Here is a 71,747-nt window from a genome sequence, read left to right as displayed (position 1 = left end):
TAACTCTTGAGACTTGGCTTGCAGTGCAGGAAAAACTTGGGCAACCCTGCAAAATCCTTAACCACACCTTTGAACATGCATGGGAGTCTTTTTTAAAGATTGATTGAAATTCTGTTGAATTAAAACCAATCTTCCTTGCTCATTTCATGCCTATATTTCATTGATATAGCATGATGTACAGTCACTTGTTCAGAGGTCTACCTGCTGAACAAATAATTTTGGCAAACCTGCCTAACAGATCCTCCAGTGTTGTAATCTGGACAGGGCCTTTGAAGTACCCCAAACAACATTTGGGTTGTTATTGGCTTCCCGCGCCAAAGGGTCTACTAAGTTCAAATACTTAAAAACAGTGTAAGGCCAGGGATTAAAGGAAGCCAAAAACACCACACGCTTTGACTGAATTCCAAAATATCGTTTATCAGTTTTCAGAGCCACACAACTGATAAAGTTCTGTTGCAATTTACAGACTCAAAAGCATAACCATTTCTCATGTAATTTTGTTTTTGTTTTCAGTCACAGAAGAGATGGGTTTCATATAAAAGGATGCATCTGACCAGCTGGGTGTATTGGCTGATAGGACGAATTTTCTGAGCGACTCTGCGACAAGGTCGTATCGGAGCTGTTCCTGTGCCAATAGCTACTCGCTCTGCTGCCAGAATCAGATCCGCCTCCAGCCTGATGAAATGGTCTCCACCAATTTGATTCTCTATCTACCGGGATCAATGGGAACGGAGCAAATTGATCATGTTCCCATGCATAGAAATGGTTCCTTAACAAATTATCCGATTCTTGGAGGTTTCTACCAGATGACCCTGAAGAAGGAAATATATAAAAGCCACTGGACTGATCAGATGATGAAGCAAGTGGTCCAAGAGGAGCCCTAGGACCGGTAGATCTTCTGACACTAGAAAATATGGGTGAGCGCATACTAGATGAACTGGGATGTTGCTGTTGATGGTATGCGCGGACACCGTGGGCCCGATCATGGGCTCGAGAGTTGCTGCCTGGATACGTTGGAGCCATGGGGGAGACAACTGAGCTCCCGGCTCTAGGACCAGACCTGTACATAAGATGATGGATGCAAAGTTAATAATTTAAGAATACAATAGTAGAAAACAGTATAGTCGCGGAATATGGGTTTAAAAAGGCAAGGGAAAACTTCGGAAAAAGACGAGATAAAAGGAAAAAAAAAGAGTTTTTTGTTACCATGAAGTCACAATGCTGTAAGGGAAATTATTAGACAAGATCATCAACACTTACCCGTGACCAAGAAGAAAAGGATGCAATCTTGGTAGACCATCAGAATCACCCCTTGTAGACCTTAGTGAGATGGATGAAATAGAAGCCTGATCAGCAGCACTGATATGGTTACTAGTTGGAGAGAAAGGAGATGACGGGTGGTCCCAAGTTTGGTAATGGAGATCAACAGCAGTAAAAGTATGGGCATTGGAAATGTCACTAGGTCCAGACAGGCCATTCCAGTGATGATTGAAGCCAGGTCCATCAGCAATACCCTCGTTGGAATTTGACGACGAAGGTTGGAGTGGCTGGAAATAGGCAAAATATGGGCATGAATGTGCAGCAGCTGTATGTTCGGCGAAGATAGTATGGTGTCCCACTAGATCATGATCTTCATTAAATGAAATTCCATTATGACCGATTTACATAAAGCCATAATCATAAACAGAATAAGGTTTAGTAAAAGATAAAAGAACTTACATGCAGTTGATGCTAAATCCCCTTCCCTGCATGATTTAGAACACCAAAATATCAGAACAGCAAGCAGTGATTAACTTTATAATTGAGGAAATGTATACTTGATTTGCATCAGTTCAAGGATAGCGTCTAAAATTGAGTGTTACAAATAGGCAATTAGGTGAAGGATATTAAGGTCATACTTGGAAAGACTTCTCAGAGCTTGTATCGATGTTGCCATTCCATGACTGGTTTGTTGTGATGATGTGAAAATCTGAAGTAATACTTCAATTTAAAGGGGTTTGGGCTTGTAGCTTTATTGGGTTCCATTTAAAGGCAACTAGATGCATTTAACATTTTTAATGGATCTTTGATTATTTCCATTTACTTGCTCCCCTAAAAGAAAACCTCCACATAAAGGAGCTTTCCTGATCCCAAAAAAACGAAGATTGAGGGAGCTGAGATGAGACACAACAATATATCATGAGCATCCTGCACCATGATGTGCTATGTGACAGACACATCAATCAAATTACAAGGAAACTTTTATAAGATGGCAATCAGACCAACTATGTTTTGTGGAGCTAAAGGGCTGTCAAGAAGCATCATGTTAATAGAATGAGTTCAGCAGCTGAGGATGTTGAATCGAATGAATGGAAAGCATACAAAAGATAAATTTAAAGCAATCAAGAAAATGTAGGAGTAGCTTCAACAGATGATAAACTGAGAGAAACTCCATTGAGATGGTTTGGACACAATCAATGTAGGAGTAGGATCGTATAGGTCACGGGTTTGAGTCTCCTCGAAGGAATTTTCCACTTTTATGAGTGAGGGGGAGTGTTGAGTGTTGTGTTATCCACCGCCGTTCCTGGGTGTCACATGCTCACGTATCGTGCCCCAGTTCGACCTATGACCCTTTTATATTCATAGTTGTGCCTTCCCCATCAGATCGGTCTTTTTGGGTAAATGGTTGTCAACATGGTAGCAGAGCGCTAGGTTCGTATAGGTCACAGGTTCGATTCTGTCCACCCTCATGGGGGAAGGGGAGGGGGAGTGTTGAGTGCACACTCAGTGAGGATATGGCCCTAGATAGAATGGAACAGAAGAAGCCGCAGAACAAGATTCATGCAGCCACAGATTGTAAAAATAATTAAATAAACAAGATGGTCTGGACATGCCCATTGAAGGAATAGATGGCAGTTATAAGATTAAGTGCACTGGTAAAGTCAAAAAGGGAAACGGGAAAAGATGTGAACCGGAGGTTTACACAACAGCACAGGAGATGGCCCTAGATATTTGGAATGGCATAAGGCAGGATTCATGCAGCCAACCACAAATAGGTGAGATTGAGGCTTAGATGAAGATGAAGCTTTTAGTAATATAAAGGAGTAAAATCTTACATAATGCACTTAACCGTTCAATCACAGAGTTTAAGCTAAGAAAAACAAGAGAAAAAATGAAATCAAATGGAATCTCATAATTGAGAGATCATACTCACTCAAATGATGAAGAAAGCCGAGTCAATCCACCAAAAGGGCACCAATGAACTCCAAATGGCTACAAAAGAGGTTAAAACCCAACAAAATAAAATTAGAAACATGTAAAAGTGGTTGCAGAATTTTTTCCAAGCCTTAATGTACAAAGAACATTAAACAAGACCGAGAAGCCAAGCATGACACTCTTTCAGATATGTAGCTGCAAAGCAAGCACCATTTATGAATAAGAATAACCTTCCAATCATTATTAGGACAATGCAAATTACGACTTTCAAACATCCAACATTTCACTTTGCACACGTAGTAAGTCTTGGCCATCAACTCATCCATATGAGCGAATAAAAGACCTACTCAACCAGCTGAAATAAAAAAAGCATTCCTTTACAAAATGTCCAGCTGATTAGCATACTTTCTTGTATATTCCCATTTTTTATTGACATCAAACAAATTATCTTCCCAATCATTATTTGGTTAGATATCATTACATTTGGTGTCTTTGCAAATTCATGGTAACAAAACCAACAACAATTCACAAGGTATGTAGACACTAAATAATGGTAAACAATTTGTCTCTAATCAATTGCGTTTGTTCAAAATAATAATGGTCCAATTGACTAGTTGCATATGGAAAAAACAATTTTAGAAGGTGAAACAATCCTCTTGGACAAGCACAACAAAGTAAAGTAACCAAAGATGTGGGTCTTATAATTTTTTATCAACATGAGTCAATCCATGAAGATTCTCTTTTTTACCATTTCGGAATAGTTTAGATCTTGAGGATCATCATCATGTGTCCAGTCATCCATGCTAAGCTCAGGAAGTGAGCGACAACCATTTGCATAAAGCCATTGACCTTTCTCAATTTTTCGACAATTAGGGCACTGCATCACTCCCTTTACATTGAATGCTGAACCAATACAGTCTGAAGGAAATCAAGACAGAAAATAATAAGAAAGAAAATACAGGATTATGTACAAGCAATGATCATAAAATACAGAAGACCATTCATCTATTAAAAATTACAAAAGATATAACACTAAAGTCTTAAGTGGACACTACAATTGTAAGGAGGATATAATTGCAACACATTCCCCAATCAAGGTATGCAGAGTACAAATGAAAATTGGCATTTAAGAGTATATAAAGCAGGAAACATCAAGCACAAACATGAAAAGAAAGAAAAAAATAGAAAAAAAGACAGTATGCTACCCTAGAATTTATTCTTACCAGTAACATCAATTGAACACTCAAAAATGAATACTGAAACCTTATGTGGACCACAAGTCCGGGATCATAGGTAAAGCCAAGGCAACTGAAATGAACCATTTTTCTAAGACAATTGACAGATGAGACGTGGCTTAAAATAGCTGCCCAAGATCAAGTAAACTATACATCCAGCCAACTTTCTACATGAAAGAATAAAATGAAAAAGTAATTATTAATCCATAGTAAGCTATATGTCTCCCTATTGTAAAATAAGATCCCTCAACCCCCGCCCTCCTTTTTTTCGTCCTCTAATACAATTGTTACTAGGCAAGAACAGCTTTTATATTTATGCATCAAAAGGATCACTAGACCAGTTTGTTTCCTATGAATGTGGAAATGCATACAATATAAAACAAATGTTACCAAAACCACTTGCCACCCCTCCATAAGCTTTCTAGTTGAGAGGATTAACAATTCACTAAGCTATCTTCCACGATAGTAGTCAATTAGCTAAAGGACTTTGGGAGGAAAAAATGGGGAAGTTTTTTTTTTTATATAAGAAGAAATTTATTTAAGAAAAAAAAAAAAAGTTACAACAACATTCTGGTGGTCGAGATTGCCAGCCCAAAGAAATGAAAACAGCAGCCCCATTAGGTTACTCCACCACCAAATTACAAACCCTATCCCATCTTACAATAAAATCTTCGAAGAACACACCCTAAACACAGTAAAGACTTTGCCCCAGTAAAAAATAAAAACTACAATTGAGATCACAATGCCATGAAGAGGAAGCTCTTTCCCTATAAAAATCCTTCTATTACGTTCATTCCAAATGCCCCAACAAATAGCGAAAGGAGTGATGCTTCTCAAAATCCACTTAGCCTCACTAAAAGAAGTGCCCCAGTGAAGCCAAGACTCGAACAATGACAGTACAGTACAAGGTAAGCAGCCCAAAATACCGAACAAGGAAAGGAAGTGATCCCAAATCTGTTTTGCAACTCAACAGTGTAGAAGAACATGGCTAGACGAGTCCCCGTTCTCTTTACACAAACAACTAAAGTTTTGCGCCACCACACCTCTCCTGATGGGAAGAGATATTTTCATACAGCATTTATCCACTTCTCAGCCCCTTGTGTCTTGTGATAATGTTGTATTATACCCTTCATAAGAATGATATCGCCATTATCATTATATATAAATATAGAATTGCACAAACCCTAACAGAGCCTCCGCAGTTTCATGATTAGCTTTAGGATTCTGAAAAATATTCCTTCTGTTTTCAAATAACTAGATAGGAATTGATTCCCCTCCACTCCCTCACTTACATAAATAGAATTGCACAAACCCTAGCGTGGTCACCACACTTTCACAATTAGCTTAGGGATTTTGACAGGTATTCCTCCAGTATTGAAATAACTGTACAGGAATTGATTCCCCTCCACCCCCCCCCCCCCCTCCCCACACACTCCCCAAAAAGAATATCCTATTGCCACACATAATTCAAATTTTCACGATTAATGAGTTACGTGACACTATGCCATCCTTAGGCAATCATGTGAGAATGTGCCAATTCATTATTTCCATTAAAGGAATTGTTGTGGCTGTCAAGCATCCTAATCAAAGTCGTAATCTTGGTAAGAGTGAATGCTGAATGATGAACTACCAATCGGAAAATGACCTAAGAAGCTTTGAGACGATAACACATTCATTTTTCACCTTCGCAAAGGATTTCAAATAACTGGTTGGCTTCATCAACCAGCCTTGGTGTCCAATGGCAACCAGATAATAAATTTGCAAAACACCCCCAATTACATAACACATATTCAACAATATACAAAATTTCTAACAAGATTAAATTTTTCTGTTAAAATTTACGAGCCACAACAACTACAATCTACCTTAAGTTTCCCGCACAAACATCATTAACAACAGATTTCCACAATTCATCAATTTCAGTAAAATTTTATAAACAAAAACAAAAACATGAACTTTTTCAGATTAAATAGGGGAAAAAAGGATTTTTCACCGACCGAGATGAAATTCGTGTCCACATTGCAGCTTCGCCCTCGATCTGCTCCTATTATCCGCCACAATTTCGAGACAAATCGAACATGAAATCGATGAGGAACCAAACAACATCCCACCTCCACCGCCTTCTTCCAAAAGATCTTTATCTTCCGAACCCATAACTCCCAACAAAAACCCCAAATTTAACTAAAATTTCAGAAAATCTTCCCCTTAATCCCTTTGAAACTCTTAAAAATTCATAGTTTCGACATTAGAAGTAACATTTGCAGGAGAATTAAAGCCAGTAAATAGTCGAAATCGTAAAAATGGATCGAAGGTTTCGCGGAATCGAAGAGAAATGAGAGACAGAAATCGTTCTTCACAAGGGGAAATCTGAAACTCTCTCTCTCCCCCCTATGTTTCGCTCTTCGACCGGTCAGATTGCGGCCTTAAGAACATGGTCCGAAAATTTAATAGTTTGGTGATGTCAAAAGTAAACTCGGTCGTCGGATGAAGTTCATTTGACGTTCGAGATTGATTTGTTTTTCGATATATTTTTATTAAAAAACGAGTCGCACTGGTCTAACCTCAAAAGTCACTTGAGCTTCGCAATGTGCTGACGTGGACATGCTACAGAACCATAGGTGATTGTCATTCGTATCTCGATGAGAAGTATATATGGTTCCGTACACACAACCATGCCAGCGCAGTGTGAAACACAGTGAAGTTTCCTTTAAAAAAAATTAGTCTATTTTGACATACCCTCCGGGTTTTGGTTAATATTTGATATAGCCCTAGACCAAGGTCTTCTATGACAGTAATTATAAAATGACTTAACTACCCTTATATTTGATCTCTTTGACAAACATATAATTTTTCCTCTTTGAAACCCTCCAATACTCAATAACAAGCATGGTTTTATCGAAATAGGCCTAAGCAAAAAGAAGTTCGTAAGGGAAATGGGACAATTTGTTCTTCTCATTTCTCTTATTCACAAATGATGTCGAGGTGATTTAGATTGATCATCTCAATCTTTAATTATCTGAAAAATCATGTAATATATGATATATTTTTTAATTTATTTTCAATCCAGGGCTACTTGGGACCGCACGTACCATCCATCCTAATCACATGTTATGTCGGGTAAGTAGTCATATTTTTGTGGAGGAGCATATAAAGACTTGAAGTCACAACTTGGAGAGCACATCCACCCGCGTCTTACAATCTCGACAAACGCGCTTAGTGCATTTTATGATAGTCACTTAGTGAAGACTGTGGTCAAGGGGTGGGTTGTTAATTTTAAAATATATGTAGTATTTCAAATATTTACCAAAACCCGGAGGTGGTGTGCCAAATTCAACTAAAAATTTATAATTGTCACCAAAGCGTAGCTGTCTGCTTTGACTAAGGATGAGTGCGGAGTCGGCAATCTCTGTCACGTGAACTGGACGTCAAGTACCTTAATGTAAGAAAGTTTTTAGAATCTCGCACCGTATCGGAAATCTGGACAAGCTTTTAACTGGGAGGTCAAAGTTTATACAGAACATGTTCCAAGAAAAATGTTTGTTGTGTTTGTTTGAATCTAAGAAAATTTCAAGAGAGCTGTTATTGACACCCCAATTTTTACTTACTACAACCTAATTTCTTAAATTATTTATCACCCAATTGAAGATTAAAGCACAGCATTGTACATTACAAAGGTTTGACTCAAATTAATCACACTCGTTCAAACAATTTCACTAGTTGTTTACAGTTATGATTAGACTCCTATAAAATATTAAAACTGAAAAATAGAAATCTATAGTTTCTATTGGCACTTCAATTTTTACTTATTCCACACCATTTACTTAATTTTTTATTTTTATTTTTTTGTAATTGGGGTGTTATGAGTAAAAAATGGGGTACCAATAGCAACTCTCGATTTTAAAGAGAGATAGCTTTTAGTTTAGGAGGTGGCGATTATGATTTTCCAACATCAATCTAAAAGTATTTTCTTAGAGTTTGGTTAGAGGAATTTTATTTTTTTTCTTACTACAATGAGAATAATTCTTTTGGGTATCGATGTACGACTATAAATTACCCAATTACGTAAAGTTGGATTTACTGCTCGATCTAGACGAGGAAAAAGGAAGGGCACTGGGCAATATGCTTATTTCGAACTAGGGCAATAAGTCGTTGGGATGGATGTTGTTGGGATATCAAAGGTCACGAAATTGATCTCGAAAAGGTTTTATAGGCCATGCTGTTGGAGACGAATAAGGATCTCAATTTTTTTTTCTTAAAAACGTATCCAATCACCATTGAAATGGAAATTTCATTTTATATATATAATCATGCACGAACCTCTAAGTCATATTTTTCTTCTGAAATTTTCATTTTTTTTCTTCTTCTCATAACAAACAACATATTTTGATATATTTGATGGGTACAAATCAATTTTATTAAGAAAATAAATCAAGTACAGAATTAAATGACAAGTTAAGTTAGATCAAAATTAAATATTAAGAGAGAAAAATATATATAAAATTAAAAGAACTCATCAGCTTGTAGATATAAATTGAGATCAAGGCTTCATTGTTGAACATGATGTCATTAAGACAGATTATGCACCTGTTCTGGTGCCAACAGTTCGTATATGTCTATCTCCCAAGATACAATGATCTATAATATAGAGGGTAGCACTAGGGGTGCAACTTAATTCAATTAAACCGAGACCCGAACCAATCCATGACTTTTGGATTGGGTTGGTTCGGTTTTAACTAAATAACGGTTCGGTTTTGGGTTAAAAAATTAAAAACCAATAGATTCGGTTCGGTTTTCGGTTCAGGATATGTAAATAACCGAACCAAACCGAGAACCGAACCAAAATTTTATAAATATTTTAAACCTTAACCCTCTCTACTCTCTCTCTCTCGTCTCTGGTTCTCTCCGGCTGTAGCAGCGGCTGTGACCTTTGACGGTCCGAGCACCAAAAGGTGCGATCGGTCGGTCCCTCTCTCTCTCTGGTTATCTCCAGCTGTGGCTTAGGTTGTGACCCTTCGACGGTGCGATCGGTTGGTCCCTCCCCTCCTCTCTCTCTCACTCTCTAGTTATCTCCGGTTATGGCTGCGGCTACGACCCTTCAACGGTGTGATCGATCGGTCCCTCCCCCTCTCTCTCACACTCTTTCTCTCTCTCTGGTTCTCTCTCTTTACTGGTTCTCTCCGGCTGTGGTTGCGGCTGCGATCTTGACCTTCAACGGTGCGAGCTCCGACGGTGCAATCGGTTGATCCCTATTTTTCTTTCTCTCTCTCTGCAACATACGGCTGCAGACCATGCCTCTTCTCTCTCGTTCGTCTATGTGACCTACGGCTGCCGACCGGTGTGTGTGTGTGTGTCTCTCTCTCTCTCTCGTCTTTATCGTCTCTACGACTTACTATTGTCGACCGTGCCCCTCTCTCTCTGTTAAGCTGCAAAACAAATTCAGAGTTCGATCGAAAAAATGAGTGAATCTCTCGACAATCCGTGAAATCGAACCGAACCAAACCGAGTTAAGATCGGTTTGGGCTGGTTCGGTATTAGACCAATTTGGTTCGATTCTGGTTATCATATAATAGAACCGATGTTGGTCGGTTCGGTTTTGATTTTGCTCTAAACCGAACCAAGTTGCACCCCTAGGTAACACTCCAATTTCTGTTTATGGCGTACCAAAAAGTATTTGGTACTTTATTTTAATATATCTCACAAATAATAAATAATGAGAATAATTTAAGCGTAATTGATTGGATGTTTTTAGACTAAAGAATCCGATAATATTTACTTGTGAATAAATCAGTAATGAAGTACTTTTATCTTCTTGGATTAACTCCAATAAATAAACAACGATGAGTTCCTATTATTTCAATGAAGTGTTAAAAAATAGGGTGCCAATAGGCAAAATTGAACTAATGTCTTAAAGGCAGTAATTTGAAAATGACATTCCAAGGAAGATGTTGGTTAGAGTTAAAAAAATTTATTACTTCTTAGGGAATTATCCCATGGTTGGGAATGTAACATATTAAGTTACTCTCATCTAATAAAAAATAAAAAACTTTGATTTTCTAATTTATTTTTATTTTTATTTTGCAAAAAATTCAACAATCCTCCGCATGAATGCGAAAAATAAAACAAAGATTAACAAAATTAAAAAGTATATTTATATAAAGATTACAAGATGAAAATCCTTTGCATCAAAATAAGTGTATTTTGAACTTGAACTTTCCCTAATGAAAACTAATCATATTTACTTAGCTATCCAGTGAACATGATGTCTGGATCTAACTAACCATTCTTGTAAATCAAGACAATAGATGTCACACAAAGTTTTTTTGATACAACGGGTTCTTACAGTTGGGTTCACTACGATTCTAAACAACTCATGGATTCATACGTGATATAGATAACTTAGCCTTTAAGAAATAATTGTTTTCATTCACAATGTTTACTTCTGAAATAATTGTTGCAAAATTCTCCATTTGACTACATTAACTTGAACATGTTTGTTAGTTTTGAAAGAATCATGTCACTTGCGTTTTCGGTAATCTTTTACTCAATGTCCGGGTTTCCCACACATTAAATATTTGCTTACAATTTTCTTGAAATTTTTGTTTTAGGGACTATTATTCTTCCACTCTTTATTTTTATGGGAATTTGATTTGGATTTGGATGAATCTTCTTCCACAACATTTGCTTTGGATTTCATGGATGAAACCACAACTTTCTTTTCATTATTTTTGTTATCTTCTTCGAGTCTTAACCTCACAAACAAATTCTCCATAGACATTTCTTTTATTTTCTGCTTAATGTAATTTTTAAAATATTTTCAAATCTGTTAAAGTTTTTCAATTATAGATGCAACTTGGAAAAATCCACTGATTGACATACCTTCAGCACGAATCTCATGAATTAAAATTTAGAGATCTTAGATTTGATTTTCGACTATTTTGGAATCTACCATTTTAAAATTTAGGAATCTATCAACAACAAATTTCTTTGTTCTGACATCTTCCATTTTGTATTTTTTGTTTGGGATTCCCAAAGTAATTTCGTGATTTGAATCTGTGAGTACATTTTGTACAACACATTATCTAGTTTATTCAAAATATAGTTTCTACAAAGAAGTCTGAACGGTTCCAAGCTTCTAACGCAATAATTGTAGTCTCATATCCCTCGTTCTAATTAAGAACATGAGATTTTTTTTTTATTTTATTTTTAAGATGGGTAAAATTCAAGGTAGTAAGATAGAACACCATTTTTTTATTGCCATCTTTTGAAGTCACTACCATCAAATTTTTTTGGTATTTCTTGATGATTCATTTATCAAATAAACTAATTTACACATAAACAAAACTTTGTCTTAAGATTGACGAGTGCAAATCAGTTTTATTAAGAAATAAATAAAGTGTAGAATTAAATGAAAAAGTTAAGTTGAATCCAAATTAAATATTATGAGAGAAAAAAAAAAACACATAGAAATGAAAGAACTTCTCATTTTGTAGAAACAAATTAAGATCAAGGCTTCATGTCAAACGCAATGTCCTTAAGACAACTTTCACCCCTGCTCTGGTGCCAACAGTTCGTAAATGCATGTCTCCTAAGATACAATAATGTATAACATAGAGGGTAGCACTCCAATCTCTATTTATGGATAACCCGAAAATATTTGATATTTTTTTTTAATATATCTCACAAATAATAAATAATGAGAATAATTTAAGCATAATTAATTGAATATTTTTAAACTCAAGAATCTAACAATATTTACTTGAGAATAAATCAGAAGTGAAATACTTTTATCGTCTTGGATTAACTCCAATAAATAAACAATGAGGAGTTCCCATTATTTCAAAGAAGAATAAAAAAAATAGAGTGCCAATAGGCAAAATTGAACCAATGACTCAAAGGCATTGGTTTGAAAATTACGTTCCAAAGAAGATGTTGGTTAGAATTAAAAGAAGTTATAACTTTTTAGAGAATTATTCCATGATTGGTAATGTAACCTATTAAGTTACTCCCATCCAATAAAAAATAAAAAATTTTGATTTTCTAATTCATTTTTATTTTTTTACCAAAAATTCGACACTATCATGGTAGGACTGCAAGTTGGTAAGCCGAAATCTACTTCAAACCTTTAAGGGGCTTGAGAATTGTGGACATTACACGCATGCTCAATTTCATGGCACGGTCCTTGTTTTATTTTATTTTTTTCAAATTGAACAAGTCAACTTGATCAATTGACAACCCTAATTGACTAACTCATGTTATGTCTTGAGCCGTATGGAAGTCAACTGTTTTGTAAGGCATTGAAATGGATCCTAAGACCTTGCTCAATTCAAGGAGACGGTTTTTCAAGGATTTTTGTACTTGTGAAGGGGAAAGGTAGAGGTGTCAAAGGGTGATGTCGAGGTCGATTTCATAAATACCCATAACCAAAACCTAACTAAAACCTCGATTCCGATTTGTATTGATTTTGATTCTGGGTATGAGATCCTTGGAATTGGAATCGACCCTTCAAATATTCGATATCCCTTAGATACCCACCAAGCTAGATAATGTTTTCCTTGAATGAGAAAAAAGAAGAAGATAAGTATTCGACAAAATAGAGAAATATTTGTAAATGATATTATTTAACTTGTAACTCCTCCATCGAAAGTCAAAAACAACAATGAATTCTTTAAGCAAATCAAACTTTTTGAGAATAAAATCGTAAAAAATTATGATACATGTAATTTATTTGTTATCGAAATTGTATAATATGTCAAAAATTAGTGGACGTTAACTTAGAGAAATAATAAAAATTAAACACTTCACATTTACTTCAATATATTTCTTTTTTAGTATTTAATCAGACTACTACTTTTATTATAAATAAAATAAATTTACTAGTCGTGTACCCATTGACTACCTGAATGAGATTCAATTCTTGTAAGGTCCTCAAAATAGCTACCTAGGATTGGACCGAGTAATTGGATACCCATTTACACCCTTAAAAAGAAAAAAGGACAGATGATGATGAATTCCTCAACCTAAAAATAACAATATAAGTAGAGAGAGAGAGAGAGAATATCCCACGCGAAGGAGTGGGAAAATGATCCATCCCCATGGGATATTTTTAGGTAAGTAGGTGTGAAAGGATTGACATGACCCATTCACTTCCGTTATTACTTGCAATGCGATGAATATTATTGATAAAATGCACTAAACGCGTGATGGGCCTCCAAATCTACATCATATTTCCCCATCCCACATTAATAAACTACTATTTTCCTACTTCGCACATTACTAACTCATAATATAAGAAAGGGAGGAAAAGAAAATGACTATCTCAAATTTGGGTCCCGTTATTTGGCCAACGGTTTGGCAAACATTTTGGCAAACACTTTTTCAAAACATGGGCTAGAGGTCTTGGAATGGGCTGATTTTTGGTGAGGATGATTTCTACGGTGAGGAGATCATCCTCACAAAAAATCAGCTCATTCCAAAACTTCTAGCCCCAGTTTACAAGTTGAAAAATCATGAACCGTCCATTTTTTTTAAATCATTTTTGATGGGGTTAGAAGTTTTGGAATGGGCTGATTTTTGGTAATGATGATCTCCTCACCGTAAAGATCATCCTCACCAAAAATCAGCCCATTCTAAGACCTCTAACCCATGTTTTGAAAAATGTGTTTGCCAAAATGTTTGCCAAACTGTTGGCCAAATAACGCTACCCCTCAAATTTACTTTGTGTGTTGAAAGTGAGTGCGGTAATTAATGATTAGTACCATCATTCATGCCAAGGTGGAACCACGTGTAGACTAGACAGGAAGGTGACCACCACAAATTTTATTTTTTATTTTTTCAAAAGTTATGCTTTTATACTATGTTATCACGAGGAGGATTAGAGTTGCAATTCCCACGGTCAAGTATTTGAGGAGCCATGGAGCTAAAGTCATCCTAGCTAGCCATCTCATAAGTAGATTAACTACCCCTTTTAGGGTTCTTCGGCCCCGTTTGGTTGGTTACTAGTTTTAAGGTGTGCATGGATTGCTGTAGAAATGGTGATTCAATCACATCTTTAAGTTTTGGGTTCATTTTTGGATTTTTAGTCGTATTTTGAACATTTTTTGTTTTGATATATCATATATGATTAGTTGGATTACAAAAGTGTTGATTATTATTATTATTATTATTAATTCCTGATCATGTTGAACGTTAATATTGAATTTCGTATAAGTGACCCTAAAAAATCTAGACAATGAAATTTCTCTATAGTAAAATAGTGTATAAAGGAAAGTATCTAAGCTTAGGGCTTAGTATGAAAATAAAATTACAATAGTATAGTGGTCTTAAAATAATGCGATAATAATTATTATAATGGGGACAATGGATAACGTCTGACATGTCTGAGATTTAATTTTCATGTAATATTATGCTTTTAATTTCAAAAATTATGATTTTATACTATGCTATCTTCTATTGGTAAGTACGGGTTGAGAGTTAATCCCTTTGTGGGAGGATCTTTACTATCTATAAGTCCATAACTATTTTCTTTTAATATATTATTCATCTCATCATCATCAACATGTATTATAAATATCATAAAATGGTAAGGGTGGTTAGAGAGTCCATAATAAATTCCTTAAGGAACACGAGCATACATCATGTATTGCAAGCATCTTCAATTGCAAGGATGTTTAGAGAATAATTCTTCCATGCGAGATAATCTTCCTTTTTCGTGCATGCAAGGTAATTTCCCCTTCTAAGTCTATAATAAGTTCCTTAAGGAACATTTGCATGCATTCACCTTTGCACACACTCACTCATGTATACAAGATAAAGATTCCAAAAGATACTTTCCAATTGATAAAATTTTTCTTAGAGCCTCACCAATAAAAAAACAAACTTGCTTTGAGCGCATATCTTTCATTTAAAAATACAAGAGTCAAAATAATGTTATCCTTATGGATTAACACTCCTACCTCAATGCAAATAAAAACAATTCATTAATGGGTATATTTCATAACACACACACGCACACATTCATCTCATCATGCACACGTTCATTATCATTAGCATATTGACTCAAAAACCTTTAAAAAAAAAAGCAGTTTTAGTTTTCACTTTTAACCAATATCATAATAACTACTAACTTGATAGGTAAGATGAGATGCCTAACACATTTTTCGTTTGCAACCGAACATTTTATTCGAACCTCTAGATTAAGACCATATTTGAGTCACTAACTCTTTGAAAATTTGATTTTCAAAATTGTTTTTAAGATATTCATTCATACATTAAATTCATTGAATGGTGTCGACTCCCAAATCCAAGTAGAATAAGTTTAATTAGACTACTAAGCTCTCGCATATTCTACAAAGATCACAGTAAAAGAATATGACAAATGATTTTAAAGTATTTAGGTATCTCAAATATTAACCAAAATCCACCTCTCATGCATGCAAGAAGTAAACCCCCGACTAGAGAGGGGGGGACTCTAAGGTTGTTCTACTAAAGGCTTTGTAAGTGAAATGTAATCATGTGTTAGTATATGTGCGTAGGAGCACACTTACCTTTTAAATGGAGATTTCTTTAGTTGAAGGGAGTGGGAAGGTCAAGTTGCACTCAATTTTTAATGACATTACACGTGTAGAAGGTAAAATAGGTACTTCATCGGGATCCAGCATGTGTCATGATGATGACATGGATTACAGAGTAGAGAAGCAATTGCTAGAGGCATGTGTTACTTAGATCAAGACAATAGTCTAGGTTTGCCTAACAGGAGGGCATGACAAAGATGGACGTCTACCCTGATAGGCAGGGCAGAGTAAATCGATACATGCGTACGGATTTCATTTTGTGCGTACTAGGCGTCAAGATTATGAGAATCCCAATAACCCAGGGACACGATAAGGATATTTCTAATTCGGTTAGAATCCTTGTGGTCAAATCTATTCATTAGAGAATCCTATAAAAAGGAGGAAGGATCAAGAACGGAAGATCTTTTTGGGCTCCCCTCTGACTGGAGTTATAACTTAAACAATCTCTTCTTCTTCTATAATTCTAATTTGATCATCGGTGGATTATTGGTAGCTATTACACCGGTGCCATCATGGAGGAGCAAGGAGCATCTTGACGGAACAATAGAGGTGAGTAACTTGAGGTTAACTTGGATTTACCTCTACAATATGAATTGGGGACAGAGCACGTGATGAAATTCATCACGTTCGTTTCCAACGGAAGAATGTGGATGTCTAAATCATTGTAAGAGTTTTAACCTAAATTATAAAACTTAGACTCAATAAGATTTGGATGCTCATTGTCTAGTCAATTTGTTCAAGCAAAATAAATACATGTTAAATTTATCATACATGAAAATATTCCTATATTACAAAATTTAAATTTAAATTTGATTATTTGCTTTCTAAAAATATCATTACAACACATAAATTGGGCAAGTTTTTAATCTGACATGATGAGTTTCCAAGTTGACTCAGTTTCATTAGTCAAAATTAAACCCAAGACCAACTTCTGAGTCGACTCAGATATTTTAAAAACATATAGGTTTCAATTATATTAGGCTTTGATGATGGGACGGAGGATGGCCGATGGCCACTGCGTCTATGAGCAATGTATCAAGACGAGAAAAGTGGTGGTCGACATTCCTTTTCCTTTATTCCCCGTCAAGGCATCAACCAAGCTATTAGCTTTGAAAGGTATATTTGGTTTTGTATTCGCACCTTAGTGGCTATAGTGAGGCTGTAGTTCCTCTTAGCTGGACGAATTAGATCCAGCTGTGAATTTAGAAAACGCCACCTATGCAATAGTCACGTGTTCTACTCGAATAAACATGGGTCCTACAAGTAAACGGTCCAGATCAATATTACCTTACTAATTTAGCCTAAGTTAATTGCCGTAGAGCACTACATATTTGACTTACACACGTCTTTATACAAAAGGACTAAGTTTTGGTATTTTTAAAAAGAAAGGTCTTTTACTGTAATTAGACCGACAAACCCTCGTCTATAAATATTCTTCTTTCCTATTCTTGCAAACCCTCTCCCGCTCTCTCTCGCTCGTAGCTCTCTCCTTCTTTGGCGATCGGCGCGAACAGAGGGAGTCTACAAACATGTTGGTTTATCAGGATCTCCTCAGTGGTAATTTTCATTCAAAATTTTCGATTTTTAGGGTTTTCTAGTTATATTTTGGGGGTATTTGATGTCGATTTGATTTCTCTGTCTTATCCTGTTTTTATTATTTTTAATTTTTTTTAAGGGTTTATTTACGATGCTTCGTGATATTATAGTTATTCAACTATTTGTTATGTTGTTTTTGATTTGTTCGTAGATCTTCTTGGTTTTTATTTGATGCCCACTGATCAGAGGGTTATAGGGATCTTAGAATCCAGGGTTGGAACTGTATTTGATATATTTTTTTTTTATCTTTTATTTTGAATTGATTTAAGCTTAAACTGTTGGATCTAAACGGATTTTCTTTTCAATCAGATCTAGATGCTCTTGTCTCGCTTTGAATTATCTTATTATGGTTTGTTATCGGGCTGAAATCTATGTTTTTCTGGTTGTTAAATTTCTGTCTTTTATACTCCCTTTTTACTTGCGATCGATAATCTTTACATTACATCTGTTTATTTGATTCTGAACTTTTGTGTAGATCATTTTTCTGTCTAGATCTGTTTATCCTTGCAATAGGGTCTATATTTGTTTGTAGAAAATCTTGAACAGAATAGACGATTTTTTTAAATATAAAAATTAGAAATTTAATACTAATCTGTGTATGATATCCTCACCAAGTTTTTGTCTTTTTTAATCTATGAACCCCAGTCCATGAAAACTGAAAACAAAGTATTATTTGTGTTGTAGTGAGTGGTGTTTAGATATTTTCTTTCTTTCTTTATTCTGTCTTAGAAACCGGGGTGGCTGAATCTGAACCCGTCCTATTTAAATTGGAGCATGATATTTTCAATAGAGTAGTGCTGGGGTGACATTGGGATTTACTGCGATTCTCACGCTTCTGATGTGGAACTTTTTTACTTGTATCTCGAGGAAACAATCTATGGCTATCACATCAATGCAGTAAGAATAAAGTCCCCCCAGGATTTTCCTTTTAAATGTGAGAGAGAATGTAAGTCCTTTGATTTTCCTTGGGATATACGGATGAACTGGTTCCTGATGTTCATTATTGAGGGTGAATGTCTGTCCTTTGATTTTCCTTGGGATTTACGGATGAACTGGTTCCTGATGTTCAATTAATATTTGTCTATATACGTGAACCTCTGACCAATTTTTTTCATGTTGAGAAAGATATGTTCAATCTTTTGGGACTGGATATCTACCCCTTCACCTCTCTTCACTCACCATCTATTTCATCTTGATCTATTTGTTTTTTTCTACTAATTGATGGGATATCTATTCAATCATTCCATCCTTAAAACAGTGCCCAACAAAATAAGATTTTTATGGTTATAATATCCAGCTGTATTTGATAGGAACAGGTCCCCAGCTTGTTTTAATGTTCTCTCCCATGCATAGTAACCAAGCTCGGATTCATTAATTATTTGGCATGTGATTAGTAGTTTGATTAAGTTGGGAAAATTCCGGAAAGTTTTTGGGCAAAGGAATTGTTCAGAAGAAAAAAATGAGTGGGGGGGATAGTGCTAGAAGATCAATAGTTTTCCTGAAAAATCGGTATTTTTGTTATTGATTGCCGAGTTTTTGAAACATTCACAAATTTTCTTGACTCGGACAATTAATCGGTAAATATGGTAAATATTCAAAATTTCAGCTTGTCAACATGAAAAAATATTGAAATTGAGATATTCAAAATTTCCATCATTTTCTTTTTAAGTTTCTTGATCGAGAGAGATTCAGCTTTCAAACGAATGAGATCCCTTTGACCTTGGTCTTCTCTAGTAGACCATGTCCTTTAGACCTGTCTCCCATGTTTTGGTAAATATTTGATATGACCCTGTGTTTCAAAGTGATGACGTGCTCCTTTACCATGGTCTTGCGAAAGACGTTCCTTTTTAATTGTTATTAGTGTATTATATGTTTCGTAATGCTTCTTTATCGTTTCAAGAACCGAAACGAAACTAAATTTTTAACCATGCTTGGTATTGGCCTGTAGTAGACATTGTTGACTTACATCGCCCCATAAATGAAGACAATTATTTTTCTGATGTCAAGCAAGTGCATCACCAATGTTCTGACCATTTTAAGGAGGTGGTGGGTGCTGGATTGATTTATTTTCATCACATTTGTTGTATATTTATGTCACTTATGTTTCTGTAGTGGATTTTTTTTCTTCTTGATGAATTTGGTTAGTGTTGTATCATTTTATGGGATTTTTTTAATGGGGTGTTTATTCGGCTATAATTTCACTTAAGAAATTCTGTTCATGCTTCCAGGTGATGAACTTCTCTCAGACTCCTTTCCCTACAAGGAAATAGAGAATGGAATTCTGTGGGAGGTCGAGGGGAAGGTCAGCAGTCATAACTTTCACTTTTTTCCTCTCTTTTTCCTCTTTATTGATCAAAATATCAAATATTCTACCACCATAGCTAACAAAAGTAATGAGGACTCAATACCCCTTAATCTCAGCACTTGTTGTAACGACAACTGCTAAATTTAGAGAGGATAACGTCAACGACTCCTTTTAGAGTTATTAACATTTGATTTCCAGCAATGCTTCCAGTATTATTAGACCATGACATTATACCCCACTTCCCCAACATTAATCATGAAAATGTTGATCTCGATTCGATCATAATATCTGTGCCATATCCAATCTTTGGTCTGCCGCCAAAATACAAGAAAACTGTGTCTGGGCACATATGGAAATGGTGCTCAGTTGCCATCTCCTTTATGATTGTATTGAAATATTTTCATCAGCAAGTAGTAGACAACTAACCATTACCATTATTATTTTGCTTTCAACAGTGGGTTGTTCAAGGAGCAGTTGATGTGGACATTGGTGCAAACCCTTCTGCGGAAGGTGGGGAAGATGAGGGTGTCGATGACCAGGCCGTCAAGGTGGTAGATATCGTCGACACATTCAGACTTCAGGTTGGTGATATTCTCCACTTGGTGAACCCCCCTAAGGGTTGGTGGGATGACTAAGGCCACACTCATCACCCATTCAGGCCACCCTCTGGGATTTATCCCTGAAATTATCTGTTGCGTGTGGTGGGAAGGATTGTATGTGCCTAAGGATTAGTCGGGTGCCCTAAGAGAGTTCCAGACACCTTGGTTAACAAAAAAGAGAGGAAAAAAAGACATTCTCCACTTGGTGAAGATGCTTGAAACCACCCCCTCCCTCCCCCTCCCTCCCCCTCCCCATTCCCTCTCAAATTTTCTACAGCTGAAGCTGACAATAAATCTTATATTATATGTAGGAACAACCTCCTTTTGACAAAAAGCAGTTTGTGACATACATTAAGCGATACATCAAGCTGATAACACCCAAGTTGGAAGGAGAGAAGCAAGAAGAGTTCAAGAAACACATTGAGGGAGCGACAAAGTTCCTGCTTTCGAAGCTCAAGGACTTCCAATTGTATGGACCATCTATGGCCTTGTTGTTACTCTTAATATAGGAATAGAAGTTGTACATTTTTTAGAGTGTCCATCAGAATAATATGTAATTTATATTGCAAGAAATTCCTTGGTTAATGGCAACATCTTATGGATTTTTTTTTTCTGCAGTTTCGTGGGGGAAAGCATGCATGATGATGGCAGTCTGGTCTTGGCATACTACAAGGAAGGTTCTGCTGACCCCACATTCTTGTACTTGGCCTATGGTTTGAAGGAGGTCAAGTGTTAAAAATGAGGTAAAGATGCTTTGAACGGAGGTGCTCGGTGTAGTTCTAATTTTTTTTCTTAAAAAAAATTTATGTCACTTTGTTTTCGTGCTAGACCTGAAAATCAGGAATTTGTGAGTGTTGCTTTACGTTTCATTTTCACAAGGGATATATTTTTATAATTTAAGAATAACTTGTTTTAGTTTTCAGAATGGGATATTTGATTTGTCATTGTTAAGGATTGAATTCTAATATTATAAAGTGTTTTTGGTAGGTGTGTGCTTAATTAACTTTATTTTGTTGTTGATTCCATCCATGGCATGGTAATCAATATATTGGGGAAGATCTTTGTATGTTGGTAAAGATGCTGCCATTGTTGTTTTAGCTGAGTGTTTCTGTCTGATTCTGTTTACTTTCCTCCAATTATTAGTCTCTGCTATTGAATTTGAAACTTGCCCATTTCGTTCCTTGTTGCATGGTGGGTGAGCTGTAGATGTAAATTTGTGTGATTCCTACAGATGGATCTGTGGGGACATTTCTGAAACGTCTTTTGAGTGATGTCGTGGAGTCCTTTGGTACATTATAGTGATTTCATCTTGCATGGATGAAGAATCAAAATATCAAGAAACCGTAAGTCCTGCCCAGTTCTTCCCAACTGCCACCAGCCATCATCCTCCCAAAAAGATTTCCCCACCTATAATAATAAGTTGGAAGGGATATATGATTCCTTGGAAAATAAAATGATGAAGTTTTCCCCCAAAATAGCAATGGAAAATGCATGCTGAATGACTTTCTTGGACACAGCAGGTGTACAGAACCATACATAGAGCATTTTCCTTGTGTATGGTTTGTTCGCAAGTGTTGAATGCAGTGTCAATCATGGTTTTTAAACTCGTCCGAGACCGAGACGTATTGCCCGAGTTAATTCGGTATCAGAGCTGAATGAGATCAACTAACAAATTCATTTTTCGACTGAGTTTTACGTCTTACATTCAATTTTTAAAGTTATCTCATGAGACATCTCAAATGTATCAGAAAATTTGTTCGAGACGACTCGGTATCGGAGTTGAACGAGATGAGACTGAGTTTAAAAAGCATGGTGGCAATTGAGAAGAAGTTATAGGAGTTATATGATTTTATATATGATTTAATGGGGGAGGTCGGGATCAAAAGATTCATGAAAGTGAAACTCATGTTCAATGAGTCAATGTTTGATATTTATCTTAGATATTCGTTTATCCATTATCCCGTTAGTTGGATAATTCTTGGGATATATCTTTATCTTTATCCCAGGGCTATTGCATATGCGACCCCTGTCCTAGAAAGGTAGGGAGCATTTTGGGTAAATTTAAAAGATAAAATGGAAGCAACTTGTGTGAACAGAGTCACGGATTGTCCTAACTTACCTGTTTACACCTGATTACGCAATGTTCTAATCCTCCAAGAATCAATAGCACACAACGTCTTCAAGATCACAAAGATCTAAATGGAAATCAGCTATTAAGCACCTATGATATGATTTATGTGGAACCAAAAATTTCCCTGTTCAAGATTTACCTTGTTTTTGTAAAGTATGTAGAACTGTAATTAAATGCCTTATTCTACCATCTCTAGAGCCTAGTCTCATATTATTTGAAAAGGGTTCATTATATTTTCGATCTTTTATGTCTTCTCAGTCTTTTGAGACTTTTAAGTTGAATATTTCTTCTAATGAAGGTGTAATATACAATTAAGTCTCACATAAGATTATGGATGAACCATCTAAAAGTGGGACTGCGATCACAAAAACAATTTGAGAACTAACACTACATGCGTATTAACCTTGGCTTGGTGAAAAATGAAAATTCCATCCATGATCTACTCTATTTTGGCTGGGCTGGATATAATTTTAGGAAAAGTAGTTTGTTGAATATTAAAGTTAATATTTTAAGTTAATCAATAGCTTAAATTTTTAGGATAAGGCCTCAACCATGAGGATGCCCCCTTCCTCCCCTCCTTTTTTAAGTGGGTAGACCCACCCTTCAGGTGAGGCTAATCCCATTACCATATCCCCTCCCGGTCGCGAAAGTCTGACGTGCAACTGGTTGAGTCGAGGTTCAATTGGACCTGGTGGGTGGTTCCAAGAAATTCATTGCTTTGTTTGGGGGGGGTTGGGTTTCAAACACTGGAGTTAGTATTCCTGAGGAGGCCGCCTCCCCTTGGTGTTCCTAGTATATTTTTACATAAGTTTGTGTGTTATATTTGATAACATTTCTCTTTTAATTATAGTTTTAATAAAAAGAATGGTGAGATGGCTAGTTAATTATACAAGGACTTCCAATTGTATGGAGCATCTATGGCCTTGTTTATAGCTGTTCATCAGAATAATATGCAATTTATATTGCAAGAAATTCCTTGGTTAATTGCAACATCTTATGGATTTTTTTTTTTTTTTTTTGCAGTTTCGTGGGGGAAAGCATGCATGATGATGGCAGTCTGGTCTTGGCATACTACAAGGAAGGTTCTGCTGACCCCACTTTCTTGTACTTGGCCTGTGGTTTGAAGGAGGTTAAGTGTTAAAAATGAGTTAAAGATGCTTCGAACGGAGGTGCTTGTTGTAGTTCTAATTTTTTTTTTTTTTTTTTTTTAAAAATTTATGTCACTTCGTTTTTGTGCTAGACCTGAAAATCAGGAATTTGTGGGTGTTGCTTTACGTTTCATTTTCACAAGGGATATATTTTTATAATTTAAGAATAACTTGTTTTAGTTTTCAGAATGGGATATTTGGGTTGTCATCGTTAAGGATTGAATTCTAATATTAAAAAGTGTTTTTGGTAGGTGTGTGCTTAATTAACTTTATTTTGTTGTTGATTCCATCCATGGCATAGTAATCAAGAGATTGGGGAAGATCTTTGTATGTTGGTAAAGATGCTGCCATTGTTGTTTCAGCCGAGTGTTTCTGATTGCAGTTTTTGTCTGATTCTGTTTACTTTTCTCCAATTATTAGTCTGCTATTGAAGTTGAAACTTGCCCATTTCGTTCCTTGTTGCAGGGTGGGTGAGCTGTAGATGTAAATTTGCGTGATAACTACAGATGGATCTGTGGGGGCATTTCTGAAAGGTCTTGAGTGATGTTGAGAGGAGCCCTTTGGTACATTATATTGATTTCATCTTGGATGGATGAAGAATCAAAATATTGAGAAACCGTAGGTCCTCCCAAGATCTTCCCAACTGTCACCAGCCATCATCCTCCCAAAAAGATTTCCCCACCTATAATAATAAGTTGGAAGGGATATATGATTTCTTGGAAAATAAAATGATTTAACTTTTTTCCCCAAATAGCAATGGAAAATGCTGAATGACTTCCTTGGACATCGCATGTGTACAGAACCATACATATAATTTAATGGGGGAGGGTCGGGATCCAAAGATTCATGAAAGTGAAGAAACTCATGTTCAATGAGTCAATGTTTGATATTTATCTTAGATATTCGTTTATCTATTATCCCGTTAGTTGGATAATTCTCGGGATAATCTGAAAGATAAAATGGAAGCAACTTGTGCGAACAGAGGCACGGATTGTCCTAATTTATCTGTTTACACCTGATGACGCAATGTTCTAACTCTCTAAGATTCAATAGCACACAACGCCTTCAAGATCACAAAGATATAAATGGAAGTAAGCAATTAAGCACCTATAATATGAGTTGTGTGGAACCAAAAATTTCCCTGTTCAAGATTTACCTTGTTTTTGTGTAGTACATAGAACTGAATGCCTTATTCTACCATCTCTAGAGCCAAGTCTCATATTATTTGAAAAGGGTTCATTATATTTTCGATCTTCATCTTCGATCTTTTATGTCTTCTCAGTCTTTTGAGACTTTTAAGTTGGATATTTCTTCTAATGAAGTTGTAATATACAAGTAAGTAGTTCACATATAACATATGGATGAACCGTCTAAAAGTGGGACTGCAATCACAAAAACAATTTGAAAACTAATACTACATGCGTATTTTTACCTTGGCTTGGTGAAAAGTGAAAATTCCATCTATGATCTACTCTATTTTGGCTGGGTATAATTTTACTTTAAGTAGTTTGTTGGATATTAAAGTTAATATTTTAAGTTACTCAATAGCTTAAATTTTTAGGATAAGGCCTCGACCATCAGGATGCCCCCCTCCCCCCCCTCCTTTTTTAAGCAGGTATCCCCACCCTTCAGGTGAGACTGATCCCATCACCATATGCACCCTCCCCCCTTGGAAAGTTGTCCTACGTGCAACTGGTTGAGTCGAGGTTCATTCATTGCTTTGTGGGGTTTCAAACACTTGAGATACTCTTCCTGGAGGAGGCCAACCCTTTGGTGTTCCTAGTATATTTTTACATAAGTTATATTTGATAACATTTCTCTTTAAATTATAGATTTAATAAAAAGAATTGTGAGATGGTAGTTAACACTAATATATGGAACTAGCCACTATGTTACCAATTTCGCTTTGTCCAATATTGAATAACATGAACATATTCATCTCTTTGGCCTTATCTTTTGTTTTTGGGTTAGACAAGCAAGATTGGTGGTAGTCAGGAGATGCAGACAGTTTGGAATTCAGGTCATGATATTAACATCAACATAAATATATATATTTGATAATCGGTTATCCCTGTAGACAGGACTGAGCCCCGTATCTGGGCTTTGCCCAGTCCATAGACCATGGGCATGTGTAACGCTCACACATCACATACACTAGGTAAGTGAGGGTATGTCCTCACGGGGAACCCTGAGGAGAGGAATTAATGTGGTATGTCCTCACGGGGAACCCCTGAGGAGAGGAATCATACTGGGTAGTGAACTCACAATCTACGGGCATTGACTGCATATCTGTCTCAAATTAACATTGAGCCAATCTCACGAGGTTGATATCAACCTTCATAGACTTTAACCAACTTACATGCCTGCACCTGAACCAACAAATTTAAGCCAACTGAGAGACAAATTGGTTCGTCAGATCTGAATTATTGCAATTTAGTATTAAACTACAACAGGCAGATTCCATCATGAACTTTATAAAAATTGAAAAGTCATGATGATCTGACTACCCCACGTGGCAAATTCAATTGACTACCTGACATGACAAGTTCGAGAATCATAGATCTGTGCTACTTGAGATACATGGTTTCATTGCGATACACTTTTTTATGGGGAAGTGAAGCTGTGTATTCCGAGGAATGCAGATCTATGGTTCCCAAACTTGTCACGTCAGGGTAGTCAATTGAGTTTATCACGTGGGGTAGTCAGATTATCACGATTCATAATAGAAAGATGGAGAAAACTCTTGCTTATAAATTACTAAATTTTAATAAAAAATTATTCAACCATTGGATATGGTGTATCTTTCTTCTTATTTTAAGAAGTGAAAAAACAACTCTTATTAGCATCATCCATGACGCATTGTGAGCTAAATAATCGTTTCTCAGTGTACCTTGAAAAAAAGTGCAACGTGTTGCATTTTATGTGTGTAATGCATCAAAATTTGCTGTGATGACGTGGGCAATGAATCGATTCTTAGATTCTGACTTGTTCTAACAGTAGTGTACAGAATCCATGAATGTTGTCTCATAGATAGAACCATTTGAGAGAGAGAGAGATAGATCTTGATTAGCTTTTGTTTAGAAAAAGAGGAGATGAAATTCTACAAGAAATATGAGGAGTACATACAGGGACAAGAGAAAGAACTTCCGATTGTTGGATTCAAGAAACTCAAGAAGATTTTGAAGAAATGTAGGAGAGACTTTCAATCTCAAAATGTGGAGAAAGATGGGGTTCTTAATAAATTAATTAACGAGATTGGTTAAATGCACACTTGTTTCTGTTTCCTCTTATAGAGTAGAAGTCTATCTACCGCATCTTGTTGAACAAACCAACCATACATATAATTAATTGGTTCAAATCGAAGATTGAATCAGAAATTTATTATTTGAATTACAAATAATTCAATTTGGACTGTTTGAATTACATTTGTTATTGAATTTAAAAATCATAGTCATTTTTCCTTCACTAGTTTATCCTATATAATAAAATAGGACGGTTGCCCACTTATTTTTCCCTCACTGTCTTAATATATATATTCTTCTTCCTCAATTATGCTCGTAGAAATTATTATTGGTTTAGTAATTTTTGCAAACAATACTTTGTCGTTTCGGAATCATGTTTATAAAATTACGTCCCCTTGAAATACACGAGTTTGTATTAATTTTTAAATAAAGATTAGAAAATCAATACCTTAAGTTGGAGTCAAAGAAAACACGAGCAAAATCAATCGCAAAGCACGAGCAGAGTAGTGTACAAGTAGAAAATACAAAGTGTGAAGGGTAATAATGGTATGTTATTTAAATCATACATGTATCCGAGTCGAATAAGTGGCACTTGGAGCAAGCAAGTATATCCAACCTTGCCCAGCAGTAGGGTAGACCATATAAAAGACCAACATACCCCTATCTTTTTCATTATTATGATAAACAATGCTAACGCTCCCATGAGATCTTGAATGTTAGCATTCTCCTTTTTTAATAACATTAAGAGTGTACATCATACAAGTGTCAGGGGCTAAACTCTTTATTAAAATCACATAGCCTACTAGTCAACGTTTTAGTTACCGTGATGGAATATAAATGAGAGGCATCATACATGGCCTCATTTCATTGTGACTCAAAACGTTATGCAATTATATTTAATGTTCTATAGTAAAAAAATAACAAATATTATTATTTAATTTTGAAATGGTAACCATACATTTAATTTTTGTAAATTAAATTTGTTTTTATTTGATTCATCCAATTTAACACGCAAATCTTAAATTTAACTCTACTTAGTGGACATTCAAGTTTTAAAACTATTATATAACCTACAATTACATTATATTAATCCACTTTCTCTCATTGGATCGTGTACACAAGTTGCAATTAGTTGTAGCTTGTTTTTTATTTTTATTTAAAACTCACACTAATCCAATAAGGAAGAGGAGATAAAAGGGAAGATCACAAAGTCAAAAGCAAATAGAAAATCATATATTTTGCTTTCACCACTGGTGCTTACAACCTAATGATGTATTTCTCTTTGAATTCTTCCAACTCGACCATAGATATACACTAACCCTAGCCGACAATTCATGGTGGATTCTCCACTAAAAGGAGAAAAAAAAGGGTAAATTTGGATCACCCACTTCGAATTTTGATGAATATTTGAGACGATCCTGTGTTACTAGTCTTCTTTGAGAGCCTAATAGAAAATAGACTAATGATAAAATGGGTCAAAAAAACATATGCGGTCTATACTCGATTGATGTGGTAAGTGCATAAACAATAGACTTTTTCTTTGTGTATTTTGAAGAAAAAGATCTATGATTCTGTGCACTTGCCATGCCAATCGAGTATAGTTCAACAACGATTTTTCGAGTCAAATTATCACGACTCTAGAAAATAACCTAAATGCCCTCACCTTTGTCTTTTGATTTTCCAAAAAAATCTCCTTATTCTTCATCCTCAGCTTAAGAGCATCTTTTCTCTTATATATACATTTCTTGGAAAGAAGTTTTAGTGGGATCCCTATCAATTAAAATGTTCACTTCTAGATAGATGATGGTATTTAGATCATTTTCTACTAGTTTTATAAAGAAAGACTTGAGGTTAAGGGGGTTATAGATTCAGTTTGAAAATACAGGAGATCTCTAATATTAAACAAAACCCCGAGGTCTAAAATGAAAAAAAATAAAATTGTAAGATGATGAGCTCATTTCGTAGCTTTTCTCTACACGAAATGATGGAATCAAAGTCGTTCTCCGTATAGAAATTGTTCCTGGTGTTATCTCGTAAACGACAAGCAAGCGTAACACGCATCCATGACTTCGAAAAGAACCTCTTATTTGTTGAAATTTACAGTCTTACCATATGCTGCATGTAATATCTTTATTACAAAATTGTAATCGTAAGAGAGGGTACTTTCGTATATTTAAGAAAAAGTGAGGGGCTATTTGAGAGTTTGATTATTTCACGTGAAACTCTTTCCTTACTAACATAGTAAGATTTTCAACCTTACTAAGATTCGTTTTACTCAAATGGATTAACGTATCAGAAATCCAACACCACATCTCTCTAAGTTTCATCTAAAAACTCTCGATCCAAAAAGAAAAAAGAAATCTTTTGAATTAGATCCTAAGATTTTGAAAATAGACGGCTACTGAACTTCCACATAAGTCTCAAATTTATAAATTAATTAATTAATTTTTTTAAATTTCATATAATTTTTCCCTCTACAACAAAACTGATCATCGAATCATGTTTTTTGGACACTAAGAGGTGAGCCCAAGGACCCTTAGTAAGAGTGAAATCCTTACCTACTCAGTAAGGCTAGAGGGACTCTTATTTCAGACGCTGTGACTCAATTTGGATTTGCATTTGATGACCTCTATATGTGTAGAATTTTCCACGTGGCGTAAATGGTCATCGTTGAACTTTTTCGCGCCAATTTCTCGACCATGACCCATTATTTTATTATGAGAAATGAGATTGATTTCTCGTCAAAATCTCAACTTAACCCATTACCACAAATGTGCTTGGCAGCCCCAACTGAAACTATGGGTCAAATTCCCATTCCCACGTCTTCTTGTTTCTCTTAATAAATGATTTCGAAAAGGATCGAAAATATATTATTTTTATTGTCTACCACTGGAGCTAATAGAGAAGGAATTAGTACTCAAAAAGCCACATCTTGCATATTTTTCATTTATTTATCGGTATCACATCTTTTAATATTAAGTGTTCATATATGCTCACGGGTGGAGTTACGATTTTGCCCATAAGGAGGCAATCAAGAGAAGAAATTTTTTTGTGTGATAACTAAGAATGAAAAAAATATATATATATATTAGTTGAGATAGCTAACAGTGAAATTTTTTTTTTTGGGTGTAAGGACAATAATGAAGGTTGAAAATAAATTTTTAATAAGTAAAAATTGGTGTGCCAATAAAAGGTCTGTCCAATGTTTTTTACTAGATTTCTATTCTTTTTGATTTTAGATGAGTCTAATCATAGTGTAACCTATCAAAATTATTTAAAAAAATTGAGGTGTAATAAGTAAAAGTTGGGGTGTCAAATAATTATTCTCTTTTTTTCCTACAACAAATCTCAAGCTTACGATAACTTCATAATTTCATATTCAATGAGGTTCTGACTTCAAAGTCTTAGCGTTTTATTGGTTCAATCAAGAAAACATTCCAAACTGATCCAAACCATTGACTTATCATCTCGCTTTGGAGTTTTGATGGATAAGAACGAAAACATAAAGCTTCCCTCTGTGGGACCCACATAAAGATAAGATTCCCGTAAGCCACCGCTACACATGATCACTTCTCACGATAAGTGTCCGATAAAATGGCCTTCCCATGGCAGACTCAAACTGCCTAATTAAGAAATATTAGCATCCTCCCTTCAAATGCATTATAGTAAGTCGTCCTAACTTTTAAACGGCTAATATTACTCGAGATCTACAACTCAAAGAAAATCTAACAGTTATAAAAGTAAGACGACTGTGCTCCTCATTATATAACTTTCATTTTTATATTGCCACAGTTATCATCAGGTATCATCGAATGCGTAAATAAGGTGACACAGTAAACAAAGTAAACCTTTTATGGAAAAAAAAAAAAAGCAGAACAGATAGATTACCTCAACAGTAATCTGAGAAAAAGTACAAAATCCTTGAAGGTTCTCGTGAAAAAAACAAGGAATCAAACGCTTTGAGAAACTTGTTCCGTAAATGGGTTGATCCATTTGAGAGTTGAGAGAGAGATTTGTGTACATTTTTAATGAGTTTTGGTTAGAAAAAACAGAGATGAAGTTTTGTAAGAGATATGAAGAGTACATGCAAGGACAAGAGAAAGAGTTACCTGTTGTTGGATTCAAGAAACTCAAGAAGATTTTGAAGAAATGTAGGAGAGAGTTTGAATCTCAAAATGTGGAGAGAGATGATGGGGTTCTTAACATCTCCAACTGTCCTAACCATTGCCCAGGTACACAAATGGAAAAAAAAAAAATTTATTATTTTGATTGGATTTTATAAGATTGTTTGAGATTATATTTTTTTTATTTGATGGGGTTTTTCATTTTTGATTTTAGATTTGCCCCTTTAAATCATAGTGGGATTTGAAGGTGAAATTTCTAAATTAATCCAGTTAGCCCACTACTCTGTGTTTCATTTTGTGAGGATTGTTTTTTTGTTTAAATCTTGTTTAAGGAGATTGGATTATTTCTGATGTTTGATAATAAATGATGAGAATAGTTTTTTTTTTTTTTTTAATTTCTTGACTTTGAATAAATTATGTTTATTTGTGATGTAAATAACTAACATCACTGCCTCAATCTTCAAACTGCACCCACCCCATAAACCCACCCACCAAAAAAAAGTTTTATTTGGGAAAAACAAAAATTTTGGGGCACAAAGTAAAGATCCAAACAGGCTCTAAATGTTCAAATTAGATGGTTACAAAAGGAAGAGAGATGGTAGATGATGATAATAACTATTTGTTATATATGTTTTTGTTCTTTAAAAAAGCATGGATTGAGGTAGTGAGAGGGGATATGAACCCATTTGAATTAACAGCAAACATGGCTTTCAATAGAATTGAATGGATGAACAAGATTTGTTCACCCAATCCCAAATGTTTTGTGGGATAAGGTTATGCTGATAATGATAATATGTTTATAATCTTATGGGTTGTTTTAGTACGAAAGAGTCTAATCCCCATGTACATAAACAAAAGATATGTTACAATTGATTTCTAGGTAAATAAATTCCGCTCTTTTTTTTTTTTTTTTTTTTTCCGATTTTCTTGTGGGTTTTATTTATTTTTTGTTTTTTTTTTCCATCTGAAATTGCCCATTTAATGGAAATTCTTATTGTTTCTGTTCAAATTCTGAGTTTTATACAACTTCTATTTATGTACCAAAATTGCCTGTTTGAGTTGGTAAAAGAAGATCAATGTAACAAGGATTTTCATTGTTGACATATATGCCTAATTCCAAATATTGGGGTAGTTTTCTTTTCTTTTCTTTTATATAAAGTTTCTCTGGTCTTATTTTCCAGGAAAAAGAAGATTTTATAAATGTTTCATCTTTTATACATTCTTGAGTGTGTGTGTGTGTGTGCATGCGCTCACACTTGTTTTTATTTTCATTTCTTTAGTTTTTCGATGGATTATACTTCTGTATAACTAGTGAGTTATAAAAAAAATTCGGATGAATAAGTGTGCTTTGGTTAATAGTAAAAGAAACATCATGCCGACAAACCTGATCTTTAAAGGAAAAATTCATTTTTGTTATGTTCGTATGTGTGTAAAGAAAAAAAAAATTCAGAGATGTTAGATGTAAATTTGTGGAATGTGTGGGTCCAAAGTTTGCACTTTCCCTGTTTTTGTTTGCACTCTTACTAGTTTCTAAGGTACTCTTTAAGTATTCGTAATGCACTTTTTTCTTAAATAATATCCGTCCTTGTGCTTGAAACTCTCCATTATTTTTAATCAACTTCTTGTGAATTAATGTGTAGTGTGTGATGGGACCTTCTTCTCCTCCCTTCTCAAGGAGATGTCAGCAATTGTGGGTTGCTTTAATGAGCGTGCACAGAAGTTGCTCGAGATGCACTTAGCTTCTGGTTTCCGTAAATACTTAATATGGTTTAGAAGCAAACTTCAAGGGAACCATGTTGCACTGATTCAAGAAGGAAAAGAACTTGTTACTTATGCGATGGTTAATGCTATTGCCATCCAGAAAATTCTGAAGAAATATGACAAGGTAATATATCTTTTAATTTAATTATCTTATTAATATTCTGATAAATTAAACAATAAGAGATTGGATAATAATACACATTTTACTCTCTTTTCTTAGTCCCAACGTTAGGTCCACATGGGGATCATGTTGAGTAACTGACCACACAATAAAAGTTGTTTGTACCGTGGAGACTCTTCGTTTCATTTTTATATTCCTAACTTCACGATAATCAACAAAATTTCTGTGTAGTTGTTGTTGTGGAAAAACTAAATTTTGGCGATGATGATCTATGTAGTAGGAAAACTTATGTGTACAATTGGATCATCTGACATGATCTCCATGTGTCTGGAGTTAAAAAATGGCTTATAGGGTATAATTGTATATTTATGCTCATTTTTGTCCTGCTCCAGATCCATTACTCTAAACAAGGGCAGGCCTTCAAATCTCAAGCTCAAAGAATGCATATCGAGATCCTTCAGTCACCGTGGCTATGTGAATTAATTGCCTTCCAAATTAATTTGAGGGAAACCAAGGCGGCAAGAAGAACAGTCTCAGGGTTGTTTGAGGGCTGCTCACTCACATTGGAGGATGACAAACCTTCACTCTCCTGTGCCCTCTTTGATTCAATCAAGCTCGATATCGAATTGACTTGTTCTATATGTTTGGTGAGTTTGTGAATCTGGTTTTGTTACTTTTAGGAGAACTTTGTCAAGCAGGCCATGTTTATGGTCTATGGAGTGGATGGTTACGATCTCCCAATCAGGTTGAAATTCTCATATATGAGATCTCCTTGATTGGACCATTTGTACCATTATGCAATACTGGATGTTCACTTCTAATATATGTTATGTTTTCAAGTAGGATACTTCGATACGGGTTTGTCAAGTGTGCTGTTATAGAGCCCAATATTGACCAAATCCATTTAATTTAATTTTTAACAGGATACAGTATTTGATCCGGTCTCTCTCACTTGTGGGCATATCTTCTGCTACATGTGTGCTTGCTCTGCTGCATCAGTAACCATTGTGGATGGATTGAAGGTAGCAAATCCTAAAGCAAAATGCCCTCTATGCCGACAGGTAAACATTGGTGTCTGGTGACATAAATTCCTTCTCAATTGGTGTCTGATATGCCTCCCACTTGTGATGGTATAAAGCTACCCCCCCCCCCAAAAAAAAAAAAAAACTTATTTTCAACTTTTATCCGTTAAATATATTTAATCATTATTAAAAATATGTTTTGTTTATCAGAATAATAAGGGAGTCTGACTGACGCATCACACCTTAAAGTTGCCAACATGTTGCTTTAGGCTTTCACCTTTTAAAAACACTGCAAATAACTATTTGTTTGATGATGTATATGACATGAATTTCAGGCTGGAGTATATGAAGGCGTTGTGCATTTGGAGGAACTTAACATTCTCTTAAGTCGAAGGTATGTCTTGACGGCTAGAGATTTGGGTATCATTATTGGGTCACATTATGAAGATTATACCTTCTATGCTATATTGCTTTAAATTTAATCCAATTAGCATTTCACTAACCTGTGTCTATTTCAACAGCTGTCATGAGTATTGGGAGCAGCGGCTTCAAACAGAAAGGGTAGAGCGAATTCAACAGGCAAAGAAGCATTGGGAATCCCAGTGTCGAGCATTCATGGGTGTGTGAGAGTCTACAAATTTAGTGTTTTAGAGGCTAATTATTTCCCAGTGGTGTTCGTGCAAAGCATTGGGAATCCTTGTTTCTTGTGCAGTTTTTTTTTTTACCTTCTTTTGTTGTCTCATAATTGTTGTGGTAATGGTGTGTTTTAGCCAATCAAAACTCCTGTATATTTTACATTTGGTTGGATTTTTTGTGATTTATATAATGGAAAAAAAAGGGCTGACTTTGTTGGAGATTAGATTGACCATCTTGTTGTTGAAGTTGTTTCTAGAGTATATTTTTTTTTCCAATTGAAATAATTCTTGACCCTTACATACCCATTTGATTATGTCTCCAAGGGAGAATAGGAAATGTAAGGATTCCAAATCCTTCCTCTAAATGGTTCGAATGAAAGGGGTAGATCAATAATGTTAAATTCTATAGCATATTAGAATATATTACTACATATTGATAACTGCATTTATTTCTAATTTTATCTTTTTTAACCTTTCTACTCACACAGCTCATTAGCTTTCAACGGACAAAGATGTTTAAAAGATTGATATAGAAATCGAGATCCTACTACACACCCCAAGTTGGGTTTAGTGACTGTATCTCATTCGCTTTCAACCAACAAAGATGTTTCAACTTTCAAAGATTGATCCAGGAATCAAGATCCTTCTGGACGTACTTGGCACTAGAATAAACGAGGTATAAACCCAACCTAAGTCCTTCGAGTACATCCCAGCTCTTCAGGCTCATTTGGTTTAAATTCTAGAATCCAATTAATCCTATTCAAGAATCCATGATACACTTGGTTCAGATTATAAATGTGATACTCCCACAAAATCAAAAGCTAAAGGGTACCCATTTTCTCATGATTCAAGAACCTATTTATCGCATTTTCCCCCCTCAAATGTGATTTTTTTTTCCCAATAGTATACAGCATTTCGTATCATAACTGTAGAAATAAGTTATAAACAGACTGAGGAGTATTTCCAGACGGACCAGACCTTAAATTAGAACTCAGTTTTGTTAATCTGATTCTGATAATAAAAAATCAGAATCCAATAATATGAACCAAAAGCCACATTCATTTACCACAATTCTGATTGATGAAACTATTATAATCTGGAACGTGAAATCCAGTTAAGTTAAATCTACCGTACATGTTCAAACTCTGTACAAGGCAAATAGATAAGAACAAAGGCTCACATGAGTTTGAGCACAAACTTTCATTGACTAATCCTTGATAAATCTTTCTCTTTCTAAATGATACTCAGAACAATATCATACAAAACAGTATGCGAAATAAACAGAGAATAACCTTAAAAATATCGAACCACTCATATACTCAAAATTGAACCCTGGTCAGCTGGACAAAATTAAAGGATTCTTATCCTTATTGAAGTGATATCTTTTGCATAGTTTCTCCAGAGTTGCAACCGAATGCTGCATCGAATTTAACTTTGTATCCATGAACATACTCTGCCAAATAATAAGATTAATGAGAAAATTGGTTGTATAATATCTATAATTTGATAAATAATTGCTTACATCAATAAGAGATGGAAGAAAATCTTGAATTTAACGAGACATTAAGATAAAAGGGTAACCCATATTTTACCTGGTAGCGATCCCCGTACTTCTCAATCAGCTGACCAATATGAATGCGCTGTATGGTAGTCAATGGTTGTAAAGGTGCGTTTTTCCCATCTCTACGCTTCTTTCCAAGTACAGATTTCAAATCTAGATGAGACCAAAGATATGGTGATTGTTATTAACAATCAGCAAATGTGATATGCTATGTCATGCAACTTCAGTTTCATTGAAAAAAACTAACAATCCCACTGGAACAGGCATCGTATTTCATACAATAACCTACGATTTTATCATTTCTCATTTCTATAATTTGAAATTTAGATTTTCCTGCAAAAAACTTGGGAGCTGCTATGACTCCTCCCCAATGAAATATAAAGTGAAACTAGAAAAAGGAGGAATTTTTAGAATACAAATTGCTCATGAAATTAATATCATAACCACTATTAGTACAACATTTAGGTAAATATTATGTCCCTATGAGCATAGTTCAGGAATAAGCCGGCATGGGGAAAATTGGTGTATATTAAAAAAAATCGGGAAAAAATCGAGCTAGGGTTGAGGCTATGTACTTTTTCCTACAAGTGGGTATTCTCATATTATATCATCAAGTCCCATATTAAACTATAATGATAAATCACCCATTCTCATATTGATATCATTCATGCATCCACAACAAGTAACCCTAGATCCACAACATATTCAAGGTTTGTACTATTCAAAATATGTAAAAGATCAGTCATGAGTCCAAGTTAGGATTCATTAACTGATTAAAAACATTAAATCAATGTCATCCTCATTTACAACGCATCATTCGCGATTTAATTGTGAAGTTCGTAGAAGTTGTGTTTTATTAAAAAAAAATCGTGATTAAGTCCATAAAGGAAAAAAGTCGCGATTCAATCGTGATTTTTTCAATAAGTTGGAGACTTTGGTGACTATGCCTATGAGCACAAGATGGAAGCAAAGCTATGGAACATGAACCTCATTGCTCATCTGTGGAGTTCTTATAGTACAAGTACACAAATCTTCAATAAACAGGATACCGGCAACATCGTAAATTGGATATAACCACTGCGATCACTATCCATTGAAATGAACTTCTGAACTCTACGGCATTTCTTTTAATTAAAATCAGCTAGAAAATAGAGAAGAGGCAAGGTATTGGAAATATAACTGGATTTTTTTTTTCATGAAAAAAGAAAAAGAAAATGAGATTGACCCTTTTACCTGTTAACAAATTTTGGAGCCAAAGCCTCGGTTCTAAATCTCAATTTTGGTATCGATTTCAGCTCAAATCGAAATAGGGGGAAAATACAACGTTGAATGGGATTAAGTTACTGAATTTTGTATAGGAACTTTTATAATGTCAAAACTTTTCAAGCTAGCTTATAATGAGGGATTATGGTGTCATCAATAGTTTTATGATGATTGTTCCTAGATTTGATAGTCTCTGGATTTGATATAATTTTTGCAGGAAATCCTAACTTTTAATCTAGAAGGATATTAAAACATTATAACACTGCATACCAACCATATTTACAAAAAAAAAAAAAAAAAAAAAATCCATTCTTTTGCCCATTTAATACATACCCACAAAGAGTTAGCCAAAACCCTAAAACCTCCCCAAACAACTCTAACAACAGTATTCCAAGAACAGAAATTCTAAAACCAACGCTATAAACAGTCTCCAAGTAAGCTAACAAGAAATATAAACACGCAACCCACAAACCAAATACTTAAAAACAGAACGGGAAAGAAAGAGATGAAAAACTGACCATCTTCTTCGAGATCGCTGCCTGAATCAATGGGCTCGAACTCGGATACAACGTTGGCTTTCTGAGGAGGGACTTGGAGAGAATCGCTTTGGATGATGTGAGAAGTACGGGATCGCACACTGAGACGATTAGGGTTTGAGACGAAGCCGAAAGATTTGTAGTTGCTGATAACACTAGCTTTATCGTCCCATTTAGAGGCGTCGATGAGAGAACGAAGCTTTGGAGGGAGAGTGAAAGCTGGTTTGAAGACGTTAGGGTTCTTCTTCGGCAGTCCCACTCGGACCTTTGGCCTTGAGTTCTTGTACTTTCTTCGTGATCTCCCCATCTCTCTCTCTCTCTCTCTCTGTGTATCACAGTTAGGGCAAAAAGAGACTTTTCTAGTTTCTCTCTCGCATATGTGGGACTGGTGTAGTGTAGCAGTTAGGGCAACAAGAGAGAGAATTTTATTGGGCCAAGTGTTATAAGTGGGCCGGATCTTGAAACTAAGGGAAGGCCCACAACTATGTTAACTTAAGTCACCATAAGTCTTGAAATCGTAATTACAAGTTTATCCCTGTTTCTTTTACTTTTATATATATATATATATATATATATATATGTGTGTGTGGGTCCCATTCAACATCAAACATTTTGGCCAACATTTTAGCTAACCATTTTTGTCCCACATGGGTTAGAAGTTTTGGAATGAGCTGATTTTTGGTGAGGATGATCTCTACGGTGAGGAGATCATACTCATCAAATATCAGCCCATTCCAAAACTTCTAGTCCCATGTTTACAAGTTGAAAAATTATGGATTGTCCATTTTTTGTAAACCATTTTTGACGGGGTTAGAAGTTTTGGAATGGGCTGATTTTTAGTGATGATGATCTCCTCACTGTAGAGATCATCTTCACCAAAAATCAGCTAATTCCAAAACTTCTAACCTATGTTTTGAAAAATGTTTTGCCAAAATGTTTGGTGCTGAACATTTCCCTATATATATATATATATACATATAGGGGACGGTTTGAGGGACGTTTGAAAAATAGTGTTACAAACCCATGTTTCTAAGTCGTTGGATTTGACGATTCAAACGGTTTAGATTTCAATTGGGGAGACAGCTGGAAAGAAACATGAGTTGTAAAAAGATTTTATATAACTATAGAAAACTCCCTTCATTATGATGCTTATTAAAATTAAATCCAATCTAACTCAGCAAAAACTTCACATCAGTTCTCTTTCGTTTGAAAAACAACGTTCGAAACCTTCTTCAATCCTTTGAACCTCTCTCTCTCTCTCTCTTCTCTCTCACGATTTCTCCTCTCCCATCGTTTTATCTCTACAGATTTAATATTTTGAGATAAAAAAACAAACAGTAACAAAACAGCCATAATAGCTCCCTCCACCATTTTCATCATCAACAAACTCATACCTTTATAATAATGATCGAAACTTTCGTTGTTTTAAGATAAATGTCGACCAAACCTAGAACAATAATCTCATAAAGAAGAGAACCTTAAATTTTTAGCAACCCAAATAGTTAGAGTAGTGGATTTGAGGGAGACAATATTACATATCTAGTAACAAACAAGCAAAGATCTTTGGGCTTTGGGTTAGTAAATCTGGGTTAGAGAGAGAGAGATAGAAAGATGATTTATTGTATCAGTGAGTTTCTTGTCTTCTCTCTCACAATTTCTCCTCTCCACCATTATTTGGGATTGGTTGGTTATAAGCTGGACTTCTATCCATATCATGTCTTCTTGGTTGCAGTTAACATCAAACAATTGAAAGACAGGATTAAGCCCCATAGATCACCAAATTGACCTTGAAAAAAATTAAGAAATGAAAGAATTTATTTTAGGGTTTAATAGATTTTATTTTAGGATTTTCTGTAGAGATGAAACGATGGGGAGAGGAGAAATCCTGAGAGAAGAAAGGGTTTAGAAGAGAGGGAAGAGACTAGAGAGGGTTATTTGCAAATAATTCAAAATTTTGAAAGTTAAAAAGGGGATCCAGCTAGAACGCAAGAGATCTCTCTAGAAGGGGATCTGTCCGTTAAAATGCGCCAAATCCAATGGCTTCAACCCATTGACTTTACATATGTTTTTCAAGAAGTCTCACGAACCGTCCCCACACACACACACACACACACACACACACACATATATATATAATATATATATATATATATATATATATATGGGAAATGTTCAGCACCCTAAGTTTTACCACACACTTTAACAAACGTTTTTTGTCCTACATGGGTTAGAAGTTTTGGAATGAGCTGATTTTTGGTGAGGATGATCTCCTCACCATAGAGATCATCCTCACCAAAAATCAGCTCATTCCGAAACTTCTAACCCATGTAAGACAAAACGCGTTTGTTAAAGTGTGTGGTAAAACTAAGGGTGGCGAACGGGACCCTATATGGGAAATGTTCAGCACCCTAAGTTTTACCACACACTTTAACAAACGTTTTTTGTCCTACATGGGTTAGAAGTTTTGGAATGAGCTGATTTTTGGTGAGGATGATCTCTATGATTAGAAGATCATCCTCCCCAAAAATCAGCCCATTCTGAAATGTTTAGCCCCATGTTTACACGTTGAAAAATCGTGGACCGTCCATTTTTTGTAAATCAATTTTGATGGGGTTAGAAGTTTTGGAATGAGCTGATTTTTGGTGAGGATGATCTCCTCACCATAGAGATCATCCTCACCAAAAATCAGCTCATTCCGAAACTTCTAACCCATGTAAGACAAAACGCGTTTGTTAAAGTGTGTGGTAAAACTAAGGGTGGCGAACGGGACCCTATATATATATATATATAGAACAGCGTTCCTAAGACTCATATTGGGACTCACATTGCGACACACCGTTTTGTCTTATATGGGCAAAAATATTTGGAATGGGCTGATTTTTTGTGAGGATGATCTCTATGGTGAGGAGATCATCCTTGCCAAAAATCAGCTCATTATGAAACTTCTAGACCGTCCAATTTTTGTTGAAAAATTATAGACCGTCCAATTTTTGTAAATCAATTTTGATGGGGTTAGAAGTTTTGGAATGGGATGATTTTTTGCCAGGATGATCCCCTCATCACAGAGATCATCCTCACAAAAAATCAACTCATTCCAAACATTTTTGCCCATATAAGACAAAACGGTGTGTCGCAATGTGAGTCTCAATATGAGTCTTAGGAACGTGACCCATATATATATATATATGGGTCAGGTTCAAGGGCCATATGAGAAAACATATGAGAAAACTTTCGTTTTTCAAAATAAGGGTTAGAGGTTTTGGATTGAGCTGATTTTTTGCAAGGATGGTCACTATGATGAGAAGATCATCCTCACAAAAAATCAGCTCAATCAGAAACTTCTAAATCCATCAAAAGTGATTTACAAATTAGTGATAAAAAGTGGTAAAAAATCGACGGTCCACATTCTAAATCACTTTTAATGGGGTTAGAAGTTTTAGATTGGGCTGATTTTTTTTTTTTTTTTTTGATGATCTTCCCATCATAGAGATCATCCTCACAAAAAATCAGCTCAATCCAAAATTTCTAACTCATATTTTAAAATTTTATTAAAAACGAAAGTTTTCTCATATGGCCCCTGAACCTGACCCTATATATATATATATGGGGACGGTTCGAGGGACATCCTCAAAATCATATGAGAAACTGATGTTTCTCAGCTGTTGGATTTTGAAAAACGAACGGCTGAGATTCTAATAGACGTCACTTCCGAATGAAAAAATAACTTTTAGATTATTTAACAACAACTCCCTCAGTTTTGATCTTTTTATTTTATTTTAACTAACGATCTGTTTCTATTAAGAAACCCAAACATTCGTTCGTCTTGACAGAAACCCAACTCCTTCTCTTCTCTCTCGAATGAACGATTGCAAAAAAAAACCCTTCGTTCATGATATCAATACTAGAGCCTTCAACAACCCAAGATCCTAAAATATGGAAATTAGTGGAGGAGCCTCTAACATTCAGTTGGACAAGAACTTCACAGCATGTGCACTGAAGCACACCCAGATGCATCTTGTCATTGTTGACCGAGTCACCACTGGTATACAAGAGAATGGTTTCATCAAAATGGGTATGATATTATCACAAGTGCATTCTATAACAGAATAGCTTCATCAGAGGGGGTATGATATTATCAAATATGCATTCTACAACATATTCTCCGATTGACAAATTCTATTCAAGGATTCAAAGTAAAAAAAAAAAAAAGGGGGGGGGGGGTTTTCTTAGCATCATATATATCCCACCTTTCTCCTCCAGCACTAAAGCAAGATCTTAACTGTTGCAACTTTTCTCTATGGCCAGATCGCTATGTCAATCACTCCGATCACCATATCTAATTCAAAATCAGATTATTTAAGCAATATGGTCTGCATCTGTTATCTCTGCTACAGGATTCACAGACAACACCGCAAGATAACATTTTGAACATCTCTGCTTCTAAGCAAATGCTTTCTAGGGAAGTCATGGAAGACTCATAATTGTGAATAATGTGGCTTGTCTCAGGATGGTTGGGTTTTCGTTCTATTTCCTGTGGAGATGGAGAAGGAAACGAAGGGTTTGTTTTCAGTCATTCATTCGAGAGAGAAGAGAAGGAGTTGGGTTCAAAGAAAACGAATGGGGTTTTCTGTCGAGACTTGACAGAAATTCGTCGTTCTGTCGATCGATGGTTTTTAGTCATTCTGTCGAGAAGAGGGATGGTTTTCAGTCGTTCATTTGAGAGAGAAGAGAAGGAGTTGGGTTTCTGTCGAGACGAAGGAAGGGTTGGGGGTTTCTTAATAGAAATAGATCGTTAGTTAAAATAAAATAAAAAAACAAAACTGAGGGAGTTGTTTTTAAATAATCTAAAAGTTATTTTTTCATTCGGAAGTGACGTCTATTAGAATCTCAGCCGTTAGTTTTTCAAAATCCAACAGCTGAGAAACATCAGTTTCTCATATAGTTTTGAGGATGTCCCTCGAACCGTCCCCTATATATATATGGGGGTGGTTCAAGGGCCATATGAGAAAACATATGAAAAAACTTTCGTTTTTCAAAATAAGAGTTAGAGATTTTGGATTGAGCTGATTTTTTGCAAGGATGGTCACTATGATGAAAAGATCATCCTCACAAAAAATCAGCTCAATCAGAGACTTCTAAATCCATCAAAAGTGATTTACAAATTAGTGATAAAAATTGGTAAAAAATCGACGGTCCACATTCTAAATCACTTTTAATTAGGGTGAGAAGTTTCAGATTGGGCTGATTTTTTTTTTTTTTGGATGATCTTCCCATCATAGAGATCATCCTTACAAAAAATCAGCTCAATCCAAAATTTCTAACCCATATATATATATATATATAATATATATATATATTATATATATATATATATATATATGTGTGTGTGGGTCCCATTCAACATCAAACATTTTGGCCAACATTTTAGCTAACCATTTTTGTCCCACATGGGTTAGAAGTTTTGGAATGAGCTGATTTTTGGTGAGGATGATCTCTACGGTGAGGAGATCATACTCATCAAATATCAGCCCATTCCAAAACTTCTAGTCCCATGTTTACAAGTTGAAAAATTATGGATTGTCCATTTTTTGTAAACCATTTTTGACGGGGTTAGAAGTTTTGGAATGGGCTGATTTTTAGTGATGATGATCTCCTCACCGTAGAGATCATCTTCACCAAAAATCAGCTAATTCCAAAACTTCTAACCTATGTTTTGAAAAATGTTTTGCCAAAATGTTTGGTGCTGAACATTTCCCTATATATATATATATATACATATAGGGGACGGTTTGAGGGACGTTTGAAAAATAGTGTTACAAACCCATGTTTCTAAGTCGTTGGATTTGACGATTCAAACGGTTTAGATTTCAATTGGGGAGACAGCTGGAAAGAAACATGAGTTGTAAAAAGATTTTATATAACTATAGAAAACTCCCTTCATTATGATGCTTATTAAAATTAAATCCAATCTAACTCAGCAAAAACTTCACATCAGTTCTCTTTCGTTTGAAAAACAACGTTCGAAACCTTCTTCAATCCTTCGAACCTCTCTCTCTCTCTCTCTTCTCTCTCACGATTTCTCCTCTCCCATCGTTTTATCTCTACAGATTTAATATTTTGAGATAAAAAAACAAACAGTAACAAAACAGCCATAATAGCTCCCTCCACCATTTTCATCATCAACAAACTCATACCTTTATAATAATGATCGAAACTTTCGTTGTTTTAAGATAAATGTCGACCAAACCTAGAACAATAATCTCATAAAGAAGAGAACCTTAAATTTTTAGCAACCCAAATAGTTAGAGTAGTGGATTTGAGGGAGACAATATTACATATCTAGTAACAAACAAGCAAAGATCTTTGGGCTTTGGGTTAGTAAATCTGGGTTAGAGAGAGAGAGATAGAAAGATGATTTATTGTATCAGTGAGTTTCTTGTCTTCTCTCTCACAATTTCTCCTCTCCACCATTATTTGGGATTGGTTGGTTATAAGCTGGACTTCTATCCATATCATGTCTTCTTGGTTGCAGTTAACATCAAACAATTGAAAGACAGGATTAAGCCCCATAGATCACCAAATTGACCTTGAAAAAAATTAAGAAATGAAAGAATTTATTTTAGGGTTTAATAGATTTTATTTTAGGATTTTCTGTAGAGATGAAACGATGGGGAGAGGAGAAATCCTGAGAGAAGAAAGGGTTTAGAAGAGAGGGAAGAGACTAGAGAGGGTTATTTGCAAATAATTCAAAATTTTGAAAGTTAAAAAGGGGATCCAGCTAGAACGCAAGAGATCTCTCTAGAAGGGGATCTGTCCGTTAAAATGCGCCAAATCCAATGGCTTCAACCCATTGACTTTACATATGTTTTTCAAGAAGTCTCACGAACCGTCCCCCCCCACACACACACACACACACACACACATATATATATATATATGGGAAATGTTCAGCACCCTAAGTTTTACCACACACTTTAACAAACGTTTTTTGTCCTACATGGGGTTAGAAGTTTTGGAATGAGCTGATTTTTGGTGAGGATGATCTCCTCACCATAGAGATCATCCTCACCAAAAATCAGCTCATTCCGAAACTTCTAACCCATGTAAGACAAAACGCGTTTGTTAAAGTGTGTGGTAAAACTAAGGGTGGCGAACGGGACCCTATATGGGAAATGTTCAGCACCCTAAGTTTTACCACACACTTTAACAAACGTTTTTTGTCCTACATGGGTTAGAAGTTTTGGAATGAGCTGATTTTTGGTGACGATGATCTCTATGATTAGAAGATCATCCTCCCCAAAAATCAGCCCATTCTGAAATGTTTAGCCCCATGTTTACACGTTGAAAAATCGTGGACCGTCCATTTTTTGTAAATCAATTTTGATGGGGTTAGAAGTTTTGGAATGAGCTGATTTTTGGTGAGGATGATCTCCTCACCATAGAGATCATCCTCACCAAAAATCAGCTCATTCCGAAACTTCTAACCCATGTAAGACAAAACGCGTTTGTTAAAGTGTGTGGTAAAACTAAGGGTGGCGAACGGGACCCTATATATATATATATATAGAACAGCGTTCCTAAGACTCATATTGGGACTCACATTGCGACACACCGTTTTGTCTTATATGGGCAAAAATATTTGGAATGGGCTGATTTTTTGTGAGGATGATCTCTATGGTGAGGAGATCATCCTTGCCAAAAATCAGCTCATTATGAAACTTCTAGACCGTCCAATTTTTGTTGAAAAATTATAGACCGTCCAATTTTTGTAAATCAATTTTGATGGGGTTAGAAGTTTTGGAATGGGATGATTTTTTGCCAGGATGATCCCCTCATCACAGAGATCATCCTCACAAAAAATCAACTCATTCCAAACATTTTTGCCCATATAAGACAAAACGGTGTGTCGCAATGTGAGTCTCAATATGAGTCTTAGGAACGTGACCCATATATATATATATATGGGTCAGGTTCAAGGGCCATATGAGAAAACATATGAGAAAACTTTCGTTTTTCAAAATAAGGGTTAGAGGTTTTGGATTGAGCTGATTTTTTGCAAGGATGGTCACTATGATGAGAAGATCATCCTCACAAAAAATCAGCTCAATCAGAAACTTCTAAATCCATCAAAAGTGATTTACAAATTAGTGATAAAAAGTGGTAAAAAATCGACGGTCCACATTCTAAATCACTTTTAATGGGGTTAGAAGTTTTAGATTGGGCTGATTTTTTTTTTTTTTTTTTGATGATCTTCCCATCATAGAGATCATCCTCACAAAAAATCAGCTCAATCCAAAATTTCTAACTCATATTTTAAAATTTTATTAAAAACGAAAGTTTTCTCATATGGCCCCTGAACCTGACCCTATATATATATATATATGGGGACGGTTCGAGGGACATCCTCAAAATCATATGAGAAACTGATGTTTCTCAGCTGTTGGATTTTGAAAAACGAACGGCTGAGATTCTAATAGACGTCACTTCCGAATGAAAAAATAACTTTTAGATTATTTAACAACAACTCCCTCAGTTTTGATCTTTTTATTTTATTTTAACTAACGATCTGTTTCTATTAAGAAACCCAAACATTCGTTCGTCTTGACAGAAACCCAACTCCTTCTCTTCTCTCTCGAATGAACGATTGCAAAAAAAAACCCTTCGTTCATGATATCAATACTAGAGCCTTCAACAACCCAAGATCCTAAAATATGGAAATTAGTGGAGGAGCCTCTAACATTCAGTTGGACAAGAACTTCACAGCATGTGCACTGAAGCACACCCAGATGCATCTAGTCATTGTTGACCGAGTCACCACTGGTATACAAGAGAATGGTTTCATCAAAATGGGTATGATATTATCACAAGTGCATTCTATAACAGAATAGCTTCATCAGAGGGGGTATGATATTATCAAATATGCATTCTACAACATATTCTCCGATTGACAAATTCTATTCAAGGATTCAAAGTAAAAAAAAAAAAAAGGGGGGGGGGGGTTTTCTTAGCATCATATATATCCCACCTTTCTCCTCCAGCACTAAAGCAAGATCTTAACTGTTGCAACTTTTCTCTATGGCCAGATCGCTATGTCAATCACTCCGATCACCATATCTAATTCAAAATCAGATTATTTAAGCAATATGGTCTGCATCTGTTATCTCTGCTACAGGATTCACAGACAACACCGCAAGATAACATTTTGAACATCTCTGCTTCTAAGCAAATGCTTTCTAGGGAAGTCATGGAAGACTCATAATTGTGAATAATGTGGCTTGTCTCAGGATGGTTGGGTTTTCGTTCTATTTCCTGTGGAGATGGAGAAGGAAACGAAGGGTTTGTTTTCAGTCATTCATTCGAGAGAGAAGAGAAGGAGTTGGGTTCAAAGAAAACGAATGGGGTTTTCTGTCGAGACTTGACAGAAATTCGTCGTTCTGTCGATCGATGGTTTTTAGTCATTCTGTCGAGAAGAGGGATGGTTTTCAGTCGTTCATTTGAGAGAGAAGAGAAGGAGTTGGGTTTCTGTCGAGACGAAGGAAGGGTTGGGGGTTTCTTAATAGAAACAGATCGTTAGTTAAAATAAAATAAAAAAACAAAACTGAGGGAGTTGTTTTTAAATAATCTAAAAGTTATTTTTTCATTCGGAAGTGACGTCTATTAGAATCTCAGCCGTTAGTTTTTCAAAATCCAACAGCTGAGAAACATCAGTTTCTCATATAGTTTTGAGGATGTCCCTCGAACCGTCCCCTATATATATATGGGGGTGGTTCAAGGGCCATATGAGAAAACATATGAAAAAACTTTCGTTTTTCAAAATAAGAGTTAGAGATTTTGGATTGAGCTGATTTTTTGCAAGGATGGTCACTATGATGAAAAGATCATCCTCACAAAAAATCAGCTCAATCAGAAACTTCTAAATCCATCAAAAGTGATTTACAAATTAGTGATAAAAATTGGTAAAAAATCGACGGTCCACATTCTAAATCACTTTTAATTAGGGTGAGAAGTTTTAGATTGGGCTGATTTTTTTTTTTTTTGGATGATCTTCCCATCATAGAGATCATCCTTACAAAAAATCAGCTCAATCCAAAATTTCTAACCCATATATATATATATATATATATATATATATATATATATATATATATATATATATATATATATATATATATATATATATATATATATATATATGGGTCAGGTTCAAGGGCCATATGAGAAAACGTATGTAAAAACTTTCGTTTTTAATAAAATTTTAAAATATGGGTTAGAAATTTTGGATTGAGCTGATTTTTTGTGAGGATGATCTCTATGATGGGAAGATCATCCAAAAAAAAAAAAAAAATCAGCCCAATTTGAAACTTCTAATCCCATTAAAAGTGATTTAGAATGTGGACCGTCGATTTTTTACCAATTTTTATCACTAATTTGTAAATCACTTTTGATGGATTTAGAAGTTTCTGATTGAGCTGATTTTTTGTGAGGATGATTTTTTCATCATAGTGACCATCCTTGCAAAAAATCAGCTCAATCCAAAACCTCTAACTCTTATTTTGAAAAACGAAAGTTTTTTCATATGTTTTCTCATATGGCCCTTGAACCGCCCCCATATATATATATGGGTCCCGTTCAGCAACAAACATTTTGGCAAAACAATTTTCAAAACATGAGTTAAAAGTTTTGGAATGGGCTGATTTTTGGTGAGGATGATCTCTATGGTGAGGAGATCATCCTCACCAAAAATCAGCCCATTCCAAAACTTTTAGCCCCAGTTTACAAGTTGAAAACTCGTGGATCGTCCATGTTTTGTAAATCATTTTTTATGGGGTTAGAAGTTTTGGAATGGGCTGATTTTTAGTGATGATGATCTCCTCATCGTAGAGATCATCCTCACCAAAAATCAGCCCATTCCAAAACCTCTAACCCATGTTTTGAAAAATGTTTGTCAAAATGTTTGTTGCCGAACATTTCCCTATATATATATATATATGGGGACGGTTCAGCAGCCCTAAAATTTGCCAAGTTTGGTGCCAAACATTTTTCAAAATATGGGTTAGAAGCTTTGGAATGAGCTGATTTTTTGTGAGGATGATCTCTGTGATGAGGAGATCATCCTCACCAAAAATCAGCCTATTCCAAAACTTCTAACCCCATCATAAGTGATTTACAAAAATTGGACGGTCCACGATTCTTCAACTTGTAAACTAGGATTAGAAGCTTCAAAATGAGCTGATTTTTTGTGAGGATGATCTCTTCACCATAGAGATCATCCTTCCAAAAAATCAGCCTATTCCAAAACTTCTAACCCCATCAAAAGTGATTTACAAAAAATGTTTGGCATCAAACTTGGCAAACTTTAGGGCTGCCGAACTGCTCCCCACATATATATATATATGGGTCAGGTTCAAGGGACATCTAAGAAAGCATATGTAAAAACAATGCAACATTTATAAATTTTCAAAATATAGGTTAGAAATTTCGGATTGAGCTGATTTTTTGTGAGGATATATATATTCATTTTTTATACTTATAAAATTTATTTTTTTATTTTCAAATTTATCCCATGTTTTTTCTAACTTTATTGACTTCTCTTGAATTTTTGCCGAACCCCAACTTACTCACTGTGGTGTTGTGTGAATCTAGGACAAGACGACTCATCCACCAACGAGACGAGTTGACAAGTCATTTAAAAGACATGGTTTTACTTTGTTCTGATTTTAAGGCATTTTTTTAATCTCGTCCGAGATGTCTCAAATAAATCGGATATCTCGTCTAAGATGACTCAATACGAGACAAGACGTCAAAACGATTTTTAAAACCATGATCTGGGTTTAGTCAGCTTATGGTTATTAATGTATTTAAGAGATTAATTGAAGATAATCAATAACAACCTTCTATAAAAACCTTATCTCAATTGGTGTCGGGTTAGATGACTTTGTTTAAAGTCTCGTCTTCTATGAATTAAAGCATAATCATATCTCCTCACACTATCTCAACCCACTTTCTTTTTGGTCTTCTACATGTTCTTTTAAATTCTTTATCTCGTGAAATTTTGATTGCAAGATTATCGGTTGTAGAGGGATTCAAGAGAGAAAGATGCACTTCAAGATTACATAATCGAGCAATGATTTATGAAAAATTGATCAAGGGAAACAAATAAATCCACCTTTGCTCGGTGATGACTCGAAGAAGAGGATGGGAGTCCTAAAAGAAAAAAATTGAGATGCCATTGATTCTTAGACATTTTCCCATTGCTCTGAGATCACTTTGCAAAGATGATGGGAAACCTAAATGATTAAGATACCATAGTTTCATCGAGATTTTCCACACATCCATTGTAAGAAAGATATTTGATAGTCCTTATCAAGTAACATGTACAATTGTTTATGTGAGAGTGTTACAACTTTATTGTGCACACTCTTAACGACAAAGATATCCCTCAATTTGATAAATCATGAATGTAACACTAAATTTCCTAGAGACTAAAGTATAAGGTAATAAAGAATGGGAGTAGTAACTATCAAGTTATAGGAAACTAATACTTGGGAATATCCAAGGTCATTTCCATGAGGATTAAAAGTGGTAAACTTGATATTGTAGCTTACTACTAAAACATGGAGATAAAGAAGATGATAACAAACTAAGTGTATGTAATGCAATATCAAAAACAAGTAAACTGGTGTGGGAGGTTAGGGCATTGAGATTTGACCCAATCCTGCCCCCCTTTTGTTTGATTTAGATGCAATCCAACATTGGTGGAGATAATTAATGAATTTTCCCACTAAAAATATAGAATTTAAGCACAACAATCAACTAGAGATAAGTTTTACAACATCTAAACTTCTTTTTTTTGCTTTGCATTTTCTATCAAGACCTATCTTAATCTTTGAGGCCCTTTAGTCAACATCACACCGATATTTTTTCAAGTAAGATCAACGGAGAGAAGATGATCGAAAAATAAAATTCAATTAGAAAAGATGAACAAGAAAGTTAAAAAAATAAAAAAAAAAATCTACACATAATTTGAAGATCATATCATTGTCAACACTTATCTCAAGGAGTGAAAGCCCCCCAAAAATTTCTACAAAAACACTGTGATATCATATTACATAAAAGAACAAGATGCGTAACATAATAATGTACAATATAAATCTTCAAATCATAGATGCACTATTCTAAATGTCAAGAGAGAAAGAGAGAGAGAATCTTTCCTCTAAGCCCTGACATGAAAGAACAACCCATGAAAGTAAATCCTCTAGAAAAGGGAAATGTGAGAATTTTTATATACAAAAAAAAAATGTGCAGAGAAAAAGTGATAACGAAGAAAAATATCTAAGAGTAGATGAAAAGATAGAAAGTCAAAAGTTGAGGGAGACAAAAATAAATAATAAAAAAAAATAGTAGGTATCCAAGGAAGGCCTCGTTGTCCCCCCATGCTTGAGTAAGGAAAAAAGTTAGAAAAGACTTGGTACGAAAGTAGACAGTGAAAAGAAAGATTAATGTAAGACAAGACAAGAGGGGGAGGGAAAAGGCAAGTCAAAGATATTTTTCACAAATGAAGATAAGGGGAAAGGAGAGCCTGAAATATATCCCCTCGAAATGAGTGAATGAATCCATATGATTAGGGATGATGTTATTTAAATTCTTTTGAATACTTCACATGTGTCTAAATAATTTGAATGCTCCGCATTATCCTTACCCCAAACAAATATCATCAATTGCAGACAAATAAATTGACTTTGCATGAGATTCGCATGAAGTACATAAGATGCCCAAATACAACTCAAAAATGTAAAAGAATACCAATAATGCTTTTACGATAATTAAGATAATATACTGGAAAATGGGTCTTATAAGATAACTACGACCTCATTAAAACACAACTCTCTCAAACATGATGATGACCAGGCCTTCATTCTCTCGTCAAAACATACATATCTTGAACAAGAAGAAAGACTAGAGAACGCCCAAGTTCTCCAAAGCATTATTTGCATTCAAAGCATCTCACATATCAAACAATCCCACGATCTCAATAACAAAATGGCGCCTCAGGAATCCAAATAAACAGCAGAGGCCTTGGAAAAATAAAAAAAATCGGTTTCAATAACATTAAGGATAATTTATATGCTTCTAAACCCCATTTAACTTGAATATCTCCAAAAGAAACAAAAAAAAAAAAATTTAATACCAGAAAATTCTACTCCTCTCTGAAAGTTGGTTCACAACTGAATTTATGAAGATGGGCGCTGACAACTTATTCCTGATGTGCCAACAGCCACAAAGCTGGTGTCATCTATAAACCAGAAGACCGGTTGGCATACTCCTTAACCAATGCTCCGAAGAGTGAGGGACGCTCAAGCAAGCGAGAGGGTTTGTCAAACTCCTTCGCCCGTCCTGCTCATGCAAACAAACGTATTATATAAATTGTCATATTTTAGCAGTATTCTTGCTACTGTAAAGCAAACAATAGGAAACATAGAGCGAGGCCATTGTGATGTGGTAGCAAGAAATAAAAATAATTCATTAGACTGTATGATTCGGACACTAGAAGTGATGTATAATATGAAAGGTTCTCGCCATCCTATAGAACAGGCTTCTATTTTATCCCAAGAACCTAGCTCAACAGAGATCAATTTACCAAAACCTGGAGCAATAACAATGTCATCTCATACTACACAGTTCAACAGGGATCCGAGTTTGATGCCAAGGCTTTTCATAATACAGACTAGCCTTTTGAACTAGCAGTCCATGTTTTGGGGAATATTTGAGATACTTTCTTAACAAAAAATGACCAGAATACCCTCATCTTTAACCTGTTGAGAAAAACCCTGAGATTTTTTTTCGTCCTCAAAATCAGTCATCTTTCAACCATTGATTTTTCATCTTCAAAACCAGCCCATATTAATCCTTATGATTCTATATACTTCAGCACAAGATAGGATTTTTGGGGAAGTAGATGCGAAGAGTTAAAGGCAAGGATTAGAAGGGTTGGGGAAGTAGATAATGATGGAATTTTGAGTAGAAAAGTCTCTACAAAGGGATGAGGTAAGGTTTTAAATAATAGATTCACAACAAGGTTGAAGAGATTAAAAGATTGAAGGCAACTGGTTCGGGGAAGAAAAATAAGAGTTTTTTGACTAGAGATTGAAGAAGAGGGCATTTATGTCATTTACATTAATAGACGAGATAAGTGAGGTAGGGTCTGATGTAGCATGCATGTGGAGCTTCACATAACACCTACCATGTGAAGCCTTCACATCAAACTCAGTTCCATTCAACCAGTACCTTTATATACATTTATTTAGAGTAAGCAATCGTCCACAAAACTTACGATTTCATTGTTAGCTTTCCATTTAAAAGTTAATATCATGATTCCATGTAAAAGTTAATGCAAAAAAAGAGCATACCTGCATCTATAACTAGCACTCTATCGCAGTCCATGACTGTGGGTATTCTGTGAGCAATGCTTATAATTGTACATGCGGCAAAGTCCTCTCGGATGATCTTTTGAATTACAGCATCTGTTTGTGAATCAACGGAAGCCGTTGCCTCGTCCATAAACAAAATCCGAGTGCGCTTTAGCATCACTCGTCCCAAACAGAGAAGTTGCCTCTGTCCCACGCTCCAATTGTCTCCACTATCGACCACTAAAAATTGAAAGGAATAAAAAAATGTGGCAAACATGAGTAACTAGAGAGCACAGACGATAAAATAATGACACAATCCGATTCACTAGAAAATGGAACACATTTAAAAAAAATTGATGAGTAAAATACCTGAAGCATCAAGTTTCTCAGGTTTTGCAACTACAATATCTTTAAGTTGGCAGCGCTCAAGGCTCTTCAAAACGAGAGAACAATAAGCTATCATCAGCCAACTAGAAAAAACTTCAATAGAAATGACCTTAAAAAAGTAAACATCCTTTGTGCATAAGTCATGGAAGCATGCCAATATAATAATAGTGTTGATGTGTTCCTTCTCTACTGTATCAGGTATGTCTTTTCAACAAACCCTGGTAGGTTCAGTATAGTGCAGCTTATAAACAATTAACCATAACTTACAAATTAAACCCCAAAGAGAAACAGCTACTATTATTGGGAAATGTAAATGATGTAGCTACCTTCCATATCTCATCGTCAGAATATAATCCAATTGGGTCAATATTGCTTCGCACGGTTCCTTGGAAAAGGACAGGTTCTTGGGGAATGATACCAAGGCGAGACCTGAGATCATGAAGACCCAGCTTACAAATGTCAACCCCGTCGATAATTATTTTCCCTCCAGTAGGTTCCATCACCCTAAAGAAAACTTGGATCAAAGTTGACTTCCCGCTCCCCGTTCGGCCAACAACACCAATCTTCTCTCCTCCTTGAATGCTAAAATTGACCCCTCTGAGAATCAGAGGCGTGTTGGGTCGATATCTCACCTGTTCAAAATAATCCATTCAACTTTCTGTAGGCCTAATAACATGCCAAAAGTGTACACTAAGGAGAAACACTAATGTGCTATAGAGAACATGCTCAGAGGTGAGCTACAATAGCTTTTCTTACACTTGTGGTGCACACTCGTGTGTTGGAGGGTAACCCATGTCAAATCAGTACGCTAAGGAAAATGAATAATTAGGTTGGGACATGCTCCTACATAAGGTCAGAGTGCAGTCAAGGTCAATGGGTTCCACTTCCACCTAGGACCTTGACAAACACTTGCACGACTGTAGCCATCTTATCTATCAAATTATTTAGGATGATCTCAGAAGAGCCATTATATATATATATATATATATATATTATTTTTAAAGAGCTTGTATTGGATTAGCACTCTCTCCCCTTAGAGGGACCCATTGAATGGTGAGTCCTGAACTCTCTATAAACTGAGTATGGTAAAGTTGGTCATAGAGGGAATATGATTCTGCTGCCTCCAACTCTTCCCTCCCTTAGTAGTCCTATAATGCAAATTCTACATTTAAATAAACAAGCATAAGAAAATACCACCAATAGTTTTTTTTTTTATTAGAGCCTGAATCTCAAGGAAACTCTTACCCAAACCTTTTGAAAGATTCAGATCAGTTACCTGCAAGTCCTTAACATCGACATCACCATGGTTGGGCCAATCTGGAGGTGGAAGGCAGTCTGGGATATGCCATGGTCCTTCAGATGGGATGCTTATAAATTGTTTTATTCTCTCGACCGAAACCATTTTGTTCTCCACAAAACAACTCATATATACGGTCCAAAACATCACGGCATTGAGAGAGAGACCATAGGAAAGGGAGAGCCCCACATACTCTACATCAAACAAAACAAGGTCAGTTTGTCCACACAAAAGCTCCAAAAGTATAAATTGTAAAGAGAAATCATTGATCAGAAAGAAAAACTCTCCATGCATCACCCCTCATAACATGCAAATAAAGCAAGTGTATATGTGTTATATGTAATCTATGTTACCTGGTGTGTGAGTCGACAAGGACCATCTGTGATCAAATATTCTGACTACTGAACGGTATTGCTGATTTGGTTCATTAACCCAGGAATGAACCACAAAAGAAATGCAAAGGATCAAGGAAAGAGGTTTTTGGAGAGGGAGGAGGTTGGAAGAGCAGGAAAGGAAGAGGTAAGAGGATAGAGTTTCAGATAGACCTAAAGGAACCCTCGAGGTAAAATTGCTCCTACTGCCCATATCGTTGGGGTTGCTCTCTCACAGATCACACAAGCCATCCCTTACTATGACTAGGGACATGTGGTGCCCATTCATACAACCATACAGGTTGTCCCTACAACTCGTGATATGATGGTACAATGGCCATTGCCAGGGTCACACCGCTTTGGCATGACAATGCAATGACACAAGCAAAATTGCTTGCACCTAGGTCGGGACTAGCTGTGTTCCTCATGTTGATTGCTTGGCATTTTGCCAAAGCAAGACGTCACCTGATAAATGGCTCTCTAATGCACGTCTTCATAAGTTGGTCAGTGTCGTAAGTTTTACCCTAATCCATCGTGGGACCATTCTTTGGGGGAAACTTAACAACTGTCCACTTCAGGGGGTCCATTCCATTAGGGTAAGACATCATGGCACAGTCATGGGCTTTATCCCTTATTTAGTAGATGTAAGCATGAATATGTATGTTAAAGATCTACAACAAGAATAAGTACCTGGCTTGATGATATTGCTTGGCAACACAACCATGAACAAAGAAGAAAGGCAGAGGGTGGCACTTCCAATCAATTCCAAGCGAAAGCCTAACCACTCATTGGCTCCGTTATTGTGCAAATCCATACGCAGATTTGCATTCACCCTTTTGACATTCTCCTGGCAAAACCCCTCTTGCTTCCTGAAGCACCGGATAGTCATAACCCCAGCAACACTTTCTGAGAAGTGATGGATAATAGGGGCTTTTGTGATGGAGTCGAGGCGAGTCAACTCGCGGGATGATGCAATGTAGTATCCCTGTACAACAAAAGATTCAGATAGCAGTCAAACAGACTAGATCAATCTACATTGAGTTCTACACTAACACTACAGAGGTATACCTAATCAACTATATAGCAAGGACATCTATGAGTAAACATAGCACACAAGCACTGCGGGGACATCATACGCTGTTTTCCACCTAACAGATCTACTGTGCCAATCAAACTTTGGCACAGTAGATCAGCCACAACCTAAATACCAATCAGAAATAAATAGATAGAATGGATGATACGAACAATGAATCACTATATTGAGCTGGTTCGTCCCGCCTATAAATGTATGGCACTGGGTGCCTTAGATAGTCATATACACAAATAGGCAATCTTATTGTCTACCATGAAACTAAAAACAAATAAATTGGTTCAAGGCAAGACCAAGAAGGGAGGGCAATAGGAACTATACCCGGTACCAGATATTGAGCCAAAACAGAGGAACGATGAGTAAAATTGTTGGCCAAGCAACTTGAGACATGACAACTACAACGGAGATCACTGAGAAGTACATGGTAAGGGTCATGCTCAAAAAAAAGGGAAGTAAGAGATCAATGTTGGCTTGATCTGTCGATGCCTGCAAAAGACATTGGAACAAAAGGAGTTAGTTGATCAGTCCAAAATCAGTAGCAAGCTACATGGTTCATTTTGATCCAATTTAAAGCCTTGGGCGACTAATCTTACCCTACTCAGAATTCTTCCTGTAGGCGTGGTATCAAAGAATGACATGGGAGCATGTAAGATGCTATGAAGAATCTGTTTGAAGAAGTCCTGAGCAGTCTTGAGACCAACAAAAGCTACAACCAAGGATCTCAACAGCACAAACACACAGGAAATCACTGCTATGATTGCATAGATACGGATAAAGAACGAAGGGTTGAATGAATTGGCATGGCCTTCCCCAGTCTCATATGCCAGCCAATAATCACCTGCCAAGAGGGAAACCTGCCACAACGTTGACATTACCAGCACTGCCGCCACGCCCCACCACCCATATGCCTCGGTGCTATATGCTTTGTACACTTGACAACTAACATGTCCAGTCTCTCTCTCCTCATCTTCGATGAGTTTGGATGTTCCATTCTCAGACTTGGGTTGGTCTACAGACCCACTTCCTCCATTTACTTCTGGAAGGTGTGGTGACGCAGGTTTTGGTGATTTTGGTGATGGTTGGGGGTCATTTCTGCTCTCTTCTACAAGTTCCATGGAGGATGCATGGGCGTCAACCAGCGCTCCGAAATCCAGGCCACATTCAACAAGCTCATCATACTTTCCAGATTGTACAATCTTGCCATCCCTCATGACCTGTATTTCATACCCCAAAAAAAAGGAACCTAAGTTATGTAGGTAAATAACTTCTGTTATTAATTGTAATGGACATAATCCATGCATCAGATATTATTTTTAAAGACTCGGCAGCCAATACTGCCAAGAAGTTGGATGCATTAGCGGCAGATCATAAACGAGACAATTGTTTGGGTGGGGACACATGGCCTTATACGTATATGATGGAGTTAGTAATGCAACCAAACTCCTCGTAGCAAGGATCCAGATTTCAACATGTAAAACATACAAATCATTTTAAACTATAAAATATTGAAGACAAGAGTTAAAATGGATGGACTATGGAGAACCAGTGAAGATTATTGTAAATGTTATAATGATAGAGATAAAGGATCACCACTGCCACTGCTGCCATTTTAACCGTTTAAAACCTTGACATTTCTTTTATAAGATATCTTAAACAAGAGTATCCATTACACCCAAGAACTGGGTAGCTACCAGACTCTCTAGGTCACTTCAGCACACCATGTGGCAAATTATTTGGCCCCATAATCCATGAATGTTTTACCCAACTCTTAGTACACCACAAAAAACTGATTTTAAGACTTCTAGACATTAGATTCAATCACTTTTCATCATGGTCTTGGAACCCACCATCAGGCCTGATCAAAAGCCTATGCTGAATCAAAGCTCAAAATAATGATTAGAAATATATATATAAAAAAAATTAGGCTGCCTTTTGGTGCATACATCAACCAAGGAGTAAGCCAACATTCATGGATAGTGTGCCACACGGGTGTGTAGAGGTGATTAGGCGTAAGAACAACTAACTCTTAATAAAGGCCAAAAACAAGGCCTTTACGACTTCTGACTTCTGCCCCTAACTCATTTTTATTTATAAAATTAGCATAAGTAAAATTGCCATTTTGGGTCATAGAAAAAAAAATGGTATTACTTAATGCAACACTACAGATATTTTTAATAAACAAAATGCTAGACATACCAATATGAGATCCACATTGTGTAGGAAGTCAACTTGGTGCGTCACAAGCAAAATGGTTTTGTCCTTCAAAGCACCCCTTACACATTCCTGCAACAATGTTCAGTATTATAAAGTTATCTCAAAGTGACATATATGACCATAAATTACTGTTGATATAACTGGATCGTGCTTGTATTCCTTGTAGACGATCACATTGTGTCAATCACATGATCTGGTAATCACCTTAAATAAATCTGATCCAGTGTGAGCATCAACGGCGCTGAAGACATCATCAAGAAGATAGATATCACAGTCCTGATAGACAGCTCTTGCAAGCTGTATCCTCTGTTTCTGGCCACCACTGAGGTTGATACCACGTTCACCAATCTCAGTTTGGTCTCCAAACTCCATCATTTCCAAGTCCTTTTCAAGGGAACAAACTCTGATCACTTCCCTGTATCTATGGGCATTCATGGGCAAGCCAAATAGTATGTTCTCTTGGATGGTCCCATTTTGAATCCACGATGTCTGTGCAACATAGGCAGTGGTCCCACAAACTCTCACCTGCAGGAACGAAAAAAGATAGCACCATCACAGTCAGTTGGTGTTGATTGTTTGGATACATTCAAGAAGATCAACAGATAGAGCAGGTAGGTAGGGCAAAGATATGATTGCATACTTGATCGTACTTCTATAAGAGGCCATTGCTCTAATTATTTATTGGGGTTGCAGTGCTGATCCAATGGCTAAGGAATTGTTAGGGGTAATAACTACTTGTGTAATTTCATTTTATGTTACGTTTATATATTTATAGGGTTGGGATCGGTAGACTCGTACCACTGTGTAAATGTGAAATCCAACGACAAGGATAAAAGACGTATCCTGATAATATATCACATATCTCCACAATAAATTCCAACCGTTGCAGTTCACATTACACGGCTAAGATTGTATTTGAACATATGAGTTCATGTGCGTGTGTGTGTTTACTTGTGTGTTGGGGGGGGGTTGATCTATGGCCCTGCTTGGTGTGCAGCAAATCATTTGCAAATGCAAATAATTTTCTGAAATCAATTTTACTGGTGCTTGGTTACACAATGCAAATGATTTGCATTGCAAAACATTTACATGGATCACTTAAATTCCTGGGAAATTTCAGCACATGATTCGCAGCACAAAAAGTACGGCAAATCAGTTGCAAAATCACAATGGAAATTTTCATTGCAAAGACCAACCAATCACAAAAAAAAAGATTTCACAGGAGATTTCCCATCGGTTGCCAAGCAATAGTAAATCATTCATTGCAAACCATTTGCAATGCAAATGATTTGTAGTGTACCAAGCAGGGCCATATGGAAACATAGGAATAACCACAATAAATGAGAAACCAAGAGAGAGTTGATTAATGTAGTTTGTATCCATGGAAACAGAGACTAATAACAAACCAAGTTACAAAGAACGTGCAAGTTAAATGTTCTAAACATCCTAAGCATAAAACAAAAAAGAACATCCATTAAGGGTAATGTGAGCATATCGTGTGACATCTATTACATTAGATACACTTCGAATGGAAAAATAAGTTTAATTTAGCCAAACCAGATTTTTGGACAAGGCTTTGATGAAGATGATTTTGTACATTTTACTGGTTTGAGAATACTTAGAATTATCATAAAGCTTTTTCCATAAAGTTACCCTTTTTCTTTTCTTTACTGTTGGTGTGTGCTCACTCTCCTTTGACAGTAAAATGGTTATAAAGACATAACAATACAAAATAAAAACAAGAGAGATTACCAGGCAGACCTATCTATTGCATATTTATTACAAAAACTCCCTTTATCAAGTTTGTTACTGAACAAACCTTACTTTATAAATCAGTCTAGCATGACTAACTTACTAAGACTTTATGGGTCCTTGGGCCTACATGGATTATCAAATTGGCAATCAAAAAAAAAAAACTTAATAATCGATCAAAAAAAAAAAGGGGAAGGGAGGGGGGGGGGCAATCCAACACCACAACCTTCTAGATTTTATGAAAAAAACACAGATTCAAAAGAAGAAAAATCCTTTCTAAGCTTGATTGAAGATGTTGAAAATGGATGGCTATCGAACTACCAAATTTAAAACTAAAATTCAACGATGAAAATGAACTTTTTTTTCAATATTTTTTTTTTTCTTTCAAAGTTCTAGAATTTTGTCCTTTATAATCCTGTGGAATCAAATCATATTTTTGGATGCCACAAATTGATGCGGTTAGGTTCAACTCTAAGGTATTTTAAGTAACAAATTAACTACATCAAGTTGAATTCTATGATTGGATCCCCTCCAAGGTTTATTGTATAACAAACTTAATAAATTTAGGTTTGGGGTGGGTAAGAAACTTCAAAAGGAATGAACTCCAAAGGAGTTTTTGTAATAAAAACGCATCAGTTAGGGTCTACCGGGTAAATCTCTCTAAAAACGAACTGTTTGTATTTTTTTTAGAGCTGCTATTGGCACCCCAACTTTTACTTATTACAAACCAGTTTAAAATATAAAAATTAAGTGAACGGTTGATAATAGGTAAAAGTTGGGGTGATAATAAAAATTTTATTTTTTTCTCCAAATTTTTATTTTTTGGATTTAAGATTTTACATGAACCTAATCATAATTGCAAGCAACTATTGAAATTATTTAGACAAAGTGTTATAATGTTTTGTAATGTTAAGATTATAATTTGAGCCAAACCTTTGTAATGTTCGAAGAGTGGTTTTTAATCTTTTAAGTGAGGTGGTAAATAATTTGAGAAATTGAGGTGTAATAAGTAAAAGTTAAAGGTGTCAATAGTAGCTTCTTCTCTTCTGTTTTTTTCCACAGAAGCTTTCTTAACATAGACAGTGGGATGGGACACTAACATTTAAGAGAAGTTTATATCCTCACATACTATCATGTCTCGAAGAATCCTGAGGTCACTTCGGCATTATTCTACTTTATAAGATGACATGGTGCGAAACAGCAAATCTATAGCCTCACAAACTATATAAAAATAAATAAAAATAAAAAATCTATAGCCTCTCAAAAGTATATTGTCGAGTCCCTAGCTTTAAATAAAGAGACAGTTGGACCAACACTACCGTCCAAGGTCAAGATATGTTAGCTGGCAAGCTTTTAAAAAAAAAAAAAGAGAAATATTTTACTGTCTTATATGTTTCACTTTCACACCAAACTTAACTCATCCAGTATGGGTGACCGGTTCCGTTATCTTTTTCCTCTTTTGTTATATACGAAACGGTAAACTGTTTCGTTAGGTAACCTGTACGCTCTACCTATACCTAAGTGGACGGTTGGACCCCATGGCTCACGAGCTGGGAGAATGTGATCCCTTCCAGTGAAGTTCCAGTGGTAAGGAAAACACAACGCGGCATGATTCACACGTGTCTTAAGTATGGTACGTGTATTACATCACGTGTTTTAAATATAGTTTGCACTAGTTCCATCAACGAAGTTTGAAGTTTGGCTAAAAATAAGTAAGACTAAAGACCCATTAATAGTACTAATTAGCGAAGCGATAGTAGTAGTGTGCAGAAAAGAAAAGAAAAGAAAAGAAAAAGATCAATAGTTTTTATCGGGATACGAATGTTATACACACGTCAACGTACGGCTGAGATGGGAGTATGAATCTTTTCATAGAGATACGTTTAGGTGGGAATCTCTAGGAATTTGTTGCCATCACTGCTGTACGCCTGACGCGTAGCCTACAACTAGCATTTCCAGAGAGCTCCAGCTCTGTTTCTCCTCTCCCATGTGGATGTGGAGAGGAATAAGGGAGGATCTGCTGTTGAGCAAACGTATCTATTAAGATGGAAATGTAAGAGAAAATAAACAACGCACCTTTCCTGAGATCTTGTGCATCTCACCAAGAATCGAAGCAAGTAAAGAAGACTTCCCAGATCCAACAGTCCCAACAATGGCACAAAGCTCACCTTTCTTGATCTCCAAATTCAAATCTTTCAAAACCACATCATTAGTCTCGTCATCCCAACCAAACGAACCATTTTTAACCTCCACAGCAATCCTTCCATCACAACCTTCTTTCCTCTCCACCACTCCTTCCACCAATTCTTTACTAGTCAAATAAGCATCCAACCTCCCAAGCGAGATCATAGCTTGTGAGATCGAAATCAAAGATTGTGGAAAATTCCTAATCGGTTCCTGTAAAATCCTAATCACAGATATAACCGTAAACACCATCCCTGAATCCAAAGAGAACCCAACCAAGATCGCTGTACCAAACACAATTGTAGTTATAATCACCGATGAACTCCATAGAACAAGCATGTTTACAGAGACGCAAATCATAAATCTGGATAACCACCCATACTCTTTATCTCTGAAACCCTGGATTCGTTTCTTGAAGTGTTCTTCCCATGCTTGGAACCTTATCACTCGCATGTTATTAAGCATCTCACTTGTAGCCTTCATTCTCGAATCTCTCATCATCATCAGATTGAATTGGTAAGAGTTGTTCTTTCGAGTGCTCCATAGAACAAAAGCTGTGATCACAATTACAGTAACAAGTGCAGAAAGTGCTGAGACACCCAAGTAGTAGTAGACTAAGATCAAAGCGACGACAACTTGAAAGGGCATAAGCCAGAGGTTGTGAAGCTGGTTAATCATGTCTGATAGTTGTTGAGTATCGACAGCCATGTAGTTCACGATCTGCCCGAGACCATGATGTTGCCGAGATGAACAAGAGAGTCTCAAACCCTTTTTGTATAAAGCTGTGATAAGAGAGGATCGAATAAGCATCCCGACCCTCTGAGACTGGAAATTGAACTGGTGGGAGCTTAGAACTTCAACACATTTTGCCGCTAAGAGGGTTAAAACGAGATAATAGCCTTCGTAAGGAGAACTTCCCTTCCCAGCTGAGAAATCGACGAAATCTTGAAGAAGGACTGGACCTAAGAACATGACGCCGAGACGAACGATTGCGAGGAAGGCTGTAAAGAGTATATCTTTCCAGAAACAACGGATCAAAGTGATTCGAACCGGGTGGTTCGATTGGTCTGCGTTTTTAGGCCAGTTTGATTCGAAAATCTCTGAGTTTCGTTCTGCATTTATATCGGGTCCGAGATATGGAACGTCTTCGGCCTTTAGAGAAGATTTGTAACCCTTTTTCAAAAGGGGGTTCATCCAATGCCACGTCGTTCTAGAGAAAAAAGAAGCTGTAGCGTACCCTGTTGTGTTCGATTTCATCAGAAGCGATTCTTTTAGTTTCGATTCATCTTCAGATTCTCTGGTTATTGTAACCACTCCTGTCGATCCTCTAATGGCGATTATTAGAAGAATAGCAGAGATCGGGAGAGAACATAAGGAGAAGATATCATCCACTCTCAATTCGAAATCTAGATTCGATTTTATGGAGCTCAACCTTACGATTGCGGAAGCCGAGAATAGAGAAACGATTATGAAGTTTATTATCCAGTAAATTCGAAGGGAAATCGGATGAGTAAAGGCTTCGAATCTCTTCTCGTGAGCGATTAAAATCGTAATTGAAATTTGGGTTATAGCTTGAACTAACCGAAACAGAGCTTCTTCGAGTTCCCATGAAGATCGAGAAACTCTAGTGAAGGCTATAACAGAGAGAACTGTGTGAGAAATTGCTAAAAGAGCTGATAAAATCAAAGAAAGCTTGAACCACACATCAGTTCTGAGTTGAGATCTGTAGTTTCTGACGGGGGATTTGTTAGGTTCTTCGTTGGAGCGGAATCTAGTGAAGAGTTTTTGGATCGAAAGGGCGATGAGAACGAGTAAGAAGAGGAGATCGACGGATGAGAAGATAACACGTTGAGGACATGGAGAGAGGAAGATGAATCTCAGCCATTCAAAGATCATAGAAAGAGAGGATTCGTGATCGGAGGTTTGGATGATAGAGCTTGAACAAGAGAGGGATGTAATCCATGAACCAGAGGAGGAAGCCATGTTTCACAAAAAAAACTGACTTCCTTCCCACCAAGAAAATGAACTAAAGGTTTCTCCTTTTTATGCTCGTTGAAGTCTCCCTACCTACCCCTGTATTAAAGGACAGGAAAAAAAAATGTTATTTTTTTTGAAATTTTTTTTAACACTTTTTATCTCGATTGAACCGAACCAAACCAAACCCAGTAAAAAAAAAAAACTAGAAAAGAAAAAACCCACGTGTCTTCGGCGAAAAAAAAAAGAGAAGTTTGTATAAATAATAAGGGTATTTTAGAAAACCCCTGTAAAATTTGTGATATTAGACTTACCCACTGGACCGTGAGTCAACGTTGCAGTCTCTTTAAGTGAACTTTTATTTTTCAAAATGCACTGTAAATATCACAATACTAAATTAAAATTTGAAAAATGTCAAAATTTCAGTTAAATAATCGTGAAAAAAAAAAAAAATTCCCTTACCGTTAAAGGATAAACCTAATTTCGCATTATATAAGGAGTTAAACCTAATATTATCAATTTTAAGGAGGATGTTTTTAAAATACTCTAATAATAAAATCGACTTAAAAATCAGAAGTAAGATGGGGGGAGGGAGTAATTTTTTTTTTTTTGGTCAAAAAAAAGTTAAAAGTTTAAACAAAAGAAAAAGTAATTTTTATTCTTATCCAAGGGAGGTAATTCTATTTATAAAAAAAAAGGGAGGTAATTCTAAATATTTATGCTGCATCAATGATTGAGGTATGTAGGCTTTAAAGATCACGTGGCTTTTGCCATTAAAAGAGAACACTGACAGAAGGGGACTGTGATGGAAAAAAAAAAGTTCGATAAAAAATATAAAAAGTCTGATAGATTAATAAAACTAAAATTATTTAAATGCCCTTTCCCCCTATGATTTTCTTCTCGAAACCTGTCAAAATATTTGACGCTTATTTCACTGGAAATTCAGACAAACACACCGATTAAAGGTACAAGAAGTCAAACAAATGAATTACTGTGCTGTTTACCAATAAAATTACCACAAACCCCTTCCAACCACAAAATTCTAGTTTGTTCAACCATCAAATCAAATGTGGAAGATATGATTTTAGAGAGATAGAAAGTGATGGATTTTTGAGAAAAAAATTCAAAAATATCATTAGTATAATCTCTAAAATTTCTTTTATATTTTTAGAATTAAGTACGAACTTAATCCTAATCAAATAATTACCAAATCCAAACTTTAATTAATTTACTCAAAAGCTAATATTTTATTTTAGACACAAGAAATTACTCAACCTGACATTCTCAAATCCACTTCATCCACACCTATTTGCACTAGTGATCCTTCTAAAAGATAGAACACTTTCTAATCGATACATTTTTTTTATACAAATGTTTAGTCTACGCTCATCTTTTAAATTTGATATCCTATCTATTTCAATATTAAAATCTGAAAGAACAAGATAAAACATTTTTAAAATTAAAAATTATATATAATTTAAGATAAAAATGAGATTTGTGACTATAAGATCCAATAACTTAACGAAAATCACACAAGTGATTTTTTCATATTTTTGTAGTAAGGTAATGTTACGCTCCAAAAATAAAGGGCTATGATAGTACCATACCATCATAATATAAATAAGAGTCGTGATGAATGCACACGGTCAATCATATGTGGTATGTACGCGATTGACATGGTTAGGGCACATAATCATAGATCTTTTCCTTTGAGATACATGAGCAAAAAATTTGTGATTCTATGTTCTTACCACGTTAATCACGTACAGGTCATGTATGATTTACCTCGTGTATTCATCATTATTTTATTAATAAATTAGATAACTAATTTTATTATAAAATCACAGTATAAAAGAATATCTACAAGAAACTAAGGTGAAACTTAAATGAGGTCATTTTATAATTTAAGCGAGAGAACTCAAAGATTAAGAGAGCAAGACATTAGTTTAACAAGATATTTCGATTCTCAAGTATATTTATCAAAATAAGAAGAGGATAAGCATATAACCATAGAAGAAAATGTTAGAATGACACAAACTAATCACAAGGGTGACACAAATGATGAGGTGATGTGCCCATAACTAAACGCCACCACGTCATTGTGTCACTTTGTGTCTCCTTTTGTCTCACCCCAACCCGTAAGCGCATAACAACTCACATACGAAATTTCCGCTTGAAGACTACTCACATGATAAGATGATACTCCAACTAGCCTTACTAAGATAACGACGAAAAAAGAACTTACCAAGCCTCATCCACCGTCAAAAAGACTTTGAGATTCTTCAAAATCCTTTTCGAATCTCGAGTTCTTTCGATGGTGGATAAAGCTTAGTAAGGCTTTTTTCCTCACTATCTTATCAACGAAAATATTTCTCCTAAAATATCTACCCAAAGTCGATTTCATCCATAATTTATGTCTGACGACTAAAAGTCATTACTTTAAGTATTTAGTGTCTATTATTAAAGTTTGATTTTAGATTCAAAGAGTTTGATTAATCTAGAATTTCGTTTGACTACACTTATTTTTCAAAACTGATTTCAGAATCTACAGATTAAAAATTATTTCAAAATCTAGAAAATGATCAACCGGTCCTCTCTGATCATTTTAAAATCTTAATCAATTTCTGATTTTGATTTAATAAAAAAATAGTATAGTTCAACACAAACATAGCAACGGATTGAATCAAATAATCGTCAAGAATCGGTGTTAAAATCATATAAATAAATAATAATAAAAAAATTGATGAAATAAAAAACTAGTTTACTTAACAAGATCAAAACAACCTCCAAAACACCTAAAACTTTAACTTAAAAAAAGAGGAATCAAGGACTCTGAGAACTGAAACGAAAGAAGAGAGATCAAAACCTGGTCGAGAAACCAACTGAAGCAGAAGATCCATTTTACATCAAAGAAAACTAAATAAACAGTGATGAAATTCGAATAATTTGGTTCTAGAACTCGAATCAGAGCTTTGTAGCAAATAATCGTGTTTGATTTTGATACCTGTGCGAACAACCTTCCATTATAATCAACAAGTTTTGAGCAATTGGAAACTTGCAGGAAGAACGACCGCCATTTAATTCTTCTAAATCTAAATTGCAGAGAGAGCCAGAAAGAGAGCTTACAGTATTGGTAGCTGTGAATAAATACAAAAGTCCGCATCTACCCCAGTTTGCCATTTTGGTAATATTGAAAGAGGACGGTGGACCGGAAAATGTGTACAACGTGGCGCAAATATGAGACCTGGAGTTGGGTAACATGCTGGAGCAGACGACAGACAGAGTTTTTGTCTCGGTATTCATGAATTTTATGTGGTTACCAAAACGACACGTTTTTTTATTTTATTTTATTTGCCACTTGTCGTTTTATTTTTCTCACCTCCTTGAACAATTCATATATTTATTGTTTCATCCTCTATTGGATAGATGTTGAGTGGCTCACCATCTTTTGCTAAGATTTAAAAAAGGCAGATTTACCAAAACATGCACAACTTTTCGTTTATTTACCAAAACGGTACACTATTCAAAATATTTCCGAAAACGGTAATTTTACCGTTTTTGGAATTAATTTTTTTTACCAAAACGGTAAAAACAGTAAAATGTATTTTTTTTTATCGAAAATACCCTTTTTTATTTTTTGACTTAAATTACAAAAATAAAATTGATTTTGGTAAAAAAAAAATTGTAAATACATATGATTGTTGGATTACCAAAAGAGAGTGAATCTTTTAAGTTGGATTTTCATTTTCTTAAGGTTAAAATTATAAATACATATGTAAAATAAAAAAAAGGGAATTTTCAGTATAAAAAAAATACATTTTACTGTTTTTACCGTTTTGGTAAAAAAATTAATTCCGAAAATGGTAAAATTATCGTTTTCGGAAATATTTTGAATAGTGTACCGTTTTGGTAAATAATTTCAAAAACTCTACCGTTTTGGTAAATTATTCTTTAAAAAAGGTCTTGTTATTTGTTAACGTGTGTGCCCTTAGGTCAGACGTTTAAGTGCAATAAATTCACCTAGTGATTGATACATAACTTTCATGTTGGATTTCCTACGATTCTCAACTCCAATTTCGATTTCAACACTTTCCTTCCAAACAGATCCTAAAAAAAGATAATTAGCGAGTTGGGCGTAAAAATAAATTATTATTCTAACCAATCAAATCATTTATCATTTAATCCATGCATCATTAGAGGTAAAGATATAGAATTTGTTGTCGACAATTAATTATTTCATGAATAATGATTTTCTGATCCCTCCCCTCCCCTACATATGCTCCTACCTTCACAAAATCGCAAATCATTTGCCAATAGAACAATAAATTTTTCTTGTGTATCCCGAGGCAAATGATCAACTATTCTATGATGGGGGTGTTAGGGGAATCAGATTATCACTTTTATTTTATTTTAATAAGTTGTGATAAACTAACTCGGAAAAGTCATTCAAAATTCAATCTTCGATGTGACATGTGGACACAACCATAGATATTTTGTTTCGATGTATCATGACAAATCGTGTATTTTGAAATGTTTTTTTCAATCAATTTATCATTATTACATTTCAATTAACTATTGAAATATAGTTCATATTAATTCTTTTTTCATAAAAGCTGTAAAGTATATAGGAAACATGTTTTTTTTTTTTTTATCCCAACCATGGTGTAATAAAACAGTTTTACATATCCATTTATTTTTAAATTATAATAATTTTTATGATTTATATCCAAAATATTTTGTATTATTCAAAAATAATAATAAATGAGTTGTAAAAGAAATAAGATTCGTTACGACGACAATGACATTTTCAATAAGAGTCGTGATTCCGACTCCACCCTCTACTCTTTCGATGTGGCATGTGATAGAATTGTTGATTTTCTTTCTTTAGGACGCACATCCACATAAACATGTGCAATTGTATATCTCGATGAATAAAACCTATGGTTTGATGACATGCCATGCCACGTCAGGAGAGCATAATGGGGGTGTGTTAGAAAATCATTATTCTTTCAATAGTTACGAAATTGTTCTTTCTTTGGATCAATCATGGGTTCAAATCCGTTTCACTAAAGTAGCACGTAACGTATCATCAATTTAAATACTTGTAAAAATAAAAAAGCAATATAACTTTTAAATTATATATGTGGGGTTTGCTTTTCATGCTTGCTATTTTCCACTAAAGCCTAAAGCTGCCAAGTAAACAATCAAATGATTCTCTAAGATTTACATTTTACTTTGTGCGGGGCACGTGACATGCTATGTATGATATGTTTGATTTTATAATTATGGATCCCGTTCAACACCAAACAATTTGGCCAACATTTTAGCCAATCATTTTTGTCCTACATGGGTTAAAAGTTTTGGAATGGGCTTATTTTTTATGATCTCTGCGGTGAAGAGATCACCCTCACCAAAAATCAGCTCATTCAAAAATTTCCAACCCCATGTTTACAAGTTGAAAAATTGTGGATCATCCATTTTTTGTAAATCTTTTTTTATGGGGTTAAAAGTTTTGGAATAGACTGATTTTTAGTCATGATGATCTCCTCATCGTATAGATCATTTTCACCAAAAATTAGTCAATTCCAAAACTTCTAACCCATGTTTTGCCAAAATATTTGGTGCTGAACATTTCCCTATAATTATTTAGGGGACATGAGGGGGTTAGTGTAGTTACTTGAATACTAAATAACAATAAAAATACAAAAGAATAAAGAACAATTTTGAATTATTTATATATATAAGGTCAGGGCTGAGCCAGGATTTTTCACATGTGGAGGCAACCAAGAGTAAAAAATAATTGTGGGGGCAACTAAAAGTGTAAAAAAAAAATATTGTGAGGGCAATAGTGGTAGGTTTATTTTATCTACTACTAAAATTTGTCGTAATAGCTCAGTGATCCATAATTTTTGAAAATTCTTGTGAGGGCAAGTGCCCCCATTGTAAATCCACTCCTGTATAGGTCAAGTTCAACGGATCACAAAAAAATCCACAAATTGTCCTATATGGGTTAGAAGTTTTGAAATAGATTGATTTTTAATGAGGATGATCTTTGTGGGGAGGAGATTATCCTCACAAAAAATCAATTTATTCTGAAATTTCTAGTCTCAATTTATAAATCATGAATCGTTCATTTTTTGTAAATCACTTTTGATAGGGTTAGAAGATCATTTTCACCAAAAATCAATCAATTGTGAAATTTCTAATCCATATAAGATAAAAAAACATGAGTTTTTTTTTTTTGTTGATTAACGATCTTTTCCCATATATATACATGGATGAAATAGTAGACAAAAAGATAAATCTTCTTTTAAATCATTGCAGATTAATGACGTTATTTGATCCACTTTTTGATGATTTCGAGGTTTAATGTTAATAATTTGAAATGATTTATATTTTGAAAATATCTTCCACTTGGTTATGTTGAAATCGACATCCAACAATAGAAAATTTAAAGGAATTTTCTTTAGTAAAGTCGTGTTTAGATGGAATTCTCGATTATCTTCACTTTTCTCTTGACCTCTTAGGATGGCCAATTGTCTCGCTTTCAAAACAGTTTTTTATCAAAATTGGGCTAGCTTTACAAAAAAAATGAAAAAGTTAGCTAATAGTCATCAAAGTATGTTTGTCCTATATATAAAAGCCAATTATTTGTTTGTGGGTGGACACGGTTTTGAACCAAAGTCATGGTATCACCACTACCAATCAAGAAAAAAACAATCATGAATTTAATAAAATGACACCTTCAACCCCATAGTTACAATTTTATTCCTGTTTTTGCGTGAGTTGGGCTTGCAACCCAGACATGACACCAATTGAACTATGTGCTCAACTCACTTTCATTATGCCAAATATATTCATCTTACTATATACTATATATAATAATAAAAAATAATAATAAACACTAAATTTATTAATAATATTATAAATACGTGAATTAAGGCATAAAATATGTCATATTAACGTCGCATTTTAGTATATTTGCAGGAATTAGGGCATAAAATATGTCATACTAACTTCGCATTTT

General features: G+C 35.3%; 5 protein-coding genes across 10 annotated transcripts; 2 read left to right on the top strand and 3 right to left on the bottom strand.

Moving 5' to 3' along the window:
• Positions 1-364: 364 nt before the first annotated feature.
• LOC147402462 (E3 ubiquitin-protein ligase IPI1-like) lies at positions 365-6,863 on the bottom strand. Of its 3 annotated transcripts, XM_086444132.1 has the most exons (7): positions 6,428-6,863; positions 3,944-4,113; positions 3,194-3,252; positions 1,720-1,745; positions 1,261-1,630; positions 930-1,060; positions 365-812 (listed from the first exon to the last, which is right to left on the bottom strand). In XM_086444132.1, exons 1-7 carry the CDS (start codon positions 6,582-6,584, stop codon positions 532-534), a joined length of 1,194 nt encoding a protein of 397 aa, XP_086300258.1. In that variant the 5' UTR covers positions 6,585-6,863; the 3' UTR covers positions 365-531. The 3 variants fall into 3 exon arrangements, with proteins under 3 accessions (XP_086300258.1, XP_086300257.1, XP_086300256.1); XM_086444131.1 differs by having other exon boundaries at positions 365-1,060; positions 1,261-1,618; XM_086444130.1 differs by having other exon boundaries at positions 365-1,060; positions 6,428-6,862.
• A 10,539-nt stretch (positions 6,864-17,402) lies between these two features.
• On the top strand, positions 17,403-24,029 carry LOC147402461 (translationally-controlled tumor protein homolog). 2 transcript variants are annotated; one of them, XM_086444129.1, is made up of 5 exons: positions 17,403-17,557; positions 19,825-19,898; positions 20,357-20,482; positions 20,812-20,969; positions 23,655-24,029. In XM_086444129.1, exons 1-5 carry the CDS (start codon positions 17,530-17,532, stop codon positions 23,770-23,772), a joined length of 504 nt encoding a protein of 167 aa, XP_086300255.1. In that variant the 5' UTR covers positions 17,403-17,529; the 3' UTR covers positions 23,773-24,029. The 2 variants fall into 2 exon arrangements, with proteins under 2 accessions (XP_086300255.1, XP_086300254.1); XM_086444128.1 differs by lacking the exon at positions 23,655-24,029 and adding an exon at positions 21,119-21,486 and having other exon boundaries at positions 17,404-17,557.
• Positions 24,030-30,863: 6,834 nt separating this feature from the next.
• On the top strand, positions 30,864-34,908 carry NLA (SPX (SYG1/Pho81/XPR1) domain-containing protein). The gene is made up of 6 exons (XM_086444125.1): positions 30,864-31,253; positions 32,786-33,030; positions 33,420-33,674; positions 33,951-34,088; positions 34,385-34,443; positions 34,571-34,908. Exons 1-6 carry the CDS (start codon positions 31,076-31,078, stop codon positions 34,674-34,676), a joined length of 981 nt encoding a protein of 326 aa, XP_086300251.1. The 5' UTR covers positions 30,864-31,075; the 3' UTR covers positions 34,677-34,908.
• Positions 34,909-35,745: 837 nt separating this feature from the next.
• On the bottom strand, positions 35,746-38,432 carry LOC147402459 (nucleolar-like protein). Its single transcript, XM_086444127.1, has 3 exons — positions 38,027-38,432; positions 36,277-36,398; positions 35,746-36,137 (listed from the first exon to the last, which is right to left on the bottom strand). Exons 1-3 carry the CDS (start codon positions 38,349-38,351, stop codon positions 36,021-36,023), a joined length of 564 nt encoding a protein of 187 aa, XP_086300253.1. The 5' UTR covers positions 38,352-38,432; the 3' UTR covers positions 35,746-36,020.
• A 13,330-nt stretch (positions 38,433-51,762) lies between these two features.
• Positions 51,763-67,865, bottom strand: LOC147402458 (ABC transporter C family member 4-like). 3 transcript variants are annotated; one of them, XR_015178898.1, is made up of 13 exons: positions 67,725-67,865; positions 62,639-64,819; positions 59,015-59,335; positions 58,793-58,879; positions 57,190-57,810; positions 56,918-57,082; positions 56,197-56,491; positions 55,115-55,329; positions 54,165-54,470; positions 53,821-53,884; positions 53,452-53,691; positions 52,233-52,438; positions 51,763-52,119 (listed from the first exon to the last, which is right to left on the bottom strand). XR_015178898.1 is itself a non-coding variant. In XM_086444123.1 (12 exons), exons 2-12 carry the CDS (start codon positions 64,727-64,729, stop codon positions 52,338-52,340), a joined length of 4,506 nt encoding a protein of 1,501 aa, XP_086300249.1. In that variant the 5' UTR covers positions 64,730-64,819; positions 67,725-67,865; the 3' UTR covers positions 51,763-52,337. The 3 variants fall into 3 exon arrangements, 2 of the variants coding, with proteins under 2 accessions (XP_086300249.1, XP_086300250.1); XM_086444123.1 differs by having other exon boundaries at positions 51,763-52,438; XM_086444124.1 differs by lacking the exon at positions 67,725-67,865 and adding an exon at positions 67,587-67,707 and having other exon boundaries at positions 51,763-52,438.
• Between the last annotated feature and the right edge of the window lie 3,882 nt (positions 67,866-71,747).

Source organism: Akebia trifoliata, chromosome 5 (genome assembly GCF_017979445.1).
Source record: "Akebia trifoliata isolate Shusen 1 chromosome 5, ASM1797944v1, whole genome shotgun sequence".
Lineage (NCBI taxonomy): Eukaryota > Viridiplantae > Streptophyta > Magnoliopsida > Ranunculales > Lardizabalaceae > Akebia > Akebia trifoliata.
Note: the sequence above shows the minus strand (reverse complement) of the source record. Positions and strands in the feature narration are given on the sequence as shown.

Coding starts and splice junctions, on each gene's coding strand:
- LOC147402462 (XM_086444130.1), bottom strand. CDS start 6,584: ATGGGTTCGGAAGATAAAGATCTTTTGGAAGAAGGCGGTGGAGGTGGG. Junction 3,253..3,943: donor ATCTAAACTATTCCGAAATG/GTAAAAAAGAGA, acceptor CCTCTTTTGTAG/CCATTTGGAGTTCATTGGTG. Junction 1,061..1,260: donor CCTTTTCTTCTTGGTCACGG/GTAAGTGTTGAT, acceptor TCTTATGTACAG/GTCTGGTCCTAGAGCCGGGA.
- LOC147402458 (XM_086444123.1), bottom strand. CDS start 64,729: ATGGCTTCCTCCTCTGGTTCATGGATTACATCCCTCTCTTGTTCAAGC. Junction 57,083..57,189: donor CAGGAAGAATTCTGAGTAGG/GTAAGATTAGTC, acceptor TGTCTTTTGCAG/GCATCGACAGATCAAGCCAA. Junction 52,439..53,451: donor AGTGCTAGTTATAGATGCAG/GTATGCTCTTTT, acceptor TTGCATGAGCAG/GACGGGCGAAGGAGTTTGAC.
- LOC147402459 (XM_086444127.1), bottom strand. CDS start 38,351: ATGGGGAGATCACGAAGAAAGTACAAGAACTCAAGGCCAAAGGTCCGA. Junction 36,399..38,026: donor CAGCGATCTCGAAGAAGATG/GTCAGTTTTTCA, acceptor GGTCTCATCTAG/ATTTGAAATCTGTACTTGGA. Junction 36,138..36,276: donor AGTACGGGGATCGCTACCAG/GTAAAATATGGG, acceptor ATTATTTGGCAG/AGTATGTTCATGGATACAAA.
- NLA (XM_086444125.1), top strand. CDS start 31,076: ATGAAGTTTTGTAAGAGATATGAAGAGTACATGCAAGGACAAGAGAAA. Junction 34,089..34,384: donor AATGCCCTCTATGCCGACAG/GTAAACATTGGT, acceptor CATGAATTTCAG/GCTGGAGTATATGAAGGCGT. Junction 34,444..34,570: donor AACATTCTCTTAAGTCGAAG/GTATGTCTTGAC, acceptor CTATTTCAACAG/CTGTCATGAGTATTGGGAGC.
- LOC147402461 (XM_086444129.1), top strand. CDS start 17,530: ATGTTGGTTTATCAGGATCTCCTCAGTG. Junction 19,899..20,356: donor TGTGGGAGGTCGAGGGGAAG/GTCAGCAGTCAT, acceptor TGCTTTCAACAG/TGGGTTGTTCAAGGAGCAGT. Junction 20,970..23,654: donor AAGCTCAAGGACTTCCAATT/GTATGGACCATC, acceptor TTTTTTTTGCAG/TTTCGTGGGGGAAAGCATGC.